General features: G+C 36.9%; 1 protein-coding gene and 2 pseudogenes across 3 annotated transcripts; all 3 read left to right on the top strand.

The window, feature by feature from the left end:
• Nucleotides 1–8,741: 8,741 nt before the first annotated feature.
• On the top strand, nucleotides 8,742–10,550 carry LOC118803083 (annotated as a pseudogene).
• Nucleotides 10,551–32,255: 21,705 nt separating this feature from the next.
• LOC118803082 lies at nucleotides 32,256–34,808 on the top strand (annotated as a pseudogene).
• A 3,548-nt stretch (nucleotides 34,809–38,356) lies between these two features.
• Nucleotides 38,357–52,530, top strand: LOC118803077. Of its 3 annotated transcripts, none has more exons than XM_036563581.1 (6): nucleotides 38,357–38,454; nucleotides 38,536–38,880; nucleotides 51,566–51,904; nucleotides 52,042–52,140; nucleotides 52,240–52,274; nucleotides 52,411–52,530. In XM_036563581.1, the coding sequence occupies exons 1-6, from the start codon at nucleotides 38,415–38,417 to the stop codon at nucleotides 52,528–52,530; spliced, it is 978 nt and encodes a 325-aa protein (XP_036419474.1). In that variant the 5' UTR covers nucleotides 38,357–38,414. The 3 variants fall into 3 exon arrangements, with proteins under 3 accessions (XP_036419474.1, XP_036419473.1, XP_036419475.1); XM_036563580.1 differs by lacking the exons at nucleotides 38,357–38,454; nucleotides 38,536–38,880 and adding exons at nucleotides 45,364–45,437; nucleotides 45,545–45,889; XM_036563582.1 differs by lacking the exons at nucleotides 38,357–38,454; nucleotides 38,536–38,880; nucleotides 51,566–51,904; ... (1 more) ...; nucleotides 52,240–52,274; nucleotides 52,411–52,530 and adding exons at nucleotides 45,364–45,437; nucleotides 45,545–45,889; nucleotides 46,025–46,363; nucleotides 46,543–46,790.
• The last annotated feature ends 1,817 nt before the right edge of the window (nucleotides 52,531–54,347 follow it).

Below are 54,347 nucleotides of genomic sequence, written 5' to 3'. Positions count from 1 at the left end.
TGGGTTGAGACATTACAAGTGTGGCTGATCCTATATTTCTCTAGCTGTATATAAGCATTAGGGTCTCAAAAGACAAACGTGTTGAAAGATGTTTAACGTCAGAATAACACTCCTTAAACTCTCAGGAACAGTACGTATGTGAGAATGCAGTCTGTGTAGTTGTTTCATAAACTCTATTGTCTAAGATGGAGTAGAATTACACCCCTGTAGGATGTGTAATTCTGTAATAAAAACTATTTATTTGACAGCTACTTCTTCAACAACAAACTCTCTATTCCTCTTGCTGACGGCTCCATTATTTCACTGAGCCTTTTAATCTCTGAGCTGCACAAGTGAGCAGTCAGTGGGTGAGAGTAGATTTTTGTGTAATAAGCTGCAGTCTTAGTAAACTGAATGTTAAATTTAGGCATTTTGTGGATGAATGTTGTAGTTGCATCAAAGCACATTTTGCTCATTCATACATATACATATATAAATCAATACAACATTCTCATCAGATACAGAACTATCACAAAGCAAAGCTGTTTCCATCAGCTGTTAAACTATTTCTGGTCTGAAATAGCACTCGCCACGTGATATTTCCTCAAAACTATCAGACCAATCAAAACAGCTCACAGCTCTAAAACGTCCATTCAGGTCACACATGGGGCCTCTTTTACTACTGAACAGATAAGAGATCAGAACATTAGATCTCACTGTCTCTCTGTCTAAACAGCAACAATGATCGGATTACTTTTCACTCTTTGCCTCTTTGTAACTGGTAAGTGATGTTTTGAATGGTTAATATGTTTATATCACTAACATGTTATCAAGCTGCTACATGTACAGTAGCATGTAAAAGTTTGACACATTATCGACAAGAAAAAACTTAAAAATTGCATGCAAATTTTAATGCACAAATTCTATTTATTTACTGAGTTTAATATATTGGAAAAAATAATACATGAAAAACAAAATGTGACATAACTTTTAAGCCACATATGTTTTAAAATTTATTACAATATGTTAACATTTTGCAAATAAACAGTAATTGTGCATTAAAATCACATAATTTGATCAGGGGCATATAAAACATTGCATATTATTATAAACAACTGCTTTATTATGATTTTTTTTTCTTTTCAGTGAAAATGTCTGACATCGCTGATCTTCGAGTACAAACAGTGAGGTGGGGAGACACGACAATAAAATGTGACCAAAAAGCAGCTAAAGATGATTTATTAGTTTGGTATCAACAGAGTTTAGGAAAACTGCCTCAGTTTCTCGTGAGACCATTTGTGATTGAAGCAAACTCTCCTCAAATATATATATATATATATATATATATATATATATATATATATATTTCTGTGGAAAAGGAAAGACAAATACTTTAGAGTTTATATCTGGAACCCTTTTGCTGTTTGCAGGTAACTGTGTTCACACATTCACTGTAACTGTTCTTATTGTAGTTTTGTACTGATCACTGATATTAACATTATTTCTCTTTATCTTTTACATTAAATAAAGTAAATAAAGCTTCTGTAAGTTAATTTCACTCAAAACTAACATTTCCAGTAGTTAAAAGACGCTTTAATCTCTTATCTAGCAAAACATGATCTCTAGTGATTTTTCTTCAATTCATTTGTTTCTGGACTTTTCAGAAATAAGATCCGGATTGTTGCCTTGGTAACATCTAATGTGATATCTGTTATCGTGATGATGGTTCTGGGTGGACTCTTATGTAAGAAACAACAAAAAGGTCAGCGTTAAATGTTTATAAGTGTTTTATTATAATATATATGTTATTTCATCTTCAATATAGTACTGTGCAAACGTCTTAGGCACCTGAGCAAATTGTTTAAACCATTTATCTGGGCAATACAGGTGATTCTGAATAAGAATGAGTTCAAAGAAACATTAATACAAGAAAAGACACAGGATTTCTTTTTTCAGTAGTTGATTTCTTCGAAGCTAGTTAGAACAAAGTTTGGTTCCTGATTTCTCTGTGATGCCAAACGACATAACATAGGTTTGTTAAAACCGTCACCAGTGCGCCTTATATACCTTAATGATTTAAGAATTGGGCTGCAATGAACAGTGTTTTGGAAATGATTAAACAAAAACACTTCTAAACATAAACGCACTACGTATACTGTTAATGTTGTTTGTATTTATTTTAATACAATAATACTGTTTTTTATTTGATAAAATAAATTCTCACTGCGCAATATGATTTTTAAATCATTTCTTCAGGTGCCGATAACTTTTGTACAGCATTGAAGATGCAAAAATATTACAAATATTTAAAAGTCATTATAAATTTTGTGATTTTTCTCTAAAGGTTCTGTCAGTGGTCACCAAGGAAACTCAAAAAATGAGGTAAAGTGCAAATGTGACATTAACATGACTTTATTTAAACATTTAAATTTAAAACATACAGTATGTTATACTGTCATTAATATTATGCTACGTCTATCCTGAGCTCTGCTGGTGTGTAATGACTCTTGTTCTGTGTCAGGTTGAGGATACAGACGTCTTGAACTATGCGACTGTGAAATTTGCACAGAAACCTCCTTCCAGAGCCCCCAGAGTCAAGGAGAGTCAAGATATTTATTCACAGGTTAAAGTACGATAGTCAGTGTATCTGAGAACATTTTCTGTTTTGTTGTGTTTGATGTTATTTTAATTATTAGACAGTGTTATTTTCCAGAAACATCTTATTTCACTGGATCAATAATAATAATAATAACTAGCAAATCACACAACAAACAAATATACCTATACATGTTAACTATACATGATAGTGAAACTAACTCACTAATATGTTATCTAATATAAAGATATATAGATATAGATATATTGCTGCTTGTATGAGTTTTTCTTTTCTTTTTTACTTATTGTACATATTTTAGCTAAAAAAAAAAGACAATAAAATTGCATTCATAAAACACTGTTTTTTAAATGAGAATATGTTCACCACACAGACAGAAAGAGGTGGCTGTACAATAAAAACAATCCTATTGATCAAACAAAGTTACTTCTTAATCAATACAGTAGCAATAGGTTCAGTATTACATAACTGCACAGTCTCAGTCATTCTCTACTCCAGGAGTAACTAATCTTATCTACACGCCGGTGTGGCTGCAGGTTCATTTCAACCAAACAGCAGCACCTCATATAGCTAATTAACTGTTTGAAGACAGAGACCAGCTGATTAAACAAGTGGAATCAAGTGTGTTTCTGTTTCACTGGAATGAAAAATTGCAGTTACACCGACGCTTTATGGATGAGATTGGTGACTCCTGCTGTAGTGGGTGTCCCATGCTGTACCTGATACAACCATACCAAAGTCCAAAACATGCCACATGCCGTTAGCTCGATGATAAAATTACATAGGAATTAGTATTGATAGGCTAACGGAAATTAGCACTATGGTAGTGGTAAAAAAGTTTCTGGATTAAACATTGTTATATTTAGTGTGGGTGTGGACAACTGCCATGTTCATGATTTTATGATTATGTCTTAGACATTAACTCTTTAGTTTTTGCATAAAAGTTAATCACCCCTGAAGCATCCCAAATCTGCTGAAAAATCTTCCTCTGCCTATTTTTTTATTGCCCCTGGTACGATGGGACGACATTAGTATGGACCCCTGCTTTCTCCCCTAAAACAACATTTGAATCTAACATTAAAAATCTATAGACCTCCAGGGCTTTATTTTAGGAATAAGATTTGAATCCAAATATAAATATGTCATCCACATTAGAAAACATATACTGTATTTATTTTTTGAAACATAACTTTTTTACTCCTTTTTATTCCCAGTGTTTTACTATAACCCCATTTTAACCCCACTCATCTCAGTGATTATGCTTTAATTACAATTAAACTAAAATAATGAAAAATAAGTAACAGCTTTGATAGTAGAATATTTCAATATCTCAGTTAGTGAACTTTATTCAAATCAATTATGGAGCAGCAAATGGATTTTGAACCCAGTCTCAGTCATTGGTGTTGATGTCTGAGAAGTATGCATGGAGATGTTCAGGCAGAAAGAATCAGAATCAGAATCAGAATCAAGCTTTATTGGCCAGGTACGCTTACACATACAAGGAATTTGGTTTCGGTTACAGGAGCTTACAGTGCACAGTATTAGACAGACATTTACATGTAGTGAATAAAATAAAATTAAATAAATATAAAATAAAATACAATAAAATAAAATACAATACAAAAGAATGAAATAAAACATGCATTCTACCATCACTCACTCATACACACACACACACACACACACACACACACACACACACACACACACACACAGTCATACCTGTAACCTTTACATTGTGCAAAGTATGGGTCTAAAGATGCACAAAGGCAGCTTCTCTCACGACATCTACTGTCAGGTTGCTTGTGTGGAGAAACTCTGTCAGGTGGCTGAACATGTCTGTAACGCCGTCTTCTAGTCGTTTTCCCCAAAGCTCCGCTCTCTTAATGAAGCCACTGCTTTTGTCACAGACTTCCAGTATAGATGCACAGCCTCTCATACTGATAGGTTGAAGCTGCCAAGCAAGTTGAATATGTCAGCCAGGTAAGCTACTATGGCTACACAGGCTGAGTTGGAAAACAGTGCTAGTGCTGCTGTGTCAGGTCTGTCCTTTTCTGTAGTGCTCTTGATTTCATTGTCACCATCACTGCATTCAAAATAGAATGAAGATCTGGGTTCATTTCTTTGGATACACAATGCGCCACCATAATGTTCAAGTTTATAGCTTTTATCCATGCAGTAACCTCACTTTTATGGCCCATCAATGCTGCTACACCGTCAGTGCATACAGCTAAACATTTTCCTCAGGTCAGGCCAGTTTCAGTCACAAATGTTTCAAAAACATTGTATGTTTTTTCTCCCAGGTAGCGTACCAGAACAATTAATCCCTAAAATCCCAGGCTTGTTATAGAATAAGGCTTATTATATAGTAAATACAAGGACCTATTCTTAGGTTATAGAAACGTTTAATAAAACTTTGGGCCTGCTGTTGGGCCCTGGCCATTTAAGGGGTTAACAGAGTCTGTATCTGTTGATTCATCCAGATGAATGAAAAGCTGCCTGCATGTATGCAACCTGTCCAACAGCTTTGACTGAAGACCAGCTGAAATACCCTCAGTTCTCCTTCTCACTGAACCATCTGACAGAACTACAGGTTTTAGCTTATTAGCTCCCTCTGGCCCAACATAACCTCACACAGTTCAACTGGTGATGGGAGAAAGAGCTCTTCTTCATGTTGTTTGTTTGCTTTTAGCAATCCGCTAAGCTAATAAATACAACCCCATTTCCAAAAAAGTTGGGAGGCTGTGCAAAATGTAAATAAAAAAGAAGTAAAAAGTGTTCGTTTCACGCTGATATATGTAAATAAATCACTATTCTTAATGCGTGCTGGTGTTTATGTGTGTCTCTGAGCTCTTGTCAGGTTTCCCAGTCAGTGTGTGTTGACCCCTCCTCCGGCCGCACCACATGGGCGGAGCATCTTTCTGGGTGGGTCCTGTGACGGGGAGCTGAGCGAGGCTCTGAGACACACTGTAGCTCCAGTGCGAATGTCATAGTTTCATTTCGTTTGTTTCATTTTCGATATTTCGTTTCATAAGTCGATATTAATGTAAGTAATCCTTCTATTGTTTGGAATAATCAGAAAGTCAACATAGTATGCATCATTAAGTTAATATTTTTTCCAGGACGTTAATAAAGTTCAATTAGAAAGACGAGGATTTAAGACGTTGATTACCCTCGCGGCCGACATTCCGGTTTATTATCATCTAACCGATCATTTTTCCTCTCTGATTAAAATTTTTGTAGGCAAACAGATGTGTTTAAATATATTAGCTTTTGCCGCAGGTTTACCTTGTCGCGCAGGAACATTTGAAAAGCGGAACCAATGTTTCACACCTTGTGGTGCAGACACGAATCACGCAAACACCAGCTGCCTCTTGATTGGGTAGACGCATCGCGTTGACCGGATTCATTTGCACCATTTGCTCTAATTAGCTTTTCGACATGTCGCATCTCCAATGCGCCGGACCCTTCATGCACCGCATGAACTGATGGGGTGCACTGTGGTGCGTTGACGTGCCGGAGCAGCGTACATGTAGCGTGAGTCGCACTGCCAGATATTGGATACATAAAGGATTTCAGTACCAGATACTGAAGTGTCCCAGATCTGAATTGAAAATCTCAGATTCTGTGTGTTTTTGCTGTTACCACTGCCATACAGATAACACATCTGTGTCCCATATGAAGAAACAGATCGGGTTTGGGTCACTTTTACCTGCTGTGTTGACCCACTTGGTCTGCTGTTTTGGGCGTGGAGTGGCAAGCACCAGGACACACGTGGGGTGGAGCTTTGGGCTCTTTTAAGTCTTCCTCGCACTAGGAGAAAAGGCAGCAGGCACCAGCTCTGGAGCTGGGTTGGTGGGACTGGTACCCTAACGTGAGGCACTATAACGGCAGCTGCACACACACTGGCCCAGACTTCTACTGCTGCTGTGTTTTCCCAGAGGGCCTGGGGGATTGTGAGCCCCTGCCTTTGAGCACAGGTGGTCCCCCTAATAAATATCGAAGATATTTTACTGACACAGCGACCACCCCCACCCCCACAACACCTTCACCAAACATGTGCTGCGTGGACATCCATTACCATCCATTATTTCACCGTAACAGTGCATTTTATCACAGATGAGTGACAGCAGCGTCTCATGTGCTCCAAACAAGAGCAATGAATGAGAGTCTTCCAGTTGACTTAGCTCATCACTTCCATTTGTTTTATTAGTAAAATATATTGGAAGTAAATTCATTATGGATCATTACAAATACTTTGCTGTAAAAGTACCCAGTCGTCACACAGTGAGAAAAAAGAAATTCTGTATAGAAAAAAAGATAATCGTTTTATAATCGCATCACAGCCCGTAATCGAAACGTAATCAAATCGAATCGTGAGGTGCCTAGAGATTCCCACCCCTACTACAAACTGATGACTACTTTTGAGACAACGCCATGGTCACACAAAATGAGGAAGGATTGTGCAAAAAGTGGGTGGAGAAATTACACATGTGGCTGATATTTACTTTTCCCTCTTTAAACCCAGCAGTATGTAAGCATTAGGGCCTCAAAGGAAGACAATTTGCTGAAGGCATGTTTAACATCAGAATACCTGTTTAAACTCTCAGGAACAGATGTACGTACGTGAGAAAGCAGTCTGTGTAATCATTTCATAAACTCTATTATCTAAGCTGGAGTAGAATTACACCCCTGCAGAATATTTATGTGAAGAAGAATTAATTTATCAACACCACAAACTTTTTACCACTGAAATTCTATCTCCTCTTGCTGACGGCTCCATTATTTTACTCAGGTTTTAATTCCTGAGCTCCACAAGTGAGCAGTTAGAGAGTGAGAGTAGATTTTTGTGTAATAATCTGCAGTCTTAGTAAAGTGAACGTTACATTCAGGCATATTGTGGGTGAAAGTTGTACTCATGTCAAGACACACTTCATGCTCAGGGCCTGAATTTCAGTGTGGGATTGTGGGTATTGCTCATAATTTCATTGATTCCTGCAAATTTAACATTTACAATGCATGAAATTCCCACAGACATTTACAGCGATTTTTAATCAATTTCAGCCAACATTTGCACCAGTGTGGAATGCGGGACGACTGGCCGAATGGACCAACTTCCGCTCTGGATGATACACTTGGCGCACTCTCTCTCCATCTATCTATGAGCCTACCAGCACCCTCTGCTGCTGAATCTCTCACTAACATATACAGACAGGCTTCAATGATGTTGACTTAAAGGCATGCAAACATGGACCGCTGGCTAAAACATAAATCTACATCATCTGAAGTGGAACCCGCTCAGAAAAGAACACCGGAAACAGCAGTGCTAGCGACGTCAGCGTTAAGCATAATAATCCTCAGGATCCTCAGTCAGGTTATAGTAACATTAGCAAGGTGAAGCAGCAGTCCAAACACAAGTTTCAGACTAACTGACTCAGAATATATCTGCAGCTCTAACTTAACAACGGTTAAATTAGCTGCTCAATTTGTAAAATGTTTGTTGCTGCACCTTTTACCAACCGATGTTACAAAATGTCAACTTTAAGGCGTCACTCAGATGGTGTTTCTCATACTGCAGCCTTGAAAAGAAAGCCTGAGGCAGATTCAGCAAAGAATGCAATGGCTAATGCCATTGAAGTTACGCAGTTGCAGTTTGAGGAGGAAACGAAGGGGCTTCTCAAAACTGTCTACTTTATAGCAGAAAACAAATTGGCTAATTCAAAATTTGGTCATCTGGTTAAATTCATGAAAGAGATGGAGTGTCCTTCTTTCAGAAAGCTTTCAAAAAGAACGGGACAAGGTAAGACTCACAAGTAGTATCGAACCCCACCCCCCACCATAAATCTATATAACATTCTAATCAGATACAGAATCATCACAGACTCAAATAAGAAAAGGCTTTTCTGCTTCATTCTCTTTAACCTCACTTTCATTCTTTAAATAGCAAAGCTGTTTCCATCAGCTGTTAAACTATTTCTGGTCTGAAATAGCACTCGCCACGTAATATTTCCTCAAAACTATCAGACCAATCAAAACAGCTCACAGCTCTAAAACGTCCATTCAGGTCACACATGAGGCCTCTTTTACTACTGAACAGATAAGAGATCAGAACATTAGCTCTCACTGTCTCTCTGTCTAAACAGCAACAATGATCGGATTACTTTTCACTCTTTGCCTCTTTGTAACTGGTAAGTGATGTTTTGAATGGTTAATATGTTTATATCACTAACATGTTATCAAGCTGCTACATGTACAGTCGTATGTAAAAGTTTGAACACCTCCAGTCAAATTACACGTTTTGTTGCTTATGTAAATGAAAATATATTAATATATTGAAAAAAAAACATGAAATACTAAATGTGCCATAACTTCGGCATAAGCAAACATGAAACATATGTGTTAATTTCTTTTTCAGTACGCTAAAATTTAGCAAATAAACAGTGACCATGCATTAAAATGTGTGCATTAAAACATGTATTTTGATCAGGGACAACAAACCTTTGCATGATACTATAAATAACTGGTTTATTAAAAGTTTTTTTTTGTCTCTCCAGTGAAAACGTCTGACATCGTTGATCTTCAAGTACAAACAGTGAGGCGGGGAGATGAAGTGACGGTAAAATGTGACCAAAAAACAGACAAAGATGATTTAGTTTGGTATAAACAGAGTTTAGGAAAACTGCCTCAGTAAATTGTGAGAACATTTCTGATTGAATCTAAAGAATCTAAAACAGAAGTAAAGCACAGATTTGGTCAAGTATTTGAAAACAGCCGCTTCACTGTGAATAAAGAGACATTTGATCTCAGCATTAATGGAGTCAAAGAAGAAGATATCGGAATATATTTCTGTGGAAAAGGAAAATCAGCTGCTTTAGAGTTTATATCTGGAACCCTTTTGCTGTTTGCAGGTAACTGTGTGCACACATTTGCTGTAATTGTAGTTGTTGTTGTTTTGTACTGTTTATTGATATTGGCATTATTTCTCTTTACCTTCTACATTTACTGATCTATTTTAAAGATGAGAAGACTGACCATCATCCTCCACCTGAATCTGCTATCAAGAATAAAGAACCTGTTAAACTCCAGTGTTCAGTACAAGCAGTTACTCTGAGCTGTTCAGGAGAACACAGTGTGTACTGGATCAGACATGGATCAGGAGAATCTCATCCAGGAATCATCTACATTCATCCACACACCAGAGATGAGTGTGAGAAAAGCTCTGAGACTGATTCTCCTACACAGAGCTGTGTCTACAAACTCCCCAAGAGAAACCTCAGCCTCTCTGATGCTGGAACTCACTACTGTGCTGTGGCTGAATGTGAACATGAAGCTGAATCTACTGGAAAAGGTAAATGAAGCTTCTGTAAGTTAATTTCACGGAATATTTACAATTTACATAGTTTAATAGACTCTTGAAACTTCTATCTAACAATATATGATCTGTACTGAACTGTCTTTAATGTATTTGTTTCAGAAAATAACGTCTGGATTGTTGCTGCCTTGATTACGTCCATCGTGATATCCATTATTGTGATTATGGCTCTGACTGTTATGTAAAAAAAAAAAACAAAGAGGTCAGCTTTAACGTTTATATTGCTGTTAAGTGTTAAAAATATTGACAAACATAGACTCACTTCTAACTGTATTACTGTTACTTATAAAAAATGTATAATGTGCAAATAAATAGATTTTAATTTTTTTTTTCTGGTGTCAAAAACTTTTACACAGTACTAAATATGCAAAAACCATAACAACATTTAAAAATAACTGCATAAATTATTTTTTTATCTAAAGGTTCTGTCAGTGGTCACCAAGGAAACTCAAAACATGAGGTAAACTGTTCATATACAAATACTCCTTTATTATAGCCTACAGTGTATTAAACATCGTCCATTTTATGCTACTTCTATTCTGAGCTCTGCTGGTTTGTAATGACTCTTGTTCTGTGTCAGGTTGAGGATACAGATGTCTTGAACTGTGCGACTGTGAAATTTGCACAGAAACCTCCTTCCAGAGCACCCAGAGTCAAGGAGAGTCAAGATATTTATACACAGGTTAAAGTACGATAGTCAATGTAACTGCGATCATTTTCTGGTTGATTGTGTTTGATGTTATTTTAATTATTTGACAGTGTCTTAATTTCAAGAAAGATTTCATTTCACTGAATCTTTTAAACAGAAATCAATTATGTTTATCTATCAAATCACAACAAACAAAGTATAACTAGACATTATTTTACAGAATTTCTGTAAGTGAAGTCAGTCATGCGTGCTCGAACTAACTCATCTAATATGAAGATATAATACAGTGCAGCCTTTTTTGTTCATTGAGCATGTATGTATTATTGCCTGTGTGAGTTTTTCTTTTCTTTTGTACTTATTTTACACATTATTAATAAAAAAGGAATGTCAATAAAATGGAATATTTTAAATGAGACTATTTTCACTACATGGACAAACAGAAAGTGGTCAGTGTGTTTGGAATAAAACAATCATATTGATCATAACAAGGTTACTTCTGAAACAATACAGTAGCAAGAGCAAGAATATTACATAATTGTACAGTCTACATACAATATTACATGAGCTCCACGATATTACATAATTGTACTCATCCTCTACTTCAGGAGTAACCAGTCTTATCCACTAAGAGCCGGTGTGGCTGCAGGGTTTCATTCTAGCCAAACAGCAGCACCTCATATAACTAAAGATTGTAACAAGTTTCAAGTTTCAGTCTTAAAGCTTTAAGGGGAGATTAAAGTAGTGATGTTGCTTCATGTAAAACTTTATATTGGATAACAAAAAAAAGTAGTGTGAGTGATATTAGGCCACATAGCATAACTGATCTCTATTACAGTCACATTTAAAAAAAAAATAAAATCAGACCTCCTGCCTATATGTGAAAGACTCCTGGGGCTTTGCAGACCCCACTTTGAGAACCATAGCAGTATAGTAAACGGCATGAGACAAAAGCTGTGTACTGCATTGAAGGGCAGTGGTGTTGTGAGTTGCTGTTCAACTCCTTCATTTCTTGAGAACAACTGTAGTAAAGTACTGTTTTAACTATGTTATCAATGCAGCATTTTGCTGTCATTTTTGTATCCACATAAAAAATGAATCAATGGCTATTCCATAGATGAAGGCTAACCAGGTGGTTACGTCAATGGATATGTCCGTCCTGAAATGACCGTATTATAGGACATACGACAAAAGACATACTACTATTGAGCACAATCAGTATGTGAGCAGTATGTAGTAGACTATTTCAAACACAGCCATAATCACAGAAAATGAGGAAGAATCATACAGAAAGTGGGTTGAGACATTACAAGTGTGGCTGATCCTATATTTCTCTAGCTGTATATAAGCATTAGGGTCTCAAAAGACAAACGTGTTGAAAGATGTTTAACGTCAGAATAACACTCCTTAAACTCTCAGGAACAGTACGTATGTGAGAATGCAGTCTGTGTAGTTGTTTCATAAACTCTATTGTCTAAGATGGAGTAGAATTACACCCCTGTAGGATGTGTAATTCTGTAATAAAAACTATTTATTTGACAGCTACTTCTTCAACAACAAACTCTCTATTCCTCTTGCTGACGGCTCCATTATTTCACTGAGCCTTTTAATCTCTGAGCTGCACAAGTGAGCAGTCAGTGGGTGAGAGTAGATTTTTGTGTAATAAGCTGCAGTCTTAGTAAACTAAATGTTAAATTTAGGCATTTTGTGGATGAATGTTGTAGTTGCATCAAAGCACATTTTGCTCATTCATACATATACATATATAAATCAATACAACATTCTCATCAGATACAGAACACAGATCACATAGCAAAACTGTTTCCATCAGCTGTTAAACTATTTCTGGTCTCGCCACGTGATATTTCCTCAAAACTATCAGACCAATCAAAACAGCTCACAGCTCTAAAACGTCCATTCAGGTCACACATGGGGCCTCTTTTACTACTGTTCCACCTTAAATGATACTTCAGTTACATTCTGTCACCTGTGCAAGCTGCAGCATTTAAGGTGGAATGTAAAACTTATGATTAAAAATTGGAAGACAACATCAGAATTGCTTTAAGATGAACATCAGCCCTGCCTGTTGACAGCTTCGTTCCTTGGGAAAGGAATGAAAAGTTCCAACATCCCTTCACAGCCTGGAACGGTACAATTTCTACAGAGAGTCCATCATTTCCATTGCTGATGCTCAGTCGTCATTGTTTCCTGCTGGGCTAGAATGTGAGCCGGTATGGAAATGGATATACACATTTTGGGAACATAAATATTAATGAGTCAGGACTGTTACAAGACAGTTTAGGATTTTGGAATTGGACTGTTTTACTGCACCATTTTGTAAATGCAGGATTTGTACTTAACAGTGAGGTGGGAGATGAAGTGACAATAAAATGTGACCAGAAAACAGCGAAACGTAATTCGTTTGGTATAAACAGAGTTTAGAAGTTTGGTCAGAGCATTAATGGAGTCAAAGAAGAAGATATAGGAATATATTTCTGTGGAAAAGGAAAATCAGCTGCTTTAGAGTTTGAACCCTTTTGCTGTTTGCAGGTAACTGTGTGCACACATTCAACTGTAATTGTTTTTTGTTCTTGTACTGTTGTACTGTTTATTGATATTAGCATTATTTCTCTTTACCTTCTACATTTACTGATCTATTTTAAAGATGAGAAGACTGACCATCATCCTCCACGAGAAAATTACACCATAGGCAGTAATGCAACCCCATACCATCAGAGTTGCAATAACAAGCTGGATGGTCCGTCTCCTCCACAGGACATGGCATCCGTGGTTTCCAAAAAGAATTTCAAATCTTTATTCATCTTACCACAGAACAGTTTCCCATTTTGCCTTAGTCCATTTTAAATTACCTTTATTTACATTTATTTACATTTTACATAGCATCCCAACTTTTTTGGAATTGGGGTTGTATTTAATAGAATGTGTTGTTGTTCACCTACAAAGACAGATGTAATATGTTAAAGCTGATAGCAGAGCCGAGCAATGTAACAATGTTTTATCAGACTGTGCAACCATGAACATCAGCGCTAATTTTCAAACGATTCCCTCAGTGTGTATTTAAAGGCAGACTGTTTTTAGTTTGAGATGATGTCAGTCAGGCACCTTACAGTGTCAGTACTGGCAGTTACAGGATCTGGCCCCTGTTAGATCTCCACCAATCATCACATAGCTGAGCTTCCAGGTGGGACAAAGGGTATGTTTGTAAAAGCCTACAGTCCATTAAACACTGAGATTTTTTATACTAACATAATATTAGTATATAATATATAATACTTTCATAGACTTCTACTGAAGCCCATAGTAATGTTGTAAAAGCCTGTTCTACAATAAATGCTGATCTTTGCTCCAAAGTCCCATATTACAGATTCCCAGCAAAATGTCAGGCAGCAATACATAGAATAAATTTTATCACACATACATACATACATACACATATATACAAACACACAATGCATGCAAACAATCTACAGTCCATAAATACATCATTAAATACATGAATACACAAATACATACTGTAAACACTATGTGGACAAACGTATTGGGATCTATCATATTTACTGAGTTCAGGTGTTTGAGCCACACCCATTGCTAACAGGTGTATAAAATTAAGTCTCGATAGACAAACACTGGCAGTAGAATGGGTTGTACTGATGAGCCCAGTGACTTTAAACATGACCCTGTCATAGGATGTGGAATTTCTGTCCTGCTAGATCTGCTTCTGTCAACTGTAAGTGTTATTATTCTGAAATGGAGGCATCTAGGAGCAACAACAGCTTAGCCACGAATTCGGTAGACCACCCAAACTCACAGAGCAGGTCCGCCCAGTGCTGAAACGCACAGTGCCTATCTTCTGTTGAATCACTCACTAAAGAGATCCAAATTGCCAGTGAAAGCAACATCAGTAAAAGAACCTTACGTTAGGAGTTCCGCGAAGTGGGCTTCCATGGCCGAGCAGCTACACACAAGCCTAAGACCAAAATGCACAACACCAAGCGTCATGGGGAGCAGTGTAAAGCACGCCGCCACTGAACTGTGGAGCAGTTGAACCAAATTCCTCTATCTGGCAGTCTGATAGACGAGTCTGGGTTTGGCGAATGCCAGGAGAACATTCATTGCCTGACTGCATTGTGTCAAGTGTAAAGTTTGGTGGAGGAGGGATAATGTTATAGGGTTGTTTTCAGGGGTTGGCCTAGGCCCCTTAGTTCCAGTAAAGGGAATTCTTTAGTATAATTTTCTCTTTTAGCATACCAAGACATTTTGGAGACTTGTATGCTTACAACTTTGTGAGAACAGTTTGGGGAAGAACCTTTTCTGTTCCAGCATGACTAAACCCCAGTGCACAAAGCAAGGTCCATAGAGGCATGGTTGGGTGAGTTTGGTGTGAAAGAACTTGACTGGCCTGCACAGAGCCCTGACCTCAACCCCATCGAACACTTTTGGGATAAACTAGAAAGGAGATTGTGAGTCAGACATCTCATCCAACATCAGTGTCTGACCTCACAAATGATCCTCTGGATTAATGGGCAAATATTCCCACAGACACCCTCCAAAATCTTGTGAAAAAAGAAGAGGGGAAGCTGTTATAGCTGCAAAGAGGAGACCAACTACATATTAATGCCTATGGATTTAGAATGGGATGTCATAAAAGCTCCTATAGGTGTAATGTAGTTGTGTATACTTTTGTACTTTTGTCCTTATAGTGTATATGTTTATGTGTATGAAAACTCACACAAAATATGTAATGTTTTAATGTATCACTTTATTACTTCTAATAAACTAAATTCAGATTGTGTTCAGATTTTCTTTCCATAACACTTAAAATTAAAATTACTATATATTAATGCCGGAATGTTGCTGCTCTTCAGAACCAATGTACATTGCAATGGGTATCAGAAATAGCTTGTGAATAGTAATTACAAACATTTTTAATTTATCATTTATGCCTGGCTTAAGAAAAAAAAAATAGCAAGATCATTATTGTGCAATGGAACATAATTGGAACACTTGGGCAATGAGACATCATTGGCTCCCTGAACATTAGAGCACTCTGCTAGTCTATTCAACCAGATTACAGAGAAACTGAAATACACCAACATACAAAGTATACAGTATTTGTTACAAGCTTTAATTGTCCATGTTTACAGTACAACATGCTAAAGAAAGTGAAGGTTCACAATTGTTAGCTTGATGCTATTATTACATAGAAATTACCATTGACAAGCTAACGGTAATTAGCATTATGGTAGCAGTAGAACTTTCATGATAAATGCCACTTAGAATATGAATTAAAAAACATTTTCTGGATTAAACATTGCCGTATTTAGGGTGGGAGTGAACAGCTTCATTCACTAATTCTTTCAAGATTACATGATTGTTTTAGAGACATTAACTCTTTAGTTATTGAAGAGAAGTTAATCACCCCTAAAGCGTCCCAAATCTGTTGAATCATCTTCCTGTGTGCTTTTTTTATTGTCCCCAGGACGATGGAACGGCTCAATGGGACGTAACACAGACTGTAACACAGTCTTTTAGCCATTTCCCCCAAAGCTCCATTTATTAATGCACAATGAATATAGATGTACAGCCTCTCACAGTGATAGGTTGAGGCTGCTGAGCCAGTTGAATATGTCCGCCAGGTAAGCTAGTTTGGCTACACAGGTCGAGGTGGAAAATAAGTGTTTTGGGCCCTGGCCATTTAAGCGGTTAATTGAGTAGCACTGTCTGTATTCATTGTTTCATCCAGCTGAATGATAATTGACTGCATGTATGCAACCTGTCCAAAAGCCGTGACTGAAGATCAGCTGAAATATCCTTAATTCTCCTTCTCACTAAATAATCTAACAGAAGTACAGGTTTTAGCTTATTAGCTCCCTCTGGCTCTACATAACCTCAGTTCAACTGCTGATGGGAGAATGGGGTCTTCTCCATGTTTTTTGCATTGAGAAATCCGCTTAGCTACTAAATACAACCCCATTTCAAAAAAGTGCAATGATGAGCAAACCCTCATTTAAACCCTATATTTAATTGAGAAAATTAATAAGAAAACATGTCAAATGTTGAAACTGAAAAACTTTCTTTTGAAAAAATACATGATTATTTTGAATTTGATGCCATCAACACATTTCAAAAAAGGTTGGGATGGGGACATGTTTACCACTGTGTTGTCTCACCTCTTCTTTTAAAAACATCCTCTTAGCATTTGGGAACTGAGGAGACCAACTGCTGTAGTTTTGATAGTTAAATATTTTCCTGTTCTTGTTTGATATATGATTTCAGCTGCTCAACAGTTCGGGGTTTCCTTTGTCATATTTTTCGTTTCATATTGTGACAAATGTTTTCAATGGGTGACAGGACTGGACTGCAGGCAGGCCAGTTTAGCACCAGGACTCTTTTACTACAGTCATGCTGTTGAAATACATGCAGCGTGTGGTTTGACATTGTCTTGCTGAAATAAGCAAGGCCTTCCCTGAAAAAGACATCAACTGGATGGCAGCATATGTTGGTACAAGATGTGTATATATCACCATCACAGATGCTGGCTTTTGAACTGTGTGCTGATAACAAGCTGGGTGGTCCCTCTCCTCCTTAGCCTGAAGGATGAAGTGTCGATGATATCCAAAAAGGAATTCAAATTTGTCTTTGTACTATTTTAAAATAAAATTAGGGTTTAAATCATTTGCACATCATTGAACTCTATTTTTGTTTACAAAACAAAACTTTTATTTTTGTTTTTTGCATCCCAACTTTTTTGGAAACAAGGTTGCTGTTCAGCTTCTTTATATCTTGAGAAAAACTAATGTATAGTTACTGTTTTAAACATGTTATCTAGGCAGAAAATTAACTTTAATAGATGTAAACAAACCCACCTCAAGACCAGCAGAGATAGCAATGCAATGAGTGCAGCAGCAAGACAAATTATTTTCTTTCATTTTGCTGTCATTCATGTACTCATATAAGAATGAATGAATGAATGAGCTCTGGCTGAATACTTTATTTTTGGCCAGAGCAGTACTGGAGAAAGTCATGTTTGTCACACAGCCCTCCAGCTCAGACTCACACTCTGACTCCATTTCCTAGAATCCCGTTGGAGTGGAGTGATCACATGACTCAAACTTCCTCAATCCTTCTATCAACGTTCAGTCACCAGAGTGCTGATATGATGCACCTGTTTTTTATGTCATATGACCTGTTCAGTTTAGTTTAAAAGCCCAGGCTTAAGCATAGCCTAGTTCTGAGGTATTGCTTCTCCTTTTAAAGCTAGTGTTATTGGTAGTATTATTGTGAAGTATTATTGTTTGCTGTTTCATGTATTGGACTCTGATTTTGGATCTTTTTGTCTTTGCCCTTTTTCGTTTTGGTTGCTTTGGTTATGTTTGTGCTCTTTTGTCACATACTACAAACTGCATACTACTTTTGAGCACAATCAGCCATGATTGCAGAAAATAAGGAAGGATTGTGTAAAAAGTGGGTGGAGAAATTACGCATTTGGCTGATATCTACTTTTCTCATTCTTTTAAAATTAGCTTAATGTAAGCATTAGGGTCTCAAATGAATAATGTGCTAAAAGAATGTTTAACATCAGAATAACTGTTTAAACTCTCAGGAACAGATGTACGTACGTGAGAAAGCAGTCTGTGTAATCATTTCACAAACTCTGTTGTCTAAGCTGGAGTGGAATTACACCCCAGTAATATGTTTATGTGAGGAAAACTTTTGATCACTGGACTTTTATTTCCTCTCAGTAACAGCACACACATGAGGCCTCTTTTACTACTGAACAGATAAGAGATCAGAACATTAGATCTCACCGTCTCTCTGTCTAAACAGCAACAATGATCGGATTACTTTTCTCTCTTTGCCTCTTTGTAACTGGTAAGTGATGTTTTGAATGGTTAATATGTTTATATCACTAACATGTTATCAAGCTGCTACATGTACAGTCGTATGTAAAAGTCTGACACATTATCGACAAGAAAAAACTTAAATATGGCATTTTCTGCAAATTTTAATGCACAAATTCTATTTATTTACTGAGTTTAATATATTGGAAAAAATAATACATGAAAAACAAAATGTGACATAACTTTTAAGCCACATATGTTTTAAGATTTATTACAATATGTTAACATTTTGCAAATAAACAGTAATTGTGCATTAAAATCACATAATTTGATCAGGGGCATATAAAACATTGCATATTATTATAAACAACTGCTTTATTATGATTTTTTTTTCCTCCAGTGAAAATGTCTGACATCGCTGATCTTCGAGTACAAACAGTGAGGTGGGGAGACAACACGACAATAAAATGTGACCAAAAAGCAGCTAAAGATGATTTAGTTTGGTATCAACAGAGTTTAGGAAAACTGCCTCAGTTTGTCGTGAGACCATTTGTGATTGAAGCAAACTCTCCTCAAATATATATATATATATATATATATATATATATATATATATATATATATATATTTATATATATTTCTGTGGAAAAGGAAAGACAAATACTTTAGAGTTTATATCTGGAACCTTTTTGCTGTTTGCAGGTAACTGTGTTCACACATTCACTGTTGTTGTTCTTATTGTAGTGTTGTACTGATCACTGATATTAACATTATTTCTCTTTATCTTTTACATTAAATAAAGTAAATAAAGCTTCTGTAAGTTAACTGCACTCAAAACTAACATTTCCAGTAGTTAAAAGACGCTTTAATCTCTTATCCTGCAAAACATGATCTCTAGTGATTTTTCTTCAATTCATTTGTTTCTGGACTTTTCAGAAATAAGATCTGGATTGTTGCCTTGGTAACATCTAATGTGATATCTGTTATCGTGATGATGGTTCTGGGTGGACTCTTATGTAAGAAACAACAAAAAGGTCAGCGTTAAATGTTTATAAGTGTTTTATTATAATATATATGTTATTTCATCTTCAATATAGTACTGTGCAAACGTCTTAGGCACCTGAGCAAATTGTTTAAACCATTTATCTGGGCAATACAGGTGATTCTGAATAAGAATGAGTTCAAAGAAACATTAATACAAGAAAAGACACAGGATTTTTTTTTTTAGTAGTTGATTTCTTCGAAGCTAGTTAGAACAAAGTTTGGTTCCTGATTTCTCTGTGATGCCAAACGACATAACATAGGTTTGTTAAAACCGTCACCAGCGCGCCTTATATACCTTAATGATTTAAGAATTGGGCTGCAATGAACAGTGTTTTGGAAATGATTAAACAAAAACACTTCTAAACATAAACGCACTACGTATACTGTTAATGTTGTTTGTATTTATTTTAATACAATAATACTGTTTTTTATTTGATAAAATAAATTCTCACTGCGCAATATGATTTTTAAATCATTTCTTCAGGTGCCGATAACTTTTGTACAGCATTGAAGATTACAAATATTTAAAAGTCATTATAAATTTTGTGATTCTTCTCTAAAGGTTCTGTCAGTGGTCACAAAGGAAACTCAAAAAATGAGGTAAAGTGCAAATGTGACATTAACATGACTTTATTTAAACATTTAAATTTAAAACATACAGTATGTTATACTGTCATTAATATTATGCTACGTCTATCCTGAGCTCTGCTGGTGTGTAATGACTCTTGTTCTGTGTCAGGTTGAGGATACAGACGTCTTGAACTATGCGACTGTGAATTTGGCACAGAAACCTCCTTCCAGAGCCCCCAGAATCAAGGAGAGTCAAGATATTTATTCACAGGTTAAAGTACGATAGTCAGTGTATCTGAGAACATTTTCTGTTTTGTTGTGTTTGATGTTATTTTAATTATTAGACAGTGTTATTTTCCAGAAACATCTTATTTCACTGGATCAATAATAATAATAACTAGCAAATCACACAACAAACAAATATACCTATACATGTTAACTATACATGATAGTGAAACTAACTCACTAATATGTTATCTAATATAAAGATATATAGATATAGATATATTGCTGCTTGTATGAGTTTTTCTTTTCTTTTTTACTTATTGTACATATTTTAGCTAAAAAAAAAAGACAATAAAATTGCATTCATAAAACACTGTTTTTTAAATGAGAATATGTTCACCACACAGACAGAAAGAGGTGGCTGTACAATAAAAACAATCCTATTGATCAAACAAAGTTACTTCTTAATCAATACAGTAGCAATAGGTTCAGTATTACATAACTGCACAGTCTCAGTCATTCTCTACTCCAGGAGTAACTAATCTTACCTACACGCCGGTGTGGCTGCAGGTTCATTCCAACCAAACAGCAGCACCTCATATAGCTAATTAACTGTTTGAAGACGGAGACCAGCTGATTAAACAAGTGGAATCAAGTGTGTTTCTGTTTCACTGGAATGAAAAATTGCAGTTACACCGACGCTTTATGGATGAGATTGGTGACTCCTGCTGTAGTGGGTGTCCCATGCTGTACCTGATACAACCATACCAAAGTCCAAAACATGCCACATGCCATTAGCTCGATGATAAAATTACATAGGAATTAGTATTGACAGGCTAACGGAAATTAGCACTATGGTAGTGGTAGAAATGTCATGATAAATGTGAATTAAAAAAGTTTCTGGATTAAACATTGTTATATGTAGTGTGGGTGTGGACAACTGACATGTTCATGATTTTATGATTATGTCTTAGACATTAACTCTTTAGTTTTTGCATAAAATTTATCACCCCTGAAGCATCCCAAATCTGCTGAAAAATCTTCCTCTGCCTTTTTTTTAATTGCCCCTGGGATGATGGGACGACATTAGTATGGACCCCTGCTTGCTCCCCTAAAACAACATGCATTTGAATCTAACATTAAAAATCTATAGACCTCCAGGGCTTTATTTTAGGAATATGATTTGAATCCAAATATAAATATCTCATCCACATTAGAAAATATATACTATATTTATTTTTGGAAACATTTTAACTTTTTTACTCTTTTTTATTCCCAGTGTTTTACTATAACCCCATTTTTACCTCATTCATGTCAGTGATTATGCTTTAATTACAATTAAACTAAAATAATGAAAAATAAGTAACAGCTTTGATCGTAGAATAATTCAATATCTCAGTGAACTTTATTCAAATCAATTATGGAGCAGCAAATGGATTTTGAACCCAGTCTCAGTCATTGGTGTTGATGTCTGAGAAGTATGCATGGAGATGTTCATGCAGCAAGATGCACAAAGGCAGCTTCTCTCACGACATCTACTGTCAGGTTGCTTGTGTGGAGAAACTCTGTCAGGTGGCTGAACATGTCTGTAACGCCGTCTTCTAGTCGTTTTCCCCAAAGCTCCGCTCTCTTAATGAAGCCACTGCTTTTGTCACAGACTTCCAGTATAGATGCACAGCCTCTCATACTGATAGGTTGAGGCCGCCAAGCAAGTTGAATATGTCAGCCAGGTAAGCTACTATAGCTACACAGGCCAAGTTGAAAAAAACAGTGCTAGTGCTGCTGTGTCAGGTCTGTCCTTCTCTGTAGTGCTCTTGAGTTCATTGTCACCATCACTGCATTCAAAACATAATGTTCAAGTTTATAGCTTTTATCCATGCAGTAACCTCACTTTTATGGCCAGTCAATGCTGCTACACCGTCAGTGCATACAGCTAAACATTTTCCTCAGGTCAGGCCAGTTTCAGTCACAAATGTTTCCAATACATTGTATGTTTTTTCTCCCAGGTAGCGTACCAGAACCATAAATCCCTAAAATCCCAGGCTTGTTATAGAATAAGGCTTATTATATAGTAAATACAAGGACCTATTCTTAGGTTATAGAAACGTTTAATAAAACTTTGGGCCTGCTGTTGGGCCCTGGCCATTTAAGGGGTTAACTGAGTCTGTATCTGTTGATTCATACAGTTGAATGAAAAGCTGCCTGCATGTATGCAACCTGTCCAACAGCCGTGACTGAAGACCAGCTGAAATATCCTCAGTTCTCCTTCTCACTGAACCATCTGACAGAACTACAGGTTTTAGCTTATTAGCTCCCTCTGGCCCAACATAACCTCACACAGTTCAACTGGTGATGGGAGAAAGAGCTCTTCTTCATGTTGTTTGTTTGCTTACCCTAACGTGAGGCACTATAACGGCAGCTGCACACACACTGGCCCAGACTTCTACTGCTGCTGTGTTTTCCCAGAGGGCCTGGGGGATTGTGAGCCCCTGCCTTTGACCACAGGTGGTCCCCCTAATAAATATCAAAGATATTTTACTGACACAGCGAAAACTGCCCCCCCCCCAACAACACCTTCACCGAACATGTGCTGCGTGGACATCCATTACCATCCATTATTTCACCGTAACAGTGCATTTTATCACAGATGAGTGGCAGCAGCGTCTCATGTGCTCCAAACAAGAGCAGTGAATGAGAGTCTTCCAGTTGACTTACCTCATCGCTTCCATTTGTTTTATTAGTAAAATATATTGGAAGTAAATTCATTATGGATCATTACAAATACTTTGCTGTAAAAGTACCCAGTCGTCACACAGTGAGAAAAAAGAAATTCTGTATAGAAAAAAAGATAATCGTTTTATAATCGCATCACAGCCCGTAATCGAAACGTAATCAAATCGAATCGTGAGGTGCCTAGAGATTCCCACCCCTACTACAAACTGCCGACTACTTTTGAGACAACGCCATGGTCACACAAAATGAGGAAGGATTGTGCAAAAAGTGGGTGGAGAAATTACACATGCGGCTGATATTTACTTTTCCCTCTTTAAACCCAGCAGTATGTAAGCATTAGGGCCTCAAAGGAAGACAATTTGCTGAAGGCATGTTTAACATCAGAATACCTGTTTAAACTCTCAGGAACAGATGTACGTACGTGAGAAAGCAGTCTGTGTAATCATTTCATAAACTCTATTATCTAAGCTGGAGTAGAATTACACCCCTGCAGAATATTTATGTGAAGAAAACTTTATGTATCAATACCACAAACTTTTTACCACTGAACGTTTATCTCCTCTTGCTGACGGCTCCATTATTTTACTCAGGTTTCAATATCTGAGCTCCACAAGTGAGCAGTTAGAGAGTGAGAGTAGATTTTTGTGTAATAATCTGCAGTCTTAGTAAACTGAACATTAAATTCAGGCATATTGTGGGTGAAAGTTGTAGTCATGTCAAGACACATTTCATGCTCAGGGCCTGAATTTCAGTGTGGGATTGTGGGTATTGCTCATAATTTGATTGATTCCCGCAAATTTAACATTTACAATGCATGAAATTCCCACAGACATTTACAGCGATTTTTAATCATTTTCAGCCAACATTTGCACCAGTGTGGAATGCGGGACGACTGGCCGAATGGACCGACTTCCGCTCTGGATGATATACTTGGCGCACTCTCTTTCCGTCTATCTATGAGCCTACCAGCACCCTCTGCTGCTGAATCTCTCACTAACATTTACAGACAGGCTTCAATGATGTTGACTTAAAGGCAAGCAAAACATAAATCTACATCATCTGAAGTGGAACCCGCTCAGAAAAGAACACCGGAAACAGCAGTGCTAGCGATGTCAGCGTTAAGCATAATAATCCTCAGGATCCTCAGTCAGGTTATAGTAACATTAGCAAGGTGAAGCAGCAGTCCAAACACAAGTTTCAGACTAACTGGCTCAGAATATATCTGCAGCTCTAACTTAACAATGGTAAAATTAGCTGCTCGATTTCTAAAATGTTTGTTGCTGCACCTTTTACCAACCGATGTTACGAAACGTCAACTTTAAGGCGTCACTCAGATGGTGCTTCTCATACTGCAGCCTTGAAAAGAAAGCATGAGGCAGATTCAGCAAAGAATGCGATGGCTAATGCCATTGAAGTTACGCAGTTGCAGTGTGAGGAGGAAACGAAGGGGCTTCTCAAAACTGTCTACTTTATAGCAGAAAACAAATTGGCTAATTCAAAATTTGGTCATCTGGTTAAATTCATGAAAGAGATGGAGTGTCCTTCTTTCAGAAAGCTTTCAAAAAGACCTATAGTTAAGCTCACAAGTAGTATCCCCCCAAAGTGTATAAATCCCCCCTATATGATACATTTAAGGGGGGAATTCCCCCATTTTGAAAAATGAATATCTGGCCCTGATGCTGCGTCTGCACTTGTTTGTACATCTGACCCTCAGATCTGAACTGTAATATTTAATGTATAAATCTATATAACATTGTAATCAGATACAGAATCATCACACACTCAAATAAGAAAAGGCTTTTCTGCTTCATTCTCTTTAACCTCAGTTTCATTCTTTAAATAGCAAAGCTGTTTCCATCAGCTGTTAAACTATTTCTGGTCTGAAATAGCACTCGCCACGTGATATTTCCTCAAAACTATCAGACCAATCAAAACAGCTCACAGCTCTAAAACGTCCATTCAGGTCACACATGAGGCCTCTTTTACTACTGAACAGATAAGAGATCAGAACATTAGATCTCACTGTCTCTCTGTCTAAACAGCAACAATGATCGGATTACTTTTCACTCTTTGCCTCTTTGTAACTGGTAAGTGATGTTTTGAATGGTTAATATGTTTATATCACTAACATGTTATCAAGCTGCTACATGTACAGTCGCATGTCAAAAGTTTGAACACCTCCAGTCAAATTACATGTTTTGTTGCTAAAGGAAAATAAGTAACAATTCTCTACAAGGGAAAAACTTAAATATGGCATTTTTTTGTAAATTTTATTGGAAAATATAAAACATGAAATACAAAATGTGCCATAACTTGTATAAGCTACATGTTTTCATTTTTTGACAATGTTAAAATTAAGCAAATAAACAGTAATCATCCATTAAAATGTGTGCATTAAAAATGTCATTTGATCAGGGCCATGCAAACCTTTGCATATTACTATAAATAACTGGTTTATGAAGAGTTTTTTTTTTTCTTTTCAGTGAAAACGTCTGACATCGTTGATCTTCAAGTACAAACAGTGAGGCGGGGAGACAACACGACAATAAAATGTGACCAAAAAGCAGACAAACATGATTTATTACTTTGGTATCAACAGAGTTTAGGAAAACTGCCTCAGTATGTCGTGAGACCATTTCTGACTGAAGGAAACTCTCCTCAAGAATCTAAAACAGACAAAAAGTACAGATTTAATCGAGCATTTGAAAACAGCCGCTTCACTGTGGATAATAAGACATTTGATCTCAGCATTAATGGAGTCAAAAAAGAAGATATAGGAATATATTTATGTGGAAATTCAAAAGCAGCTGTTTTAGAGTTTATATCTGGAACCCTTTTGCTGTTTGCAGGTAACTGTGTTCACACATTCGCTGTAAATGTTCTTATTGCAGTTTTGTACTGTTCACTGATATTAACATTATTTCTCTTTACCTTCTACATTTACTGATCTATTTTAAAGATGAGAAGACTGACCATCATCCTCCACCTGAATCTGCTATCAAGAATGAAGAACCTGTTAAACTCCAGTGTTCAGTACAAGCAGTTACTCTGAACTGTTCAGGAGAACACAGTGTGTACTGGATCAGACATGGATCAGGAGAATCTCATCCAGGAATCATCTACATTCATCCACACACCAGAGATGAGTGTGAGAAAAGCCCTGAGACTGATTCTCCTACACAGAGCTGTGTCTACAAACTCCCCAAGAGAAACCTCAGCCTCTCTGATGCTGGAACTCACTACTGTGCTGTGGCTGAATGTGGAGATGAAGCTGAATCTACTGAAAAAGGTAAATGAAGCTTTTTAAAGTTATTTTTTACTGAAAACTTACATTTTAAGTAGTTAAAAGACTCTTGAATCTCTTATCTAACAAAACATGATCTCCAGTGTTTTTTTTTTTTTATTTGTTTCTGGACTTTTCAGAAAATCCCATTTGGATTGTTGTTGCCTTGATAATATCTAATGTGATATCTGTCATTGTGATCATGGTTCTGGGTGGACTCTTACGTCAGAAACAACAAAAAGGTCAGTGTTAAATGTTAATAAGTGTTTCTGTTTAAATATATATGTTATTTCATACTAACTACAACACTGTGCTCAAGTCTTAGGTACCTGACCAAATTCTCTAAAACCATTTATGTCTTGTTTTCAAAAAAGTAGTTGATTTCTTCAAAGCTAGTTAGAACAAAGTTTGGTTTCCTTATTTCTCCGCAATGCCGACCGTCATCATATAGGTTTGTTTAAAGCCGTCACCACTGCACCTGTTTACAGTAATGATTTAAGAGTTGGGCTGCAATGAAGAGAGTTTTGGAAATAATTAAACAAAAAACACTTCTAAACATAAACTCACTACATATACTGTTAATGTTGTTTGTATTATTCTAATATTAATGTTTTGATCTTCTAAAATAAATGCTCACTGCGCAATGAATTTTTTTCAGGTGTCGACAGCTTTTGTACAGTAATAAACATGAAAATCTTACCAATATTTAAAAGTCATCATAAAATGTTATGATTTTTCTCTAAAGGTTCTGTCAGTGGTCACCAAGGAAACTCAAAACATGAGGTAAAGTACGTCACGAACGTGACATTAACATGTCTTCATATAAAAATATAAAATCAGTATGTTATACTGTTATTAATTTTATGCTACTTCTATTCTGAGCTCTGCTGGTTTGTAATGACTCTTGTTCTGTGTCAGGTTGAGGATACAGACGTCTTGAACTATGCGAGTGTGAATTTTGCACAGAAACCTCCTTCCAGAGCCCCCAGAGTCAAGGAGAGTCAAGATATTTATTCACAGGTTAAAGTACGATAGTCAATGTAACTGAGAACATTTTCTGTTTCATTATGTTTCATGTTATTTTAATTATTAGACATTGTATTATTTTCCAGAAACATCTCATTTCAAAGATCAATGTTTAACTAGCAATCACACAACAAACAGTTAACAATACATAATGGTGAAACTAACTCTATATATATATTGCTGTCTGTATGAGTTTTTCTTTTCTTTTTTACTTATTGTACATATTTTGATTAAAAAAAGAAACGACAATGAAATTGCATTTATAATTATGCAGAATCAGGACGTAACTGAGAACATTTTCTGATTTATTGTGTTTGATGTTATTTTAGTTATTTGACTGTTTTATTTTCAAGAAAGTCTCATTTCACTGGATCTTTCACACAGAAGTCAATAATGGTTAACTAGCAAATCACAATAAACCAAGTTTAACTAGACGTGATGGTGAAACTAACTCATCTAATATGGAGATAAACACAGTGCAGCTTTTTTGCTTCATTGAGTATTTACATATTTTGCTGTCTGTATGTTTTACTTTTCTTTTTTACTTTTTATACAAATCAATAATAAAAAAATAAAGGACAATAAAATTGCATTCACGAAAACGGCTGTTTTTAATGGGAATATGTTCACTAAACGGACCAACAGAAAGAGGTCACTTTGGATGTACTATAAAAACAATCAGACTGTTCATCACCAGGCTATTTCTTAAGGAATACAGTAGCACAAAGCAGAATGTTACATAATTGCACATTCTTAGTCATCCTCTACTCCAGGAGTAACCAGTCTTATCCACTAAGAGCCGGTGTGGCTGCAGGGTTTTCATTCCAGCCAAACAGCAGCATCTCATATAACAAATTAAGTGTTTGAAGATGGAGACCAGCTGATTAAACTGATTAAGTGGAATCAGGTGTGTTTCTGTTTCACTGTAGTGAAAAACTGCAGTTATACTGACTCTTTGTGGATAAGATTGGTGAGTCCTGCTGTAGCGAGTGCCCCATGCTGTACCTGATACAATAATACCAACCACAGACACCATCATGATAGTGCCCCTGCTGTTCTTTGAATGGTAGAGGGTGATTAATATTGTGTATTATAAATGGGCTACAGTGTAATACTGTACAGCTATACAGTAATCTATCATGTAGATGGAGCTTATAAAGTGAGTCACTGAGTGGAATGTTTTTAATGATGATTGTACAGACACGTTTTCATCCTCTGAACTGAGCTTAAAACTCATCTGATGTATTTAATTGAATGTGATGTATTTGTGTTTTTCCAAGTACAAACACAGATGTATTATGTTAAAGCTGATAGCAGAGCTGGGCAATATGACAATATTTTATCAGATTATTCAGCCATGAACACCAGCACTAGTTTTCAAACGACTCCCCTGCAGCACTGAGTGTGTATTTAAAGGCAGACTGTTTTTAGTTTGAAATGATGACAGTCAGGCACCTCACAGTGTCAGTATTGACAGTTTGTTTCAGGATCCCGCCCCTTTTAGAGCTCCACCAATCATCACATAGCAGAGTTTCCAGGCGGGACAAAGACTGTTTGTAAAAGTTTTTTTTGGGAAAAAACCAATGCTTTTACTCTCATAGACTTCTACCAAAGCCCATAGTGATGTTGTAAAAGCCTGTTCTCCAATAAATGCTGATCTTTGCTCTAAGGTTTCATATTACAGTTTGCCAAACCAGCAAACGTCAGACATCAATACATAGAATACAATTTTATCACACATAAATACATGCACACATATACAAACACACAATGCATACAAACAATCTATGATCCATACATACTTCAATAAATAAGTAAATACACATGTACATACAGTATTCATTATACTGACAAAGTATAGGGACACCCCACCTATTTATTGGGTTCAGGTGTTTCAGCCACACTCATTGCTAACATGTGTATAAAATTAAGCACATAGCCATACAGTCTTGATACACAAACACTGGCAGTGGCACGGGTCGTACTGATGAGCTCAGTGACTTTAAACACGGCACTGTCACAGGATGCCACCTCTGCCACAAGTCAGTTTGTGAAATTTCTTTCCTGCTAGATCTGCCCCTGTCAACTGTAAGTGCTATAATTGTGAAATGGAAATGTCTAGAAGCAACAACAGCTTAGCCACGAATTCGGTAAACCACGCAAACTCACAGAGTGGGGCCGCCGAGTGTTGAAGCGCACAGTGCCTATACTCCTTTGAATCATCCACTAAACAGTTCCAAATTGCCTCTGGAAGCAACATCAACAAAAGAACTGCGCATTAGGAGCTTCACGAAATGGGTTTCCATGGCTGAGTAGCTACAAGCCTAAGATCAAAATGCACAATGCCAAGTATCAGGGGGAGTGGTGTAAAGCACGCCGCCACTGAACTCTGGAGCAGTTGAAATGTATTCTGTGGAGTGATGAATCACGCTTCTCTATCTAGCAGTCTGATGGACGAGTCTGGGTTTGGTGAATGCCAGGAGAACGTTACCTGCCTGACTGCATTGTGCTAAGTGTGAAGTTTGGTGGAGGAGGGATAATGCTATGGGGGTGTTTTTCAGGGGTTGGCCTAGACTCTTAGTTCCAGTAAAGGAAAATCTTAATGCTCAAGCGGACCAAGACATTTTGGACAATTGTACGCTTCCAACTTTAGGATGAACTAGAACGGAGTTTGTGAGAAAGGCCCCCTCGTCCCACATCTGTGTATCACCTTACAAATGCTCTTCTGGATGAATGGGCAAAAATACCCACAGACACACTCTGTTTGCTCCACTAAAACAACATGTTTTTGAATCTGCCATTAAAAAAATCTATAGACCTCCAGGGCTTTATTTTAGGAACAAGATTTGAATCCAAATATTCAAAATGTCACCCAAATTAGAAAACATATACTATATTTATTCTTTGAAGATTTTTAACTTTTTACTCCTTTCTATTTCCAATGTTTTACTTTAACCCAGTTTAACCCCATTCATTTCAGTGCTCATGCTAAATTACAACTGAACCAATATAATGAAAAATAAGTAACAGCTTTGATAGTAGGATATTTTAAAATCTCAGTTAGTGAACTTTCTCAACTGTATTCAAATCAATTATGGAGCAGGAAGAGGATTTCGATCCAGTCCCAATCATCGTTGTTGATGTCTGAGAAGTATGCATGGAAATGTTCATTGAGTGCAGTAAGATGCACCCAGGCAACTTCTCTCACTACATCTACTGTCAGAGCTGAGCTATCCTCAGGTTATAGAAGTGTTTAATAAAACGTTGGACCTGCTGTTGGGCCCTGGTCATTTAAGGGGTTAACCAAGTAGCACTGTCTGTATTTGTTGATTCATCCAGCAAAATGAAAAACTGCCTGCATGTATGCAACCTGTTCTACTATAGAGCAATGCTGGTAATACATGTAGAATGTGGTTTGACACTGTCTTGCTGAAATAAGCAAGGCCTTCCCTGAAAAATATGTCATCTGGATGGCAGCATATGGTGCTACAAGACCTGTATATATCAATCAGCATTATTGGTGCCTTCATAGATGTAAAAGTAATCCATGCAAAGTGCACTAATGCACCCCCATACAATCACAGATGCTGGCTTTTGAACGGTGTGCTGATAAGCTGGATGATCCCTCTCCTCGTCAGCCGGGAGGATGAAGTGTCAATGATTTCCAAAATGAATTTCAAATATTGTTTTGTCAGACCACAGGACACATTTAGACTTTGCCTCAGTCCATCTTAAATGAGCTTGGGCCCAGAGAAGGCGGTGGCGTTTCTGTTTCAACATTTGACATGTCTATTTTAAAGTATATCTAGGGTTTAAATGATTTGCACATCATTGCACTGTTTTTATTTACATTTTGCACAGCATCCCAACTCTTTTGGAAACAGGGTTGTAGAATGAGACAAAAGCTGTGCACTGTGATGCTTTTCAGCATCTTTATATTTTGCAAAACTACTTAAGTTACTGTGGTAACACACTTTACTGTAGGCTGCTGTTCATATGGCTATATGACACCTGCATAAACTTCTCATGACAACTGATGTAACTCTACATAAATCTGTAAATATATCTGTTATAAAGGCTACTTTAGCAAACCTTGATCAAAGTTGGCAAATATAACCTTTATAATGAATGATGCCCACTGGAATAAACATTTATAAACATTCATGTAGGGTTATGTCAGATGTCATGGCAAACTGATGTAAGTGCCATGTCGCTTTATGAACAGCACTCTACAGTAAAGAGTTACTGTTACTGTTTCTCACACCCCCTGCATGCCACACTGGATAAACAGAAAAGCGCATTCAGTGGCCGACTGTTACAGCTGCGCTGTGTTAAAGAGCGCCGTGTGAGATCTTTCTTACCCACAGCTATACAGCTCTACAACGAGTCTCCTTACTGTGGATGGTAATGATCTCCTGCTGTCTGAACTGTACTGAACATCATCGCTGTATCTCCTCTCCTGTTAATACACACTGCGCAATATATCAAAACTGCTGCTGCTAATGTTTTAGTCAGGTCAAGGCACATTTTGTACTGCACCTGCACCTGCTCGTACATCTGGTCCTCAGATCTGAACTGTAATGTTTAATGTATAAATCTATATAACATTCTAATCAGATACAGAATCATCACAGACTCAAATAAGAAAAGGCTTTTCTGCTTCATTCTCTTTAACCTCAGTTTCATTCTTTAAATAGCAAAGCTGTTTCCATCAGCTGTTAAACTATTTCTGGTCTGAAATAGCACTCGCCACGTGATATTTCCTCAAAACTATCAGACCAATCAAAACAGCTCACAGCTCTAAAACGTCCATTCAGGTCACACATGAGGGCTCTTTTACTACTGAACACACAAGAGATCAGAACATTAGATCTCACTGTCTCTCTGTCTAAACAGCAACAATGATCGGATTACTTTTCACTCTTTGTCTCTTTGTAACTGGTAAGTGATGTTTTCAATGGTTAATATGTTTATGTTACTAACATGTTATCAAGCTGCTACATGTACAGTCGCATGTAAAAGTTTGAACACCTCCAGTCAAATTATATGTTTTGTTGATTTCCTAAACGAAAATAAGTAACACATTCTGAAAAACTTAAATATGGCATTTTTCTGCACATTTTAGTGCACACATTTTATTTACTGAGTTTAATATATTGGAAAAAATAAAACATGAGATACAAAATGTGACACAACTTTTGTATGTGTTTATACTTTTGTAAAAAAAAAAACGTAATCTAACCTGGGGCATGCAAACCTTTGCATATGATTATAATTAACTAGTTTATCAAAATATCAAATGTTGTTTTTTTTTCCCCTCTCTCCAGTGAAATCATCTGACATCGTTGATCTTCAAGTACAAACAGTGAGGCGGGGAGATGAAGTGATGGTAAAATGTGACCAAAAAACAGACAAAGATGATTTAGTTTGGTATAAACAGAGTTTAGGAAAACTGCCTCAGTATATTGTGAGAACATTTCTGATGGAATCTAAAGAATCTAAAACAGAAGTAAAGCACAGATATGGTCAAGTATTTAAAAATAGCAGCTTCACTGTGAATAAAGAGACATTTGATCTGAGCATTAATGGAGTCAAAGAAGAAGATATAGGAATATATTTCTGTGGAAAAGGAAAATCAGCTGCTTTAGAGTTTATATCTGGAACCCTTTTGCTGTTTGCAGGTAACTGTTTGCACACATTTGCTATAATTGTAGTTGTTGTTTTGTACTGATTATTGATATTAGCATTATTTCTCTTTACCTTCTACATTTACTGATCTATTTTAAAGATGAGAAGACTGACCATCATCCTCCACCTGAATCTGCTACCAAGAATGAAGAACCTGTTAAACTCCAGTGTTCAGTACAAGCAGTTACTCTGAACTGTTCAGGAGAACACAGTGTGTACTGGATCAGACATGGATCAGGAGAATCTCATCCAGGAATCATCTGCATGCATCCACACACCAGAGATGAGTGTGAGAAAAGCTCTGAGACTGATTCTCCTACACAGAGCTGTGTCTACAAACTCCCCAAGAGAAACCTCAGCCTCTCTGATGCTGGAACTCACTACTGTGCTGTGGCTGAATGTGGAGATGAAGCTAAATCTAATGGAAAAGGTAAATAAAGCTTCTGTAAGTTAATTTCACTGAAAACTTACATATGTAGTTTGAAGACTCTTGAATCTCTTATCTAACAAGACATGATCTCCAGTGTTTTTTCTTAAATGTACCCGTTTCTTGACTTTTCAGGTAATAAGGCCTGGATTGTTGCCTTGATAACGTCCAATGTGATTTCTGTTATTGTGATGATGGCTCTTGGTGGACTCTTATGTAAGAAACAACAAAAAGGTCAGCTTTTATGTTCATAAGTGTTTTTTTATTTTCATATTTTTATGTTATTTCATACTAAATATAGTACTGTGCAAAAGTCTTCGGCACCTGAGCAAATTGTTTAAACCATTTATCTGGGCAAAATGTAAGATTCTGAATAAGAATACTGTCAAAGGAACATTAATACAATAAAAAGACAATCATTTTCAAAAAAGTAGTCATTTTCTTCAAAGCTAGCTAGAACAACAAAGTTCGGTTTGTGATTTCTCTGCGATGCCAAGCGTCATCATACAGGTTTGTTTAAAGCCGTCACCAGCGCACCTGATTTACAGTAATGATTTAAGAATTGGGCTGAGAATTTTGGAAATTATTAAACAGAAAACACTTCTAAATATAAACTCACTACTTATACTGTTAATGTTGTTTGAATTCATTCTTAGTGTTTCTATCTGAGAAAATAAATGTATAATGTGCAATTAAATAGATTTTTAAATAATTTCTACAGGTGTCAACAGGTTTTGTGCAGTACTACATATGGAAAAACTTTACCAACATTTGAAAGTTATTAAAACACTGATTTTTCTCTAAAGGTTCTGTCAGTGGTCACCAAGGAAACTCAAAACATGAGGTAAACTGTGAATGTGACATTAACATGTCTTCAAATAAAAATATAAAATTAGAATATTCAGTATGTTTCACTGTCATTAATGTTATGCTACTTCTATTCTGAACTCTGCTGGTTTGTAATGACTCTTGCTCTGTGTCAGGTTGAGGATACAGATGTCTTGAACTATGCGAGTGTGAATTTTGCACAGAAACCTCCTTCCAGAGCCCCCAGAGTCAAGGAGAGTCAAGATATTTATTCACAGGTCAAAGTACGATAGTCAATGTAACTGAGAACATTTTCTGTTTTATTGTGTTTGATGTTATTTTAATTATTAGACATTGTCTTAATTTTCAGGAAAGATATCATTTCACTGCATATTTCAAACAGAAGTCAATGCTGCAAATCACACAACAAACAAAGTTTAACTAACTCATCTAATATGAAGATACAAAACAGTGTAGCTTTTTGCTTCATTGAGATTTTGCTGTCTGTATGAGTTTTTCTTTACTTTTTTATTTTTTGTACAAATTAATAATAAACAAATAAAGCACAATAAATTTGCATTCATAAAAACGTTTTAAATGAGACTATGTTTACCACATGGCAAGGACAGACAGAAAGATGTCAGTATGGATGTATGATGAAAACAATAAGTGTGTTCATAAGCAGGTTACATCTTAAGTAATACATTAACAAAAAGCAGAATATTATATAATTGCACAGTCTTACTCATCCTCTAGTCCAGGAGTAACCAGTCTTATCCACTAGGAGCTGGTGTGGCTGCAGGTCTTCATTCCAGCAAAACAGCAGCACATCTCATATTCTTTTAATAATATGGGTGATGATTGTACAGACACATTTTCTTCCTCTGAACTGTGATGTATTTAATTAAATGTGATGTATTTGTGTTTTTCCATCAAACTTGTATTCAGACTAATGACTGTTATTCTCATTCTGTTGAGTTGTAGTGATCCTTAGTATTCAGCATTTGAAAGTATATTAACCCAACAGTAGGTTTAAAGAGCAGCTCAAAGTAGCAGCACAGATTACTATTTCACACCTCTGAAACTGTCACTGTGAAGCTTCAGTACAACATATGCATCTATATTAACGTGAAAGTCTACTCAGATTTTACTCTCTAGTGAAGTAGGTAGAAATCAGACAGCAGGTGCCACCACAGGCCTTCCTGTCATTGCTCTTCTCTACTCTTCAACACGCCCACTGACCACTGCGTTACTACACACATATATTTCAAGACACCCACTACTGTCCAGAGAGATAGGGTCGGTCAGTATCCTACAAGACTGAAAGACACTCCCGCTACAAGACCCTCAGCCTCAGCCGCACACTCATGTACATATAGTTACCTTTATGTTTTAGAGTTATATCTTAATGTACATGTTTTTTATTTTCACTTAGTTGTGTGCATTTATATAACTTAAATGTTGGTTGTGTCTATGAAAAGAATGAAAAAAGGTTAATATATATAATATCTATATATCTATCCATCCATCAAACCTCTTCAGTAGACCTTAGTGTGAATAATAATATGCAGGATAAATGTAGGATATGGGCCCTTTAAGGATGCCTTCCCCTGAGACAACTGAAATGTACTAGTACTGTAAAATGTAGTAGTGTATATAAGCTGTCCTCTGACAACAAAATGTGATGCAGACAGGGACTTGAATGTGTAATATCAATGTGGATTTTGAAATCAAGTCAACTGTGAGTATGAGTAGCGTGTCCATCAATAGTGTGTGTGGCACATGTACACACACTCTACACGCCAACAAACACATCTGAGGTTTCTGTCATTGTGCCAGTGGCTTTTGTTCACATTAGGCTTCATGGACGCTGGAAGAGGAGGGGCTGAAGGTGCGGCGACATCCCAGATTTTAAGGTTGGTTAACTGCAACAGCTAAAAACAATAAAAAATGTCCTGTGCTTTGAATACTGTAATATTATATTTGTATATCTCCTGCTCAGAGTGTGTTTGAGTGTGTGACTGTGGGCATAACATAATCGCTTACTGTGCCAAACATCAACAATGTGATTGGACATCACTAAACTAATTTGCATAAAGTTTGTCCAGAACCCTGAGAAATCAGGGGGTGCATCAGTAATTTGATGTGTCAGTTATGTGGGTATATTGTCTTCTCTTGCCATGTTATGGCACACCATGACATGGTTGATGGAAAGTGCCAAAAAAAAAAAAGCCAAATCATTTTGCATGATGTCACCGTTCATGTCACAACTATGCTGCTTAAAATTTCAGCACCCCAACTTAAGACACCTACCCGTGTCCCTGCTTGGAGATCGTGTGCGACTGACGGTAGTGGGTGGGTGTGGTGGCAGGCAAGCAAGAGTCACTTTCCAAGAAAACAAAGAGTAGCTTTGCTGTGCCACTTTCCTGCACGAACAGAGGTTTGTGGACTCACAAATGTGACCATTTGAATCAGATCTGAGCCCCTCTTATATGTGGTCCTAGATCAGATACATATCTAGTTCATGGCCATGTGACCTTAATGAGATCAGAATTCATGTGTTTGTTTTTTTTCAACTGCACATGCATCATTATTCAGTGTTAACACTGAATAACACTGAAACAGCAGTGCCTACACCTTCATCTTGCTCTAATAATGAACAGCTGTGAGCTGTTCAGAGCAAATGTTCTTCACAATCGAGGCTTGTTCTTCTGGTTAGTTTGTTTCATGTTCTTGATGCATGTGGTTCATTAATGTAATGTGATTGATTGGTATGTGTGCATTAAATGAAATGCTTCAGACTCAGTGTCCCTCCTACAGTCTTAAAGGATTGGTCAAAATAAGCATGCCGTCAAATGCAACCAAACAAAACTTCACTGGCCCGTCTTAGTATTATGAATTCCAAAACTACTGTTTGGAAGCTGCATATACTTTATTTTTATAATAGTCAAATGTTTAGTGTCAGTATTTCATTAAATTTTAGTCAGCATTAAATTTTATGTCCAATTGTGTGTTCTGTGTCAGAACCTGTAAATTTCCTGTATTTCCGGTGTTCCTGTAAATTTTCACACTGCAAACTTCAAGTATATGGCAGATGAATATTGGCTCTATGTATCTATTATTGGTCTCCTTGTCTACTAATAATCAGTATGAGTATCAGCCCAGAAAACCACGTTTCAGTCAATTCCTAGCCAGCAGACTGGTTGACCTGCGAATAATGACTAAGAGACTGCTCCTTTCTCCAATGACCTGCTTCAGCACAACAGGCTATGTAGTATCACCGCATAGGAGATAAAATAAACATGCTTGAGTTTCTGCTCAGAAACCTGTAAGCTAACTGTGTTCTTGGTTTACAGCCTATAGATTCTTGTTAAATGAATTAAATGGCTAAAGCTTACTGTGAAGTCAGCCTATATGCTACTGGTATTGTAGCTCCTTTTACTGTTATTATAGCCTATTTTTATTATTATTAGGCTATGAATAACAATGACAGGATTTGTCTTGTTTGTTTTCATTAATGTTTAAGCTCTTGTCTGTGTTTTACTAGGGAAGGCGTTTAATACACTGAAGGCTGTGATTATTATAAAATATCAACAAATTCTGGAAGCAAATATGACACAGTTTGTCAAAAAAATGAAGCTGAAAGGATGCTGGCTTCTACAACAGGACAATGATCCAAAACATACCTCAAAATCCACCATAAACTACTTCAAAAAATGCAAGGTTGAGCTCTTGGAATGACCCTCACAGTCCAGTGACTTTAACATAATTAAAAATTGTGGGTAGATTTTAAACATGCTGTGCATGAAAGTTGGCCCAAGGCAGAGTGAGTGAAAATGAGAATAAAAGAGTCCTAGCTGGCTACAACAAACATTTTCAAATCTGCTAAAGGGGTATTGCTCACCTAGAAGGGTGTCCACACCTTTGCACATGTCACAATTACATCTGTACGTGGTACAGATATGTGGGTCCCCGTAAATAGAACAGACCTTTTTTCCATTTCCTTACAAAAAAAATCAACCAATCACAAAAGTTCACAACTTCAGAATGTCCAATCACGTCACACACAAAGTCCCTTCTGCTACAGGCAGCTGACCAGTTCATTACACATCACTATCTCTCTTTCACAACAGGAGCAATGATGACAATATTTGCCACTTTTTGCCTTTTTGTAACCGGTGAGTCACTCGTTTCATTTATATGTTTAGTTTAGTGTTATGTAAGTTTACTTTATTATTGACTTTTTTTGTTTGTTTCAGTGAAAACTTCTGAGAATGATGACCTTCAAGTGCAAACAGTGAAATGTGGAGAAAATGTTACAATAAAATGTGACCAAGACTTCGTCAAAGGCAGAGAGCACTATTTAGTCTGGTATAAGCAGAGTTTTGGAAAACTGCCTCAGTTTATTGCAAGATCATCTGAGAATAATGCAAATATCAGAGTTGCTGAAACATTTAAACAGCGCTTCAGACTGACTGCAGGTGAAGAAAAGTTTGATCTTAGCATCATTAAGACTGTGAAAGAGGACGCAGGAACATATTTCTGTGTGAAAACAAAGAACAGCGTTACAGAGTTTGGATCTGGGACCCTTCTGCTTTTTCTAGGTAACAGTTCTCTTCTTCTAACTTTGATTTATAACTTCAATTTAATTCAATTTTAAGAAATTTTAATGAATATTATGTACCATTTCTTTTGTTCCATACTACTCCAATCTTTTGCATTATTTCTCCTCTTTTTACAAATGATTTTTAAAGATGAAAAGTATAAGAAGCGAAATCTGACTGAAGTAGATGTGAAAAGTGGAGAGTCGGTTACACTCCAGTGTTCAGTGACTCCTTTGAGCTGTTCAGGAGAACACAGTGTGTACTGGATCAGACATGGATCAGGAAAATCTCATCCAGGAATCATTTACACACATGGAGACACAGATAGTCAGTGTACGAGGAGCTCTGAGACTGATTCTCCTACACAGAGCTGTGTCTACAAACTCCCCAAGAGAAACGTCAGCCTCTCTGATGCTGGAACTCACTACTGTGCTGTGGCTGCATGTGGACACATACTGTTTGGGAATGGAACTAAACTCAGTGTAAAAGGTAAGACTGTTAATACAGAGCTTTATTTCAGTAAAGGACATCCACTGTACAAAATGATTGAAATTTAAATGTATGTCATGATTCTGACAGGCCTAGCAGACTGAGTTATTATTACAGTAAGGTCCATAAGTATTTAGACAGTGACAATTTTTATAATTTAGTGTCTACACTCTCAGGAAAAAAGGTATGAAACTGTCACTGGGGCAGTTCCCCTCTTGTCACTGGGCTGGTACCCTCAAAGGTACATCTCAGTACCTTTAGTCAGGGAACATAATTGTACCATAATGCATTGAAATTATATTGTGTAAGTTGCATTGACTCCACACACCCTGTCTCGTCCCCCGGCTTTTTAGTTTATTGTTCTTTTTAAAACAATAGATTATGAAAAGGTACAAATATTTCATTTTTACACGTGTATACACCACCACAATGGATCTGAAATAAATCAAGGTGTGACTGAAATGTAGACTTTCAGCTTTAATTCAAGGGATTTAACAATAATATTGCATTAGCTGTTTAGGAATTACAGCCATTTTTTACACACTCCCTAGATTGTCACAGGCTCAAAAGTTATTGGACCATTGAGTGACAGTTGTAATGTTGTGGTCATGAAGGTCAGTAAGGTCAGATTAGACTTTGCTAGAAAACATCTAAAAAAGCCTGACTAGTTCTGGAACAAGATTATTTGGACAGATGAAACTAAACATGTAACAGAATGATGGGAGGAAGAGTATGAAGAAGGAAAGGAAGGTCTCATGATCCGAAGCATACCACATCATCTGCTAAACATGGCGGAGGCAGTGCTTTGGCATGGGCACATGTGGTTGCCAATGGAACTGGATCACTGGTGTTTTTTGCTGATGTGACTGTTGACAGAAGTAGCAGGATGAATTCTTGAGTGAATAGATCTCTATGTTCTGCTCAGATTCAGTCAAATGCTGCAAACTGATAGGACGGCGCTTAACAGTACAGATGGATAATGACCCAAACCATAGCGCAAAGGCAACTCGAGCTTTATAAGGCAAAGAAATGTAATGATCCTAAATGGCCGATCAACCCAATTGAGCATGCTTACTGAAGACAAAACTGAAGGCAGAAAGACCCACAAACAAGCAGCTGAAGGTGGCAGCAGTAAAGACCTGGCAAAGCATCTCAAGGGAGGAAGCTCTGTGTTTGGTAATATACATGGCTTCCAGACTTCAGGCAGTCATTTACTGCAAAGGATTTGCATCAATTAAAAATATTAAAAATAATCCTTGTATTTATAATTATCTTAGCTTGTCCAATTACTTTTGAGCCTGTGAAGGACTATGTAAAAATGGCCATAATTCCTAAATGTTTAATGCAATATTTTTGTTAAACCCCTTGAATTACAGGCAAAAGTCTTCAATCACATCCAGATTGCTTCATTTCAAATGAAATGGTGGTGTACAGAGGTAAAATTACAAAAACTGTGTCACTGTCCAAATACTTATGGGCCTGACTATGTATTTGACTTAAAATATCATTTACTATTCTATTCTATTAAATTATATTTCAGTATGCTCCCTTGCGTGGTTCCATTCTAATGTGTTGAACAATAATTTTATTTTTCTGTATAGGTGATTGTACTGAACAGATGCTCATTTTTTCCTGGCTCTCCATTATACGAACAGCAGTTCTCACTGGAATGATTATTATTCTTACAGTACTCTGCAGTGTTAAAAAAATAAGAAATGAAAAAAAAACTGACAGACATCTAAGATTTCTCAAAAAGTAGAATTAAAACATGTCTTTGAACTCTTGTTTTCCCTTCTTTTCTCAGTGAATTTATAACTGGAAAACAATTTGATTTGCTGTTGAAATGTTATCCGAAAACCTGGAAATTATGCCTTATTCATTTGTATAAACATTCCATTAAATGTATAACTGAATCAATAACTGTTGTTCTCATTCTGTTGTGGAGTTGCAGTAATCATTCATTCTTTAAAAGTACATTAACCCAGCAGTAAGTATAAAAAGCATCTGTTTTGTCAGATGTTATCAGAACAGAGCTCTTTTTCACTCATTTGAAACTGTCACTGTGAAGCTTCCTATCACAACATCGAATTTAACAGACATTAATGCCTTTTCATATTTTACTCTCTAGTGAAACAGATAGTGATCAGACAGCAGGTCCCACTACGTACCTTTGTCACCAATAACAATGGCTTTTAAGAAAGGCCTTCGTGTCATTTCACTTCTCTACCCTCCAACACACTTGCTAACCACTGTGTTATTACACACCCACTTATATTTTAACACACCCACTACTGTCCAGAGAGAGAGGGGTCTGTCTGCATCCTGCAAGACTAGAAGACATTCTAAATACAAGACCCTCAGCCACACACACGTGTATGTTTTATCTTAAGAGTGGGTATGTGTTTTATTCTATTTGCAACAAGTTGACTGTATTTTTATCATTCAAACATTGGTTGTAATGTAGGTTAGGACATGATTAGGTCATTAAAACTACTTTATTAAGTTAATAAAATATGTGGTATTTCTGATTTGATTTAAGAATCATGTCATTACCAAGTATAGGTATGAAGGAAGGAACCAAATATAGTTTCTCCAGTACATTTAACAGAGAATAGCGGCAGACAACAGTACAAAAGACAATTAATACAATTAACACTACTGCGTAAGACATACAGATCACTACCAAATAAACTCTTATATACGATATGCGACAACTATGCAGCCATTAAACACAAAAAGTAGGGGCTGAACAGTTTACAGTGGGAAAAGAAACAGATCAGCTGTCAGTACACAGCAATAATACATGACTGTTGTGCATATATTATTATAATACCGTGTAGACATCACAGCTTCTCCACATCACGAAAAGGTGCTATATTTTTAGGTTTTTGGATTTTTTTGTTCCGTCCATCATCCACAAACAAACTTGTGTCATACACACATGATCAAGTCAAGCCATGCAACACTGCTGGAAATTGGGGGGAAATGTGCCAACAGTGCTATAAGGTAAGCTAGCAGAGGAGCTAAATTGGTTGATGTTTCCACTCACACCACTCGTGGGAAGACTGTGTTATTTTAATTAATAATTTTCAATAATAAAAATATACCTCTGTGGTTAAAGTTTAAAAAAAGTTTTAAAATTTTGACACTGATTATCTGAGATGATTTACTAGATTCTGTCATGCTTCCTGGTTCTCAGTTGAACTCATGCTTCCTTATGAGCTCCAATTCCCAAGATACCTCAGTTTGTCATGTGACTGCACCAGCCAATCATTTACCAACCAGCAGATCCCAGTCACCTGAGTACTGATTGCGATCACCTGTTTGCCTGTGTATAAATGCCCATCTGTTTTACCATGTCAGTGCTGAGCTGTTTTCTAGTTTGCCTTGTATCCTGTGTCTGGCCCTGCTTTGTTTCTCTTTTTCGTCTTTCGGATTCTCCCCTATTGGTCTCGTTTGCTTGTTCATTAGTTAGTTAGTCAGTTACTTGTTACTTGTTTGTTGGTTAGATCTTTTGGTTTTAACCGTTGCTTGTTTATGGCTACGGTTTTGCCTGCTCCGATTTATTGTTTTTTGCTCTACTGGTTTTTGATCTGGTCTGGTGTTAACTCTGTTTTTCGTATAAATCCTTTTTTCAATAAACTTCCCAGTTTATTTAATATCTGTGAGTGTCTGATTCGTCAGCCCACCATAACAATTTAGTCCAAGACTAGGTTTAATCTATGTCCTGATCTATGCCATGGAAACCAGCCCAGAGAGTCTGTCTTTATACCTTAGGCTCTGTAACCTGCACGATGTGTTTTCAACAACAGCGCTGTTTCCTTTACCTGAAAAACACATTCTTTGATGTAAGTAAGCATTAGACATGCCTCTCAAGCCAAACAAAAAAGGCACTGCTGCAGCCATTAACGCTTCTTACCACATCAAAGATGTTCAAACTGCCAGCCTTCATCACTGAGTTAACTATTTAATGCATACCTACAAAATAATAGAATATTTTTTTGTAGGTATTGTAGGTATTGTTCATGCTATATTAGTTACCCTATGTGAGGCCTGCAAGAACTTGAATGTGGAATCTCAATATGTATTTTAAAATCCAGTCAGTTATGAATATGAGCAGCATGACTATCAACAGCATGGGTGGTACAGAGTTTGTTTTAATTACAGATACACACGTTTAAGATTTTTGTCATTCTGGCAGTGATTTTTGTTCGTGAAAGAAGTGAAATACAGCATCTGCATACTTTTCAAGTCAGTATGCCATTTACCCTGAATAGACCACACAGCTACACAATCATGGTTGAGATCCATGAAATCACTAATATGTCTCATTCAAATTAACCTTGTGCACATTCTCCCATCATCATGATCCCACTGACCATTCACAGTTTGAAAGCTGTATTATTTAGACCTACAGCACTGAGTTTTAGCTTTTGGCATATAATGCAGAAAACAAAGCTTGATTGATGTAACATAATATGCACAATGTGCTGACTTCTTTTGTTATGATGTCTTTGAAGTCTCATATCTTCCATCTGTGAGGGTAAAATATATCTACAAGTACAGATGCAGCAAAAAATGATTTTGAATTACTAAGACAGCACAACACTGCACATAGCCTCTCCTACTAACTGCTCCTTTATAACGCGCAGGGTTTAAACACACAGAGTAGTCAACAGTCCAGGCAGAACAGAAGCAAACAGATACATTGAGAAATTCAAAGTCAGAAAATACACAGGCAAAAATGTTTCAAGTGATAATGCTCAGAAACTACCTAGGATGCCAGAAACTTGGCAAACAGAAAGAGCAAACTGAAGATATTTAAAAGGAGAGTAACGACCAACATGTGAAAAAACGCAGAAAGAGAAGACGGAGACAGATCAATTAATTTCACTGGTATGTCACAAATAAGCCAACGTATACTAACCTATACCAAATAAATACATATATACACTGTATTCGGAAGAAAACCTCGTATCTCCGAAATGGTAACTTTATAGGAGAAGGAAAAAAACTACTTTAGTTTTAATGCAAGTCAATGGAACCAGACTTTTTTCCAAGTCATTTTGGGTCATTTCCTTTGGTCCATTCATCATGAATTTACACACAATGTAAAGGGCAACAGGCACTTTCAAATTATATAAAAAACTGAAAGATGACAAAAGTGGACAAACAAGTTTTTTTCTGACAGCAGCAATATATATAATTACGACCACTTTGTCATAAAACATGAAGTTAGTCAGTGTCCTTTAAATAATGACAATATCCACAATGTGCTCATAAAAGTGTGTAAATGATCACAATAACAAAAAAAAATCTTTAGATTGCCTCAAATTGGCATCTATTCAAGCTTGGCATGTTTTATTTGCTTTTATCAAAATAAAATATTTTAAAATTGGAATAATTTATAAGATAGTTAGATTAGATAGAGGTAGTATTGGTATCGGTACTTTGTATCGGCTGATATTTAAGGATCAGATATCAGTATCGGAAGGGAAAATGTGGTATCAAGACAATCAAGCCAGTCACATGTTTGCAAATGGGGAACTGGTTTCCTGTGCCTCAATATATCTGAAAGTCTGATTCTAAAAATAGCACTGACCACATGGCATTCAACTGAAAACTCCTAAAGCCACTAAACTTCTACATACATTAGAGATTTTTCAGCTACTGTCTTTGTACACAAAGAATACAGAAGAAAGGTATAGAATGTAGTTATAAATGAACAGCCAAACAACTTGTCACAATAATGACAGTAACAATAAACCTTCACCTTTCCACATGTGACTTCACGTGACTGTTACTTAATATGCCAGTCCAAGGACCCTCGCAAAGTAGTACAACTGTGGTTTAGATAAGTGCGCCCCTGCAAATAAAACTGACCCGTTTTTACTTCCTTAAAAAAATCAACCAATGATGTAAGTTCACAACTTTAGAATCACCAATCACATCAGACGCAAGGTTTCTTTTGCTACAGGCAGCTGACCAGTTCATTAGGCATTACCATCTCGCTTTCACAGCAGGAACAATGATCACAGTATTTACTACTTTTTGCCTTTTTGTGTCTGGTGAGTCCTTGATTTTATTTAAAATATGTTTAATTTTGGTTAAATCCAAACAACATGGTTATTCAGGTTATATTTTACTCATTAAACTATTTTTTTTTTTCTTTCAGTGAAAACATCTGGCATTGATAATCTTCAAGTGCAAATAGTGACTTATGGAGAAAATGTCACAATAAAATGTGACCAAAACTTTGTCAAAGGCAATAAGCACTATTTAGCCTGGTATAAGCAGAGTTTTGGAAAACTGCCTCAGTTTATTGCAAGAGCAGCTGAGCATAATGCAGATGTCAGATATGCCCGACCATTTGCACATCGCTTCAGATTAACTGCAAGTGAAGAAATGTTTGTTCTCAGCATCATTAAAACTGTGGAAGAGGATACAGGAACATATTTCTGTGTGAAAGTGAAGGAGTATGTTACAGAGTTTGGATCTGGGACCCTCCTGCTTTTTCCAGGTAACAGTTCTATTCTGATAAATGTGATTTTAAGCAATACTAACCAATATGTTGTACATGTTTATTTCCTTCATGTTTGTACTTCTCAAAGCTTTTTGCATTGTTTCTCTTCATTTTTACAAATGATTTTTAAAGACGAAAAGTCTAAGAAGCGAAATCTGACTGAAGTAGATGTGAAAAGTGGAGAGTCGGTTACACTCCAGTGTTCAGTGACTCCTTTGAGCTGTTCAGGAGAACACAGTGTGTACTGGATCAGACATGGATCAGGAGAATCTCATCCAGGAATCATTTACACTCACAGAGACACAGACAGTCAGTGTACGAGGAGCTCTGAGACTGATTCTCCTACACAGAGCTGTGTCTACAAACTCCCCAAGAGAAACCTCAGCCTCTCTGATGCTGGAACTTACTACTGTGCTGTGGCTGCATGTGGACAGATACTGTTGGGGAATGGAAATAAACTCAGTGTAAAAGGTAAGACTGTTAATACAGAGCTTTATTTCAGTAAAGGAAGTTAGGGTAATTAAATGTAATCTCATAGCCAGTATCCGTTATTATTAGATTTATTTTGTTCTATTTTATTTAATTATACTTCCTTAGTCACTATCGTTCAGTTGTCATGTGCTGGAAAATAATTTTATTTTTCCATGCAGGTGGATGTTTGCAACAGATGAGCATTTTGTGCTGGCTCTCCATTTTAAGAACTGGACTTCTTGCTGCAATGATTATTATCCTTATTGTACTCCACATCATTAAAAATGAAAGAAAGTAGACATGCTGAAGACAGATATCTGACATATTTAGCTAAAATACATCCATTTTATGTGTTGCTGATCTCTTGTAATGGAAGACTGGTGTTTCCATTTGAAATGTCTTGTGCTTTAACATAAGCTGCCTCAACTTTGACAAAAACGTTATTTAATCCTCTCTGGACCTAGAAAGCTTCTATTCACTTTTCTAGCTACTATTCACGTTCTGACAAAATGTGGGCAATGTGTTAAAGCTTCACACAAAAAATAAAGATGTTTCTGAACCGTTATGGCTTTCCCTCCTTCTCTCAGTGAATATATGATGTTATTTGCCAAATCTGCTCGCCTTTACATGAATGTTTTATGCTTTTTTTATTCAAGGTTATTCAAAAACATTGTTTTGTGCATTAATAATTAATGAGAAGTTAAAGTAAATGTATGGACAGGTAAGAAGTAGGAGATATCTTGAATAATAATCCATTAAATGTACAATGAGAGAGTACAGACCAGGGGTCCTGAAGGGCCTATGTCCAGCACAGTGTGGTGGTTTCCCTGCTCAGACACACCTGATTCTGTTAAGTGCCAGTTTTAGTGTGCTTAAGTAGGGAAATCCTCTGCTGAACAGGCTGTGACTTCTCACTTTGTTGTGCAGCTGCACTGATCCCCATCATTCCTTTCTGTTAAATGATATTTACCCAGCAGTTTAAAGTTTAAAATGCATCTGTATGTTTTTCACATATCATTACCAGAACACAGCAGCACAGTGTTCCATGTAAAGCACTCTCCACTCTTCTGAAACTGTAACATATTTTCACTATGAAGTATCCTATCAGTACCTCATATAGACCAGACTGGCCTTTGGGCCTGGAATAGAACACACCTATGTATCCCCTGAAGGTGATAAACTCACTAAATCGTCCATCTAAAGAGAGTGTAGTTTACTAATACAGGCCCATGCTAAAATCTGAAAAAAGGGTGGGGGGTAGCTTATGTTTTACTGTGACTGAAGCTTACTACTTTCATCCACTATGTAGCATATAAAACTTCTATATACGCAGAGAGTGAGAAGTTTCAGACCACACTACAGCAAACTGAAAAAACTGAAAATGTGAAAAACAAGTCAAAATTCTGGTGGTAGAATGTAGATCTCCAAATTATGCAACAGGCAATAACATTAGGCTAGATAACAGCACCTGTCAACCCCTGTAAATGAAAAACGCCCAGTGTTTTGCAGCCACACAATGGTATGTAAATCGAACTGTTTTCTGAGTGAACATTACTGGTCAACTTCACAAAGAAATCAGATGCAAGTATTCACTTTGTAGCTCTTTCCATGAATAACAAAACCTTTCAATACAGGCCTTCCTGTGTCACACCTCTCTACCCTTCTGCACTTCCACTGACCCTTTATGACATTTTGAGTTGTTATTACACGCCAACCTACATTTTACATGCCAAAAGACATTATGCGTGTAAATTTGAAGTGGATATATGCACTGAAATATATTAACAAAAGCAAAAATGTCTGTGTATTTGTCTCGTCTCACTGTATACCACATAGGAACCCTCACAGAAAAGCACTGTTAAACAACAAGCTCCAGCTCATTTTACACTATACCTCATTCAGAAGTGAAAGCATCACATTTGGTACCAGTTAACAAACTCTTCACAAACTTGCTATTTTTTAAGCTAAAATGGACGAGGTGAAATGTTATGATGTTATTATGTGACTAGGCAAGTAACATTAGCCAAGTTGAAGACAGACTTACAATATTTGTCTGTTTATCATGGCTGCTTTTCTCAATGTAAGTTTCAAGCCACATCATCTAGTATGAATTTGTAGTATTAAGATGCTGAGCGTTACATCTTTCTGGACACTACACATCGTCTGCTTGATCTGTCTGCCATGTGGCAGCCTGTAGGCTGATGAATCCTTCGTGGGCTTTTTTTTGCCTTATGAATTCAGACATCAAATTTGACAAAATCCCTAATTCAGGAGTAGTTTAAAAAACAAAAACAGTGCAGAGTGTACACCTTCATACATACTGTAGCATTAATCGCTAAGGAAGAAGACACAGCTTATGTACAAGTAGTTGTGCTTTGCTAAAGCCTGTAGTTGTTCACAGCGATGTTGAACAATAAGCGAGTATTTAGGCTAACGGCTAGCTCTACACTCTCTATTGCTTCTGAGCTCCCACTGACTAGTTTATCCTGTTGTGTTGCATAAACACAGTGAAGGAAGGCTAGCCCAACCCTCTCAATAAGATGCTTTGTCAGAATAAATCCAGAAAATAACTGGGGAACAATAACACAGAATTAACATGCAGAACCTTGAACACACTATACTACCCACCCCTTACCACATGTCCTCACCCCAGAGAATCACAAAGCCTTTGAACCGAACTGGGGGCTGCACTCCTCTTCTAGGGCATGCTTGGGTGGGGGACTGACCAGTGCTGGCGGGCAGCTGAATGTGAAATCCACAGCATCCACTCCATCAGAGCGCCGGAGCAGATAGACTGAAGTGGCGTGAGCGACTGCTGCAGGTGCCTTTCTTAACTGTTCACTGGTCACAGCAACATACAAACTGCTCTACATCCTCTTCCCGGTGCAGTGGAACTTCTCATAGCTCACCGTGTGAACGTGAGAGCACTCTCCGCCCCTGGAGACGCTTCAACTGGCTTTGATGCAGCATGTTCCACTATGCACTGGGCACCCGGTGGCCTCATCTTCACCTCATGGCTGCCTTTGAAACTCAGAGTGGTATTTTCTAGGTCTATTTGGCACCAACTGCTTCTCAAAACATACAGGCCCAGAACGCACATCTTGGATTTCAGCTATCCAGACTAAATGTCATACCTTTCTGCCCCCAAGTGTCAACGGCAGCCATCCCCTACCCATGATCGGTACTGTGCTTGGATGCATTTCATATTTACTTAATGCAAAATTGAAATGAATATTCTCTACTAAGTTTTTTGGTCATTCTACATATGATACGACTAATGATTACAGTACAGTGTGCAGACCTGCTGGAGCCTAATTTATAATTTTAATATGACTTCTTCACAGAGAAGTAAAATACATGGTAAAGAACATCAAAGACTGAATCAAGGAGTCTTTTAATATATATCATTTACAGTTGTACTCCAAAGAGCACAGGGACATGATACACGGTAAAGTAAAAAAAAAGTATAATATACACTATATAGGACACACCTCCTAATTATTGAGTTCAGGAGTTTTAGCCACACCCATTGCTAACAGGTGGAAAAGATTAAGCACATAGCCTTGCAGTCTCGATAGACAAACACTGCCAGTAGGATGGGTCATACTGATGAGCTCAGTAACAAACTCCATTTTGTGTCCTATGGATTTGGAATGGGATGTCATAAAAGCTCCTGTGGGTGTAATGTGTATGTGTCCCAAAATTTTTGTCCATGTAGTGTATCTCCTTTAATATGCTATAGCTATTGGTTGCTGGACTATGATATAGCATGATTTATTTTTCTCTCTTGCCTAATTAATCCTATCATTGTGCCACCAAACAACACTCTATCCCTCACCTACACTAGGAATGTATGATATGGGCATCAAATTGTGTCCAATAAAGCTATTTGCTAACATAATATGAGAAGCAATAAATCATTATTAAAACAGTGTACCTCACATTGAATACCACCTTTGTTTGCTTCCAAAAATACAAAAGCACCAATCACTACTGTGCAAAATACACCATTTCCTGCTTTTTCTGCATACTTTTATTCTGGAAATCCACAGAAAGTTTTCTAAATGAGGCTCCTGGTCTCCACACTTTAATGTGGCTTTTTTCTTTAAATGGTGGAGTTTTAATGAACATTAATAGAATTTGAAAACTGCACTAACATATACATACACATTACAGTTTTAAACTGACAGGCACTAAACATCAGAGGTTTTTCATCTACTTGTCCAGCTACAGGTACAGCATGTATTTATAAAATAGTAGCCTAAGAGTCATATTACAGATATTAACCTGTCCACTAAAATTTTCACAACACCACATGTAATATTTCGTATTTTACAAGAAAAATTTCATCTTAGAATGCCATCTACTGGAAAGCTCATTCACGAACCTTCACCAAGAAAAAAAAATGTGGTGCAGATATGTGGGGTCCTGCAAATAGAACAGACCTTTTTCCATTTCCTTACAAAAAAATTCAACCAATCACAAAAGTTCACAACTTCAGAATGCCCAATCACATCAGACACGAGGTCTCTTCTGCTACAGACAGCTGACCACTTCATTAAACATTACCGTCTTGCTTTCACAACAGGAGCTATGGTCAGAATCTTTGTGATTTTTTGCCTTTTTGCATCTGGTAAGTCACTTATTTAGTTAAAATATGATTAATCTTAAACAATTTATATTCAGGTGGTTTAATGTAGTCATAAAAAACTTTTTTCTTTCAGTGAAAACATCTGAGACTGATAATCTTCAAGTGCAAACAGTGAATTATGGAGAAAATGTCACAATAAAATGTGACCAAAACTTTGTCAAAGGCAATAAGCACTATTTAGCCTGGTATAAGCAGAGTTTTGGAAAACTGCCTCAGTTTATTGCAAGAGCAGCTGAGAATAATGCAGATGTCAGATATGCCCGACCATTTGCACATCGCTTCAGATTAATTGCAAGTGAAGAAAAGTTTGATCTCAGCATTATAAACACTGTAGAAGGGGATACAGGAACATATTTCTGTGTGAACGTAAAGGAGTATGTTACAGAGTTTGGATCTGGGATCCGTCTGCTTTTTCCAGGTAACAGTTCTATTCTGATAAATGTGATTTTAAGCAATACTAACCAATATGTTGTACATGTTTATTTCCTTCATGTTTGTACTTCTCAGAGCTTTTTGCATTGTTTCTCTTCATTTTTACAAATGATTTTAAGATGAAAAGTCTAAGAAGCGAAATCTGACTGAAGTAGATGTGAAAAGTGGAGAGTCGGTTACACTCCAGTGTTCAGTGACTCCTTTGAGCTGTTCAGGAGAACACAGTGTGTACTGGATCACACATGGATCAGGAGAATCTCATCCAGGAATCATTTACACACATGGAGACACAGACAGTCAGTGTACGAGGAGCTCTGAGACTGATTCTCCTACACAGAGCTGTGTCTACAAACTCCCCAAGAGAAACCTCAGCCTCTCTGATGCTGGAACTTACTACTGTGCTGTGGCTGCATGTGGACAGATACTGTTTGGGAATGGAACTAAACTCAGTGTAAAAGGTAGGACTGTTAGTACAGAGCTTTATTTCAGTAAAGGACGTCCACTGTATGAAATGGTTACCTTAGGAGAAACTTGAACTCCTGCTTATGAATACATCACCTGTAATTAACCCACTGTGTACCTTTTATCATTTTAGAAGATAATATTTGGATTTTTGCCTTGACAACAACCAATGTGATAACTGTTATTGTGACTGTCGTTCTGGCTGTTCTGCTCCTTAAGAACCAGCGGAAAGGTAGGTCACCAGTGTTGATGCTGTAATAAAGCTTTTGTTTCAGAAATCTCAATAAAACATGAACAGTTATAACAAGCAGCCAAACTTTACCCTTTTCAGGGTCTTTCACTGATCATCCAAGTCACACAAATCAGGTAAAATGTACATTTATTTCACGTTGTCATGTACATTCCTTGTCCTGCATATGCTGTACTGTGTAGTCATACCACGCTAACATTAATTTGCAGCTCATGAAATTAATATATATTTTTGTGGAATGTTCTCCATCAGGTTGAGAACACAGATGCCTTAAATTATGCAGCTCTGAATTTTGCTAAGAAACCTCCTCCATCCAGAACGTCCAGAGTCAAGGAAAGTCAAGACATTTACTCACAGGTCAAAGTACGATAGAAAACTGAACATTTAATGTTTATATTTTAATTGTCTGAAATCTTTGTAGAAGATGTATTAGAGACTCTTAAGTGGATTTGAGCTACTGATTAGAGAGTTCTGCACAAACTTGTGGGATCACACAGCCCATCCTAAAAAAATCTGAAACGCATTTAAATATTTCAAAGATTTTGCTTTTCACTCATGTTTTTATGTTGATAATAGAATTTGTAATAAAAACTTAACACAAATAGAATCATTTTAAATGTGGTCTTTTTTGCACCCCACTGTAAATGATCTAAATGCTTGCTAAAACCCCTTATATTGCTAAAGAGGAAGTATGTGCTAGTGTGTGTTTTTCCCTGATTACAAAATATTTAATTTACTTTCCAAAGGTACCAATATTAGGATTGTTATTTAATTTTCTTTGTCTTTATGAACTGTAAATAACTTTGTGAATTTTATTTGCATATATTGTGCCATTTTGCTCATTAATATATAATAAAATAATAAAAACCCATTTAAAGAGATGATTCTCAAAATGGGGTCTCAGTCCCAATCTTTTGTATTTTTGTTTATTATTATTATTATTATTACAAATAGCGGTTTCATATTTCGGCAGGTTTAAACAAAGGTAAGCCAGGTAATGTGACCTATTAAGCTAGCTAAGCTTAGTATGTGTAAGTACCAAGGCTGCTCATAACAGCGTTTCAGATAAAAAAATCAGTAGAAGTTAAACTGAAAATGTTTTTGTACCTCCTGGTCAACTTCAGAGAGTCTGGCAGCATCAATGCCAGAAACAGTTGATAATGCAGTTTAGAAAAGAGAGATTTCTCTGTTATTATTGTTATTATTCAAAAGATGCTGGGATTGGTTAAAAGAGCTTTTCATGGCTCTAACCCTGGAAAAACATGACGCAGATAAGCCCACCACAAATGGAGGGAATGGGAAGTGCTTTTTGTTCAAGCAGCTATGGTCAACTATGAAACCCAGTAACTGATAAAGCTGTTACGTCTCCAATCCAAGAACACAAGGGCACATTGATGATTGAGGAGGTGGTCTGGCTGGAACTAGGCTAACTACTGTAGTAGTACTACAAAAAGTACTAACAATCTTTTTGTTGGTTCCAGCTTAGACTGTAAACTAGAAACAACAAAAATATATTTCTCTGGCAAACTAACATGTTGGCACATCATATGAGGACAGAAGACCTAGTGTAGAAGACAACGGGTCATCAACAGCATCCAAATACTGTACCAGTTAACTCTAGTATTAGCTCATTATACCTTTTCTGGAAAGACAGTCTTCACTACTTATCCAACACAAAAACCTTTTAATTTCTCCCTGATGTTTCTGAATAATAAAGCCAAGTTTCTGCACAACTGAACAGTTAGCTTCCTTATACCAGTGCAATCACTTAAAAAACAGGCCTATAGCCTTATGTATGGAACCCTAAAGAGTCATGGATTCGAGCTAGTTATATAATTATGACAACATAACGAATGTTGTTTTCTTAATATCTCAAGATATTAATGCCATTATCATGACATAATGTGTCTTATGTCAGTGGAACAACTTATATTATGTTGTGACAATGACAAATATCATCTTCAGAAAACAAATGAAAATAACATCTGTAGTGAACACTGGCTGAAACTTTACCCCTAGGCTGAGTGTTTCTAATGTATCAGCAACCCAAAGTTAAGGGCCTTTTGGCTCCAGCAAGTCTGGAATTGAGGTGTAAATCTGTTGGCTTAACACCCCCCAATCCCAGACTCAGTCAGATTTACAGCTGAATCAAGAACCAGCACCCCTCTCCCTTGACCCAGAGGGCAACA

The sequence above is a fragment of the Colossoma macropomum genome, unplaced genomic scaffold (assembly GCF_904425465.1).
Source record: "Colossoma macropomum unplaced genomic scaffold, Colossoma_macropomum, whole genome shotgun sequence".
NCBI classification, from domain to species: domain Eukaryota; kingdom Metazoa; phylum Chordata; class Actinopteri; order Characiformes; family Serrasalmidae; genus Colossoma; species Colossoma macropomum.
This window is presented reverse-complemented; position numbering and strand designations above follow the sequence as displayed.

Bases quoted from the DNA above. Each gene is read 5' to 3' on its own strand.
- LOC118803077 (XM_036563581.1), top strand. From the start codon at position 38,415: ATGATGACAATATTTGCCACTTTTTGCCTTTTTGTAACCG. The intron at 51,905-52,041 runs GTAGGACTGTTA...TTATCATTTTAG, and splicing joins AACTAAACTCAGTGTAAAAG to AAGATAATATTTGGATTTTT. The intron at 52,141-52,239 runs GTAGGTCACCAG...TACCCTTTTCAG, and splicing joins CCTTAAGAACCAGCGGAAAG to GGTCTTTCACTGATCATCCA.